Source organism: Falco biarmicus, chromosome 2 (assembly GCF_023638135.1).
Source record: "Falco biarmicus isolate bFalBia1 chromosome 2, bFalBia1.pri, whole genome shotgun sequence".
Taxonomy (NCBI): Eukaryota; Metazoa; Chordata; class Aves; order Falconiformes; family Falconidae; genus Falco; species Falco biarmicus.
Window position 1 is genome coordinate 119418468 of NC_079289.1, and position 72089 is coordinate 119490556.

Sequence of the window (72089 nt, forward strand, 5' to 3'; positions counted from 1 at the left end):
GAATTGCAATCTGTCTTTCTCCCACGTGTGGCAGGCACGCAGACGAAAGGGAGTGCAATGTTCTTCTGCAAAGTCGTGCTAATCTAACTTAAATTGCAAGGGCCACAGTAGAATAAAAGGACAGCTTCTTTCTTGGGCTTGCTCAACACTGAGAAGATCAAAAGCTCATTTTGTACCACTTGCAGTTGTGGTTACTTCAGCCAAACCGCATAAGACACCCACACTGGAAAAAAAGAGCAAAGTTTTTCTTCAACTTTTTAAGACTGACATGTATGTAGCCCTTTTTTTCTTGTGTAAGCAAGAGAATCTGGTACTGTACCTAGACAATGATGTTCAGGGACTCAAGTGACTTACCAGCCTCGGTAGAAAAAAACCTTTTAATATATTTTACGTTAATGGCATGACATGGGCTATCTAGCAGCTTCCAAATCCTGGCCTGAACAATGTTTGCTAAATTTACAGAGCATGTTTAACAAAAATAATCAATTAAAGAATAAAGCAAGAATTCTGTTTTATGTTTTGAGGATAAACTTTACTAACCTGTCATTTAATTAATAGCAAACAGTTCATTGTGATGGCTTCCAAAGACTTGTAACTTGATCAGTCCTCTTAAATGCTTAGTATTTTAACATATAGACACGCAATAACTTAGTTTTCACTCGAAAAGAACAGTCCAAAAGATGAGATGTACAAGAGGATGGAAAAAACAAGACAGCAAATAAAAATAATAACCCAGATACACAGATCCTTCTACAGCAGCAGGAATGAGGGGGAAAAAAATATCTCCAATATCTCCGAGTAACATTCTCAGATGAAACTGCCTTTACAGAAGCTAAATCCCCACATTCCTTCCAAGAGACACACTACGGCTGCCCAGTGCTGCATGAGGATTCAAACTTGAAGGACAAGCCTAAATGACACTTATTTTCATCCACCAGTAAAAACCAGCTGACTGGGCAGTCATCACCGTGTTTGTAACATGCTGCCTCGGACTTCATGGCTTAACTGGGGGTGTAGGAGCCCGCTGCTGAGCAGGAGCTCAGAGCCCTGTTGTCAGCTGGAGTCTGGCCGCGCCGCTGTGGTACCACATAGCACGGCTGCACTTTCCAAACTGGCAAGTTACAAAAACCCCAACGCCGTGAGCGAGCAAATGCAATGCAGCAGGAAAGGAAAAACTCGATCTTAGTGACCGGTCTCCCCCTGCTCATATTACAAAGCCAATGAAAAGCCATTTTCCAAATGGAACTGCAGCCCCAAGTCTTTTGCGTTTGATCATGCCACCGCATGGGCTGGCTCCTGCGGTGGGGAGGTTCGGAGCAGCGTGGGACAGACAGCCGGCTGAGCGGGTGGCACGTCTGGCCCCTGCTTCCACCGCCGCTCGCTCTCCACCTTGCGCAGGCAGCGGGTGCGTGGTCCCCCTGGCTGTGCCCACAAAGCGGGCTAGGTGTAAAAGGTGGGAGGACTGCCCTCTGATACATGATCACTTTTATCTACAGGGAAAAAAATACCTCTTACAGACATTCTCCCCTGCAAAGAGAAAGCCCTTAGAGAGCCAGAGAAGTTTTTCCCTTCCAGTGCGGAGAGAAGAAAACTCCAAGGTGCTCTCCGCCGCATGGGCTGAATGCTAGATGAGGCGAACGTGCAGCTGGGGAGTGAATGTGAGCGAGCCAGAGCTCTTGGAGCTCCTCTGGCAGGGCTGCAGGGGTGAGAGACACCAACCAGAGAGGTGCCATTTGGTTAAGGTTACTGGGAGGTCAGTGGCTGTACCAGAAACAGGACTTTGAGGCTGCCTTCGCCCTGCCCTAGGTTAACGCTCCTTAGTTTTCTGCCCGTTCTGCAGTCAGAGCCTGCCTTTCCCTCTGCCTTGTCTGGACTGCTCCTATTTAAAAAATCAAACCAGATAATCCAGAGGACCATGAAGAAGAGAAGATAAATTAATGGCCCTCAAAGAACACAAAGCGTGTGCACAGAGCATTTGTATGAGGGAGAGGAGCAAAGCAGTGCAGAATTGTAAAACAGAGATTCCTATCTTGAATATTTGCGGGTAACGTTTCTAAGAGCAGGACGGTAGGATCTACTATTGTTTCTTTCTCTTTTTCTTTCGTTCCCCCCTTTTCACCTCTCGTCTTCATCTGCCTTTGACTTTTGCTTAATAAAAATTCTTTTGTGTCTCTCCTTTGACTGAAGTATTAAGGGAAATGAGTAAAACTCTTCAGCACTTTTCTATGAGCAAGTTTAGTGTCCTTCCTATTAACTGATTTATTAGGAAAACTCCACAGCTTCACACCCATCCTTGTACTCTCTAGCCTACCTGGGAAATCCTTCCCTTGCCCTCCCTTCAGGGCATGCAGGGTTTCCGTCCAGTGTTCGTAGCCCGCGTTGGAAGTGCGTGGTGATGCCCTGCTTCATGGCAGTGTTTTTGCAGCAGAACTGCAATGCCCACAACAACAGCATCACTTTCACAGCACACAGCTCTTCTTTACCTAAAACTCCCAGTGGGGGCTGTCAGCTGCCAATGAGCTTCCCGAAAGAAAGAGGAGCCGACAGAAACCTGATTGACTTTTAATCGGATAGCATATGGTGCCGAGAAGAACAAAGAGGCCATATTGACATTTACCAAATTAAACGGTTAAGCAGGCTGGAACAGGCCTGACGCCGATGGTAGACCTACAGCCACAGCCCGTCGGGCACTGCTGTTTGCAAAACACGCGCTGAAGTTTGGACACTCCTGGCGGCAGCAGTGTGAGGGAAAACGAAAGGCGAGCAGATGGCAGATTGGCAGTTTGAAGGGAGATACAGCCTGGCTTGTCTTACTATTTCGCTGTACCTAGATCAATATTTTATTCCCTTGTTCTCAGGCTGGAAGTGCTCTGGCTTGTTCAGTGTGTCATAAAAAAAAAGTTGCCGTACAGGTCTCAGCTGTCGCCCTGCTAAGTGGCAGCAAGGCGGCCGCGGGCAGCAGCAGGCACCGCCGCACTTAGACTTCATGACTCGGGAAAGGAGTTGTCAACAGCTGCATCCAATTGCAAATCTTCTGTATCAGCACTTTTGAAAACCTTTGCAATTTCAACAGAAACACCAGCAGCAGGAAAGAAAAACAAGTGCCTTTTTTTTTCATCGGTTTGACATTTTGGTAGACGAGAGAGTGCCAGCCGCTGAGGTGACGGTCCTGCTCGTTAGGACAGCCCAGCAACAGCTCGTCGGCAGAAGTTTCCTTGAGCGTTTCTATCCCACTCTCCATTCTCTCACGCTGAGGCTTTCAACACCAATATTTGACTTGATTCTAAGGAAGCAACATCTTCGATCCTGCAATGCTCCAAGTCAACTCACAAGCTGCAAATTAGCTCAGCCTGCCCCTTTTCGGGGCCCCTAAGCGGTGACCTTGCCTCAGTGTCACACACATGGCTTATATTTTGTCTTTATCTTCCTCTGGCAGCTTCGCTATGCTCATCTTTCAAAGCTTGCAGACCACTGGGAGGGCCAGCGACCTATCTGGATACTGGGAGAGCGTTTCTCAAAACGGCCCATTGGGTTCATTAAGGCTTTGCAGTTTGAAGTGCAGCTGAAGGCCCCATGCTCTAAAACGTAATTTTAGATTACTCTGAAAAGCTAAAGCCAGTCAGCAGCAGAATCACAGAATGGTTTGGGCTGGAAGTGATGTTAAAGAACATCTAGTCCCACCCCCCTGCCACGGGCAGGGACCCCTCCCCCCAGCCCCGGCTGCTCCCAGCCCCGTCCAGCCTGGCCTTGGGCACTGCCAGGGATGGGGCACCCACAGCTGCTCCGGGCAGCCTGTGTCTCACCAACCTCACAGTAAAGAATTTCCTCCCAATATCTAATCTAAGTCTCCCCTCTGTCAGCTTAAAGGGCAGAAAGTAGGTTACATCATAAAGCAAACCTAAGCTAGCAATTTTCTCTGCGTAGGAAAATTTCAGAATTGGGACGTGGAAGATGTTTTCAGGCATAACAACAGTTATTAGAATAACAGCTTGCATACTGTACAGATAAAACTTATTACTGTAATAAAAGTCAAGAAAAACATATCCAAGTGAATAATGGTTTTGTTGGGTTTGCTGCTAACCTGAAAGATGTCACATTAACTTTTATTTGGGCTGACCTAAACCAGAAATGATCACTACTTTCCTCAACAACAACCACCACCACCAACCTGGAAATATACTCTTGGGTTGAATAAAACATTTTGTTTGACTTAGAGAATTGTTTTTTGGGGGGTTGCAATCTATTTTACTGTTGTTGTTTTTTCTTTTTTTCTTTTGAACAAATAGATTACCAAAAAAAGAGCACCTTTTTCTTCTTCTTCTTCTTTTTTTTTTTTTAAAAAAAGAAAACTTCCAACTGTTTTATTCTCCCCCTATGTTTCTGGCTGAAACCGTTCTCTAATAGATTTACATGAGTTTTGGCCTCTACAAAATTGAATTTCCTGATATATTTTGGATCAAACCCCAGTCAACTTTCTCCCAGATCTGATCAAAAGCTCCAGCTAAAGTTTGCTCTTGGTCAAACACCACTGAGACAGCAAAGACCTAAGGGTGGTAGCGAAGAAGCATTTTTGACTTTCGTATGACGTGTCTTTAAATCAAAGTAGTTACATGTCTGTGTTTTTTTCCATTCAGTCATTCGCTTTCTGTGTTGGGGATTAATACTACCTTTGTTCATTTTGAGGGGGTGGGGGAGAATTTCTGACTCAGGATTCCAGCCTTTGGAGCATTAGCTGTAAATTAAAACAGATGCTTTGCTGCAGATAACCCAATCAAATCAATATGGAGCCAAAGGCGCCCCTCACATGATGAAAGCTGGCTTTTAAAGTCCTATAAAGCTGTTTTACTGTTCAGTCCATCAATTTCCTTTTCCTGCTCAGCTCTGATACAGGACAAGTTCAGGCCACTGACCCTCTTGCAGAGCCCAACATGAAAAGTCCCCCCCGGGACCAGCACTGCGGCTGATGCTGCTGGAGAGGACAGATCAGTGCAGGGTTTATGTGCAGCGTAGGAGGAGGTTACAGTGGGTGTAGCTGTGTTTACTACTGCTCTGTGTTGCAAACCATAGCCAGACTCTTGTGTGCAAAGCTCAGCACCAACACCAACGCCATGAAGGTCACCACAGCTGTGGTCACACACAGGTACCACTGCTTCAGAGGTGTCTGCTCCATCCTTCTTTGAGCACTTGGAAAAGCCACATGCTGCCTCCCTGCAATGCCTTTCTTTTCCCACACCCTGCTCCGAAGAAATCAGGCTGTGTGCTGTGGTGCCTCTGCAGACCAGCAACCTCTTGGCAGTTTTGGGTCTCCCTTGGGCTGCAGAATCTCAGGGATGAAAGAGAAACCAAGGAGAACATTTCAGGCAGCAGTGCAATTAATTTAATTTCCAAGAGCACCAGCACTTGGAATTTTTTCTTAAATACCCAGCTCTTGGAGTCGTGGGATTACAGCATAACTTCTAATGCATCTTGTCTTCTTAAAGTAGATTTCTGACCTCAGGTTTGCAGACAAGCTCTGTGAGATACCACTCCTGAAAGCCTGGCAACAAGGTACCACCACCAAGAGAATTAATTCTATAGTTTTTAAAAACCCCAGCTCACAACTTTAAAAACAATTTCATAACTACAGGGATTGAGACAGCATTGAAATGATCAGAGTGCAAATAGTTTCCTCCATTTCAGCTTGTCTATTTTTATCTTTTCCTGGTTTGCCTTAACTATTTTTGCTGTCCGCCTTCCTCTAACTAGCTAAGAACTGAATTGTTTTCCCCTGAGTTTAGCTTGGGATTTACAGGCTGGCTAACTCGATGCTAGTCTTTGTAGCTTGCTTATTCTTGACTTTTTAAGAACATTTTTCAATAGCTTTGTGAGTAAGCAAATAGAAAAAACCCCACCAAAACTCTTCTTCTGCTGAATGAAACACCTTATGTGAGCATATTCTGTAAAAACCTGCCTTTTAGATTAGTTAAATTATTTAGAGCTCAAGAGTTTACATTGACAAGCAGAGATCCTTACTGCTCCTAGAATTCATTGCAATATTAATTCATTGCTATGATTGCAGAGGGATGTTAGAGGATCTCTTTAAAAAATGGTAACTTTTAAAAATGTACATTTATTATTTTTTTTTAATATTTATTTCTGCTCTGAAAGCATAGGCCAAATATCACATACATAGCATATTGACAGCTGTCTCCTCATGTTAGCTCTCCAGCTTGGCACCAAGTTGCATATCAATATATTTACAACCTAAGTCACTGGAGAAAAATATTTATGAAAGTCATATTCTACAATATAAACATAAGAGGGCATGCCCGGAGCTGTCATCTGCACAGAGCACGCAGGGCATTGTGCATTCCCCTTTGCTAACTAAAGTTTTAGAGGGCCTTGTGTATAAGAAAAGATGGGGATTAAAAAAAACAAATAAAATAAGGATTCATGTTAGGAAGAAGGGCTGCCAAATGCAAATGCAACTTCTGAGAGAGCTTTCTGGACACACGCATGTGGGACAATCCTCCTGTACTTTACGTAAAGCCTGGCTGTAACTCCATCATTGCTCTGCATAGCAGAAAATGAAGGCAACGCTACCTACAAAAACTTTACTTGGAATCTTGGCTTTTCTTCACTTGGCAAATCTTAGATTTTCACTTTTCAAGTAAGACTGATGGATGAGTTTTGATATTTCAAACATGAATGTCTCTTTGTTCCTAGGATACCGGAAACTACAACAGAGTTGAAAGACGACTTTATAAAGCTCTGAAAACCAAGGAGTAGATCCTATGTTTTGCCTGAAGCTAAAGAATCTACTTCCACAGCAAAAACAGAAAAGAAGAGAATCTTATCAAATAAAGATGGAGGCAACCTGAAGGATTCATGACAAGTGTGGAAGGAAATGCCACAAGAGACCGTGTTCAAGGTGGGAATGGGTGGATCTTCATAGACGTGTCAGATAACACAATATTTTTTTTTCTTTTTTTAGTATAATTAAAATTCTTTACAAGCTATACTAATTACCATTTCATACAAGTGACAATCATCTAGGGTTTATTCCTCAGTAAGCTATCATGCAGCTCCCAGAAAACTTCCTAGTAGAAGTGTGTCTTTGGGAAGAATCAGAGAGAGGGACCTCATCTTGTAGATTTGTTCTGGAAAGATGTTTCCATTTATGTACTGTGTTATGGAGACAGTGACAAAATGGTGGACAAAGACGAATACCACAGGTCATCCAGAAAGCATCCCAAACAGAACACAGGAGAAAGGAGAGGGTTAGACCTATACTTTGACAGTGAGCATAATACTTCAGTTTGAGGTCGCAGGGAAATAGGATGTTTTGGTGAGATGTCTTCTGATCCATACACATCTTCTTCCTCACTCTAACATGGGATGTGCACAGACTATCCTTCAGATGAGAAAAACAAGATGTGGCTTGACCCCCAGTACAAAGCTTTATGCAGCCCTCACATCAGCATGACTCATGAAAATAAACTCCCCTGGCTCCCCATCTGCCATACATTAGCCAGCAGCAACTTGTCCTTGAAATGAACCAAGTACAGGTTTCCATCTGGCCAGCAACCAATTAGTCAGCTTGCATGGTGACCTTTTGCCTTGTGATTGCTTTTAAATGAAGTCTCCAAAATCTGTATTGTTCTGGGTAGGAAACATCTGAAACCACTTTCCAAAGAGCGCTTGGCACCTCCCCACTATTTTACCATTGTGCAATTTAAAATACATCTCACTTCTTGTTCCATCTAACCATTTGATCTATAGCCCTGCTTACTCACTGCGGTCACTCCTCTGGAAACAAAGAGATCTTCTATTCCTTTTGAGACTGAATTAAAACTGCTGTCCCCAGGAGTACTACTGCTAGATCCAAATATCCAGCAATCTACAATGTACTGAGGCTGCCTGTCACCACTACTAAGAGACAGGCTGGAGGAATCTTAAAAGTAAACTTTCTTCTTTCAGTGTTGGACATATGATGGTAGACCAGAACGTATCGGGGAGGTAGAACCTGGAGCCCAGACCTGGAGGTCATAGGCTTAGCTTACAGATAGCTTGAAGATTCAAGCCCAAATAAGTTTTATCAGCTGATTTTATTGTAAATATATATTAAAGAACACATTTTTTGCAAATGATAACATTTCTTAAAGTATGTCTAGTTTTTTCCACCTTTACCCCTGATAAAACAAACAATGGGGTGAAAAGTGAATAGTTTCTATCAATGACTGCATTTGCAGACTATATATAAATAAAATCAAAAAGATTACAGACTGACATTAAAAAGAGCAAAGTCTTCTGAATACAGTTTGTAGTGTAGTATTTGCTCAGATGCAGAAAACTTAAATGCAGCTGTAATCTGTTAAGCAGCTAGCTTAGTTTTAGATAAGGGTTTTTTTTAATATTATGATGCTGCCTTATACTTTTCGCTTTTGTTTAAAATACATAACTTAGTTCCTTCTAAAATAATTTGATAATGCACCATCCTAAACTAGAACTTTCTATCAGGAAAATCAAACATATATCTTTGAAAATACCAACTACCAAACCAATATTATAATTTCTAACCTCTTACAGACTAGAAGCAAAGAAGAACACCACCAACCCATATGACTAGTTACTGACAGTTCATCTTCCTTTGTGGTCACAGGATGGATTAGGTGGCCTTTTGCTCCCTTCTGAACTTTCCTATGATGGTGCAGAAGGAAAACGAAGCAATCCACCTAGCACATTTCTAGGGGGCACCCCCTTGCCAGCTGGCCAATGTGTGTGGCACCAGGTCACTCTCATTTGCCTGTTGAACATGTTTTGCTATGAGGTAGTTAGATTTGAGTAAGGCTGAAGAACTCACACTGCTGAACGTTATCTTTTCTAAGGGTGGTTTACCAGCCGTAACATACTATATAAGAAGTATTAACAGGGAAAAATTCAGGAGTCACAACTTACATACCGTGCAATGGCAGAGAAGATCCTACTCTCTTCAAGCAAAGTCTGTGGGGGAACATCCCAAGAGCCCTTCCCCACCACATATGCTACACTGGCTGGTCAGACAGCATATGTCTTTATCTTTTGGCTTGGGTTCACCTCTTTTGCCATAGCGCAGCTCATACTGGCAGCCTAAGCTGTCAGTGAGTCACCTTCAGTGTTTGCAAACCCCTGTGCCTGAGGCACATGAAGGCTCACCTTCACGAAGCACAAAGTCTACCGATTGCCCTAAAGAGTCCTTTAGATTCCCATGGTCTCCTGGCAGCTCGAGTCATATGAAGATGTTCTCCCCTCTGTGCTTAAGAGGGAGGGGAATGGTATAGCACCTGTTCTGCTATTTTGTGTCATAGAATTGCTTTAGCATGACAGGTTCCATCACGTCCACATCTCTGGTGTGCTACACCTCTGATGGAGCTGTCTGTCCCCTGCTACCAATGAAGAATATTCACTGGAAGTGTGACCCAAGCTACAGCTACCTGAAGCTCTATGTTCAAAGCCTAACGAAGACCTGGCAGTCGTCATGCACTCCGTGTGGCACTCAGGCGGATGCTCACTCCTCCTGCTCTCCCTCTGGCACTTCTTAACGAGTCTATACGTACTCTCTATCTGACTGGGCTTCCAGCAAGTGGGCATATTTGGAAGTTCAAATCAGGCACCAGAGGGCTCTGAGGCACATGAAGGCTCACCTTCATGAAGCGCAAAGTCTACGGATTGCCCTAAACAGTCCTTTGGATTCCCATGGGTCTCCTGGCAGCTCGAGTCATATAAAGACGTTTCTTCCCTCTGTGAGACAGGTTGAGACAGGAACAGCGTTACAGTGTCACCACCACACATCAGCAGGGCAAAACCTGTGGTGAGGAACTGAGAGGAAAGAACAGGAGCCATGCAAAAAAGAAAGTGGGAGAAACAGCAGCAACGGGGAGAAGCAGAGGTGGAAAGGGGAAGTCTGGTGAGATCCTGTGCTGAGGCAAAACTGAAATGAAAATATTAATGGGAAGTAAATGAGAAGAGCTAGAGAAAAACAGACACAGTTGAGGGGCTAGGAAGGCAACAGAATGGGATGACGGGACCCGACAGAAAAGCCAAGAGTTACAGAAGCTAATGACAACCTGCATGAAGCTGGTGGGGGGGTTCCCCTCTGCTAAGCAACTGTATCCATCTCAGGCTCCCCTGGCTGATGCAGGTCTTCCCAAAGGTCCTTGCCCAGTCTCCTTATGAGGCTTGCTGCAATTTCTGCCTCCCCACATCTGCTGTTTCTGCCTCAGGGATTTCTGTCGAGCATTTCGAGTCTCCATCTGATGCCGTTCACTTCTGCCAAAACACTGTTTAGCAAAACCAATGTTTATGGCTGTGCACACAATATAGGTAAACATGCAAATCAGATCATTAAAAAAGCTGCAGAAAATGCCTGATAAGCAGCTGCACAAAGCTCAGCGGCCACATCATGGGGTAGGAGCAGCCTGCATCTTTCCCAAGGGCCGCGGAGAGCGCACTGTTTCCAAGCAGCTTTGGAAGGGATGGTTCTTGCCTTGCGTAAAGGCCCACACCACCCCTTGCACAGTGTTGTAAGGAAATCCAACCCTTTTTTGGTTTGCTGAAAGCTGACATGCAACAAAACCAGATATCCGTAGAAGATGTCTTCAGGGGCTGCAAGTGACCAAGGGTCATTGCATTAGCACATTCTAATTAGACTCTTTCTGGAGGAAGTGCTATGTTGTCAGGCATCCAGGTTTCAGAGTCTCAGCATCAAAGCAAAAGAACTTGCATTACCAGAATGACAAATAAATATCACTGAAGCATTCCCTAACAATAATGGAAGGGCTGATAGCTGAGAAAGATTGAGCCAAATTCACTTAGCTCGGAAGGCCTCAAGAAATTGGTGTAATTTGTTAGCTCATAGCTACACGAGTGGAAAACTAAATGACAGCAAGAGTTCCTGCCACACGGAAAACAATGGAAATCAAAAAAGAATTGCTGGAGCCAGGAGATATGAGCAAAGATTGGAGTTTTAGCTATATCAAAGAGCATAGTCTGAAAGGAAGAAAAAGTAAATAAGGATGTAGAAAATGTTCTGATATACCAAACAGTTTCTATTGAATTCCAAAAGAAATGGAAGTTGGCATAGTCCATTATCTAGAAATAAAACACATTTTTAGTTCCAACGCAGCCATTTTTCACAAGGTCAAAAAGACTCAAATCTACTAAGAACGAAATATGAACAAAAAATAGGCTAGCTAAAATTGCAGTCTGAATTTATTCATCGTTCATTTGATCACAGATGGCATATAGTTCAGCAAGGATCTGATTATATGACAAATGGTTGGTTACTGGTGTAGCAGCAGAAGATACACAGCACAAAGAAAGTGCACTTTTACCGTATTGTTACTGAAAGCTGAGATTTTATCGATTTGCAAAAGGCAGCTGGGGGAAGGACTAGCGTTAGAATCAGTAACTTCCGAGATAAACCTACAAAGTTGCAGGTCCTGGCAGAATTACATGATCAGCTGTTATTAGTGATACTGAACTAACAACCTCATTACACCCTGCGTAGATGCGGTGCTTAGGGACGTGGTTTAATGGTGGACTTGGCAGTCCTAGGTTAACAGTTGGACTTGATGATCTCGAAGGTCTTTTCCAACCTAAATGATTCTATGATTCTATATTTCCATACCCTGAGAAAGGATGGGAGTGATGGCACGCTTCAGGGGAGGTGTAAAACTGATCTCATGAATACCTCTTGTCCTTAACTATACAATCAACCTTGTGGCTTGAATGGAGGTTCAGCCCCAAAATCTTGACCCAAATGTCTCCTGGAACATGTCGGACAACGCAGGATTCATCTGATCTTCATTCATGCTGCAACGCGCTCCTCAGTGGGCAGGACTTTGCAGTCCTGGAGGAGCTGTGTTTCAGCACGGCATGAAGTCATTTGTCGAAAGGCAGGTCAAGTTTTACAAGGCATTCAGCAATGAGATATTTGGGGATGAAAGATGCCATATGATGTCAGTAGAGAGGCAGAGGCTCAGAGAGTTCAGTCCGAATGGTGATCATCCAACCTGACCATTCAGGGCTCTTCTGCTTCTTCTTTCAACATATGTTCTGTTCATTGACCCCTGTAACTGAGGGTTAGGGAGAACAAATATTAGGTAAGACCAAATCAATACGCTGAATTTCTCGCTGTAACAGGATTTATTTATCCGAGAGAAATGAAGAGAGGCAGAAATGGGGAGATCAGTTGCCTTTAACCCATCTGTAGAGTTGACCTCACCCCTATTTCTGACCTAGCTGGCGTTTTTAGGGGTCTGCCGTCAGGTGTGGACACAGCTTCAGAGTGCCCAGAGGGGGAATAAGGCTGGCAGGGCAGCAGGTCGCTGGCGTAACGCCCCGCGAGTCCCTCCGTAAATCTACGTCAGACATTTGCAGCTGTTACTACAGCTACTTCTGATAGTCAATTGTTCCGTGGCCTCTTCTGCATTAAATCTCTTTAATTTATTTAAAAAAATAATTTAAATGATTTAATAATATAAACTTAATTAAATTCTGCATTAAAGCTGTTGTTGCTGATACCCCGGGCAACTATGGCAGCACAGAGCTAAGGATCCACCTGAAGAACAGGACAGGTATGTGGGTGCCTGGGCTTTGCATCAGCCCACACGGCCACTGCTCAGTGGGCACGGAAGCTGCACGAGCCATGTTAAACCCAGCACCACACGGCAGATGCAGCCCACGAAAGCAAGAGTTTGCACCCCAGAATTCATGGTGGGAGGAACTCCAGGGCACTCAAAGTTATACATGCTGTAAGGTTGGCTTTGGCTCTTCATATTTGTGCTATTATGAGCTGGAAAATATAACTTCTTGGTGTAAATGACCCCCGCATCCCCAGATTATTTCTAGCTATCTTAACAGGTTATAATAGTTAAAATTCTCACCAGTAATGTCTTGCACCTTCTGAACGATGTTCACACAGACTTATGAGTCTAAAAAAAAGAAAAAAAAAAAAAAAGAGCAATGGTGGTTAAACATATAAGCTCTATGGAGGCGTAATTGGGGAATCACATCAGCTTGCTGCTCCCTTCCACTCTTTCTCTACGACACTGCAGCATCATGTAATTCCTGAGGCCCATAAGAGGAAATAGGACACATTATTATTGGGTTGCATTTCTAGCTGAAAGGAATAGTATAAAAGTCTTCCACAATAGAAAGATGCAGTCAGATCTTTCCGGTTCCTTCCAGCAGATCCATCTCCTTGAATAAAGATGATAGATGTGATCAGAGAGAATACAGGACAGATGGGTATAGCAGTGCATCGTGTTCTGGCTGCTGCCCACTGCTTTGCCTCTGCGAGTGGGCTGGAAAGGGGAAAGAAGAAGAGTGCTATCTTTGATTTTATGCTCTCTCATCAACGGAGAAACCCCAGCTGGGAAGCTGCAGGCAGCACAAAACAAAGCAGACCAGAGAACCTGGTCCTTATGCAAATATTTAAAACTATGCATGCTGTTACCATATGAAAAAATACCCTGAGGTTGAGAAGTGGAGGAAAGTACTTTAAGGCATACTGTGAACACTAAACAAAAGTCGGCTTTCAGCCTGAAAAATAAAATAAAATAAAAAAAAAAAAAAAAAAAAAAGATAGTCTGATGTTCTAGATTCTTGGGTAGCCCTTATAATAAAGAATTGTACTGCTTCTCATCCTGCATCGCAAACAATATTTAGGTCTGTGGTACTTTTTTACAATAGTGATACTTACTGTAAATTTGTACAGCGAAGTAACTTTAAAAGCGTAGTCGGAAGAGCAAAGCAAAAAACTTAAGGAAAGAAGAAGCCTAAGACCTACTTTTGCTGTAAAGGAGCATTTCTAGTAAATCACATCTCACTACTGATTAAAGTTCCGCCATCTGGAGTTCACCAAAGTGGCATCTGGCATTCCAACAATTTTAGGAAATATGCTGTAACTATAATAATAAAACCGAACATCCTGGTTTTAAACAGGCAGTTTCTCCCGCTGATCTTTTTAAGAGATATGCTCCAGTTCAGGCGGAAGGCTTGGTGCACAAGCGATGACGCTTGGTGAAATTCTGTGGCTTACTGTGCACCAGAGGTCCACCCGCTGGACAGAATTCATCCTTCTGGCTTTAAAATTGTGGCTTAAGAGACTCGCTGAACTGAAGTGCTTTAAATATATAATCACCAGAGGAACCCTCTGTTGTCCAGGGCCACAGGCACCTCCAGAGCATGACTGAGCCCCATTAAGACGTGAATTATCTTCGCAACTGACTACTTACCATTCCCTATTGAACAGAGGGACTGCACTCCTGAATTATTTACAGTTCAGCAGAATGCAGTTGGGTCTATGACTATGCATCCTGTACCAAAGGCCTGACCTTATTACACACTGCTCAACCTATTGCGTTAGGATCCTTTCTATATCTCTGCTATTTATGATCAATAGCATGGACTGCTGACTAATGAGGCTGGGATCAGAAACATTCCAGATGCTAAACCTTCAAAAGGATGTAGGTGCCTGATGTTCCCAGTGCATACAATCCTGACTGACAGCATTTTATGGCATCCAAAGGTCTGAAGGAGTTCCACACAGAGCTCTGACTTCCTCAGTCTTGGCAATGCTGACTTAACCCAGAAGATGCTTCGGGGCAATGTGATGCAACAGGATCCGCAAAGCAGGATGCTCTGAATATGACTAATTCATGGAAAACAAAACCACAACCATCACATTTTATAGCACAGCAATAAATAAGGGTGGGTGGGTGGGGTGGGGTGGGAATACGAGTTGTTCTGCCCCTTCCTTCTTTTAAACGATAGATTTGTGGCTAAAGCCACCATAGAGAAAACATGGCACTAGTCTGGGTGGCTGATTCCATTTTCTGGAACCAGACACAGCCAGGTAGGCTAGACCTAAAAATGATTTAAGTGCAAATAGTCTATTTATATCGGGAGGCTTTTGTTATTTGGATTTATTTCATCACAAGAGGAGTTGCCTGGTTCTGACAATCTGACAAAAACCGACAATCATGTATCAAAAACATACTTTAGCAAGTTATCCCCTTTCCAGTCTGTTCTTCAGCAGCCCGCCCCAAAAAGTGTCCTATACAATACACACTGTTTTTTAAACAAATTTCTTTCAGAATTAATTTTTTCTATGTACCCTAAGCTTCCTTGGCTAACAGAACTGGACATCGGCACGTCAGTGATCCATGAATTCAGTTGATGGCGATCAGAGCAGCACCAGTTCCACTGGCCAACATGGATCTTTCCTATTGATGATGCCAGTTGTAAATATACAATTAGATATTTATAAGCAGACCCCACGATTCATAAATATGTGCATTTCCTCCACAATAATATGAATAAATGTTTGAATACAACAAACACCCAGTATATTTACAAGTATTTTGAGAAAATCTCAGCGTCAGCAGCACTGAACTTCAGTGAGGTCTTGTGCCTTCAAATGTCACCTTGTATAAGGATGCGCGCTGGAACTTCACGACAGGCAGCAAGCATCACATGTATTTGAACAATAGCTAGCAAAGTTCTGCTTCTGTATTTTAAGTGCAATGTACAGTAGTATATTAATAGCCTTAAAATAAAATAGGAAAAATAAATTTTATGCAAGCCTTCCATCAATTTTTTTATATTTTCTTGTAATAATAATATCACAGGCTACTTGTAGAAGCTTGGATGTGACACAATGCATGCAATGAGTTTTTCTTTGCCATTTTTCTTTCAGCCTCTCTCTTTCTCTTCTATAGCTTTACCCTTTCCTGCTTTGCTTTTTTTTACTTTCCCTCGTATATGCACCCTACTCTTTTCATTGTGAAGCAGCATACATGTATGTGGCCCTGTTTACGCTGAAGGGGGTAAAAGCACTCTGCAGACTTCAATTAATTAGCACACGGTAAGCCGACAGCAACACGGTCACCCTGATTTTGCCACCCTTGGGTTAAAAATCGCGAGACCATTTAACAACACACAAACTTCAAGCTCTCTTTTCAAAGTTGAGGCCAGCAGCTTGTGTGCAGGATCCTTCCTGTGCTCTGGATGGCATCTCTAGCTAAGCTTATGCAGATGTAATTACCCAATGCAGATGCAATTATCCAAACTGGAATTTTGCCAGGACACAAGGATCAACACGTTTGTGAAATGTGCCATGAAGTCATTCGCGAAAAGTAGTTGGAAGCTCATTTTTAAAAAGTGTCACCCTAAAGGCAAAAGAAACAGAACTGGTGGAAATCATGGCACCTCGCTGGAGATTCTCCAGCCCCAGCCATGCCCTGGTCTCTCTTGTGACAGGGTTTCTCTTTCTCCCATGGCTGGGAGCGTCGAGAAATACTCTGTGCTACAGCTCTGGCTTCCTTCTGCCAGCAGTTTCCTCACAGGAGGAGGAAACAGTCTCGACTCTTCATATTTTTTTAATAAAATATCTTCCTCCCTCCTCTTCCATTGCAAACTTCTGGAAATAAAAAGCACGTTTAAACTTCTCCAGTTTCATTTTTCTATGTTTTGTGTTTCTTTTCTTCTGATCTTTTTGCTTTCGTCTGCTGACTTTATTATACCAATTTAGCTGCCGCAGATGTTCCCCCCCCCCCCCCCCCCCCTTTTTCTTTTAATGGATACGGCAGTGAAATGATTGCTTCTGGCCTGCTGCCCACAGCCGCTGCTTTTCAGTGGCTCCTTTTCCCCTTACCGTCTCTCGAAGTGACATTATGCACCGAATCCTACAAACACTACGACATGCTGACAGCTCTTTTTTCAGCAGACTGAGCTCCCTCTCGGCATCAAAAGCGGTATCCCAGGCCATCTCATCAGCCAAGGCAAATTGTCACATCTTCATCAATTCTCCTGAAATCAGCGGAGCTTCAGCAGTTTAATTCAGCTGGATAAATGGACGGCTGAATTCCCGAAGTACACCCAGGGACTAAGACTGGGTTTTTTTTTATAACTTCAGCCACAGCAGTGAACCCATCAGCTCATCCTAAGTTTTTTCCTTACCACCCTTTAGAAATTTCCCACAGAGTTTTCTCCATATGGGACTCTGGCACCAGCCAGAATCACTTTCTTTTCTTTCTGGCTTAGGGAATGAATGGCAGAAAACTGTCCTCACTGCAGCACATTGGTGGGACTCAGCAGCACGACTCAGCACAAGAGACCGCTCTGCGATGCTGCTCCTGCTCAGCACGGCAAGGCTGGGACAGAGAAACACCAGTATCGACATTTCAGAGTGCCTTCCCTGGTCCTCTGAAAACTGCAAGTTATTGAAGATGGTCAAAACGAAAGGGGAAAAATAACGACAAGTTTGGCAAATATTTCCATTATACAGCATTGTAGACTATCTTCTACTCATTCTGACAGCTCTTTCCCAGGACAGCAGACAGGACTCCGCGCACCCCGCATAACTAAGCAGGCCAAAACCACAGCACGTGACATCTCTATTGACTTGGTAATTCAAAGGATTTATTTTTTCTTTAGGTTCCCTCCAGCTCTACATGCAGTTGCACGCTCAAATACAAAGCTTCCTGACCCTTACAATTCCGAGGGACTAAAATCTGAGCTGCTGGGTTTAGTTTAATCTTTAATTTCAGAAGGACCTGGGCCAATGAGTGAAGAATCACATACGGCCCATAGGCAGAGCCCTTCTGAACAGCATATTCTCGATGTTATATATAGCACCTCTCCCTTGTGAATTTCCAGGTGTTTCTCAGATTTTACAGGTAGGAACACCAAAACTCCAGATGGCAAGCGTTTTGCTTGAGATCATGTCAGCGATTACAGAGGTATTTCCTGACTCCCATTCTAATTGCTGCATTAAAGAACATAGCTAAAAATCATAGCCGAAGCCCTACTGCTTTTCTTTCCACTATCACATTTTTCCTGTAATGCAATGTTTTGGTCTCATTCCTTTTCTACATACAACCCTCCAGTCCGTCCAAAGTAGCATGCTTCTTGGCCAATTCCAAGTACTTTTTGTTGATTTTAACAGGCTTATTACTGCATATTTGGCTGGCCACAAGCCACAGTAGATTTAGTTTTATACTGCTTTCATTAACTGCTTTCAGATATGCTAAGTTTTCTCGCTGCATGGAAAGATAAAATAGAGATGAGGGCTATTGCTGTGTTCTATTCTTGGTTTGTAAGACCAGTGTTAGAGTTTGTTTACGGTCCTTTCTAGCGCTGTTCACTCTACTACCCAAGCTTGTTATTGACTTCAGTGTTTTCAACATCTACAGATGTATCCAAGAAATGCTTGGAATCAATAATGTGAAAAGGGAAATTGCAAGCTATGTCTGTGAAAATGTTGTGAAGAATACGCTGGCTTCTAGGAAACTGCAACTGAGACAAGAGCATGTTGAAGATAAAGACCAACCCCACAAATCTCCATCACACCCCTTCTCTTCAAAAAATGATGGTTCCATTTCTGCTTAGTTCACCTGAGGTAGAAAGTCACAAGAAAGAAGGGAGACGAATCATTCCTTGTGCTTGAAAATGACAGGAAGAAGAAAGGGAAAGATGGAGGGAGGGAATAAAAAGTAAAAAGAAATTGCTAAGCTCTTAAGCTTTGGAAAAATAAACTCACTGTCATGGTTGGACAGAATGACACAACAAGTCTGGGTGTGAAGACATCACTGAGGACATTTACCCAGGAACAATCCCATGCCGCAATCTGATGGCAAGCAACTCCTTGGAAATCATGGCTTAGTTGGGTTATCCTAATTTTCTTACCAGTAACATGTTGCTTGGATTGTCAGCAGCTACTGGGATGGACCGGCTCTAACTCAGCGTACTCCACACGAGGCAGCCGTAGTTCCTTCCTTGCTGCGGCACTTCGGAGGCAGTGTCCTTATTGACATTCTGTGTCTTGCCAGGAGTGGTAACACAGGAGCAGCAGGGTGCTTATTGCTCGTCTGCTGAAAAGCCTAATCTGGAATCAGAAAAGCGTATTATGAACAAAACAGACTGTATTGAAATTGGGATATATTGCTTGAGCTGTTCTTTCATAAAGAAATACACTGAAGATGATTTTCTCTTTCACCTAAGTAACTTAAGAAAGTTATTAGTGGACTGTTATTTCTATTTCATCGTCTGACTCTGTTTTTCACTAATGAGATTTCCAACAGCACCTTAATTCACCTTTTTGCTAAGTAACCTTCTCTTGCTTCAGCTTCTTCATTAAAGCCAACTGTTTTTTGTTTGTTCTGAAGCTCTCTTGGTACAGAATATGGCATTAATTATTTTTCTCCCAGTCAGATAATGACTGTAACCTAACATTTATACTTGCCCCTTCTTCATCAAAGACGATGCATGTTCCTTGGTACTTGGTGAAAGCTGAAAAGACTTCCATTAGATCTTCAATCTATGGCAATAATTTATGTGATAAAACAGAAATCTCACTGTAAACCAAGGGTTTGCTAGGCAGGGGCCTTAAATATTCTAGGATGAACACAATGGTAACTGTACAGTTCCCAGGAGCTCAGGAGGAAAACCAGTGTGATACAAGGATAATTAAATTATTTTCAAGCTTCTCAAGTGCTTTTGGAATCCCTATATGTCACCAGATGTCTCCCACACACTAGTTTCTACTTTCTTTAAATGAGTTAAAGTAGCAAAACTCAAGGAGCTATCTCATCATCCAATTTAGAAGAGTCTACACTGACATCCTTATTAAAAAGCAACACAGGTGAGTTTGAAAGGGCCCTGTTCATCCCTTTATAGCTTGGCCCAATTTTGTAAAACGTTATAAAGACCTGGCTGGAGAATTTGTGTGTGATTAATGTCTCAGCTGTGTGCCACTGGCCTTCTGTTGACAGTAGTTAGTCAACATTTTAGATTTATTTCAGGTGGCAACAAATTCTGCTTTTAGGGAACAGTGCATTTGCTATTCAGTTCGAAGCAGCTGTATCATGGAACACAGTGAATCCAGGGATACAATGCGAACTCATTAATTCCTTTGATGCAAATGGTTCCTTATTCTATCCTTACAGATAACATAAACATATTTTCCCTTTTGTCTGAGAACGTTTCTGTTTCTAATCTATACACTATATTCAAAGACATATTGCTACATTTCCACACTTAATACAAACTCCGTTTCCATTAGTGTTTTGGTGCTTCACTCCATTTCATTCTTAAGCAAATTAATAGTTTCTAAACCAGTTTCTCTCCAACCATTTGTAATAGATTGCATGGGCTTCATGAGGTCCTGCTTATCGGAGTTTTCTAGTGGAATTTACAGCAAGGCAAAACAAAACGGTGAAGGACATACTGTAAGGAACAGTTTTATGTAAGCACAAACAGGAACAGGTAAACTCATCAGTCTTTTTCCTTTGCTATTTGCATATGCCATCGCCTTCTTGTTGTGATCACAGGTTTTGTTTTCCTTGTGCACTGCAGCAGACCACCTCTTGCTTTATTTCACATGTATCTGTGCACCTTAAGCATCACCTGGTATTTCTGGGTTTGAATAAATCTCTGGTTTCAAAGGAATTCTTAAACAAAGCCAATGTATTCTGTGTAGTAATAGGCAGTGTCCTGGAAGCTCTTGTAGCTTAATTACAACTATCCCCCCCCCCCCCCCGAAACACTATGTTTTTTGAAAATTCAGCTCGTTTTCTCTCAAAGCTCATCCTGCTTGTTAAAGTCTTGAACCGGATTTTCCAAACAATTTGTAAGCCTGGTTTTCAGTGAAACCTCCTGTCCAGTAAGTTTTCAGTTTTATTTGGTTCTGCACAGCTCTAATGACTGTACGCGCTTCCAGAAAGCATTTGTTAAATGCTTAGTATCACCAAACCATCATTTTTAAATGTTTCTTTCAAAATTACAACAGCTTAATTCCACCGAGTGTGACTCCCGATCTGCCCTTGCACCAGCCGCTGCAGTGCTGGGGTCGCCCTGGGGAGGGGCGCAGAGGAAGGCAGAACTTCAGCCTGCGTCCTTTGACTGTTCAGGATGATTATAGGCTGATGATGATGCAGCCCACCTTGTTTAATGCCCTTGGTTCTCGAACTTTTTTAAAAAATCTAGTGTCCAAGAAAGGCAGAACAGGAAAAAGAAGAAATCTGGTGGAACCAGTCACTGAAACGAAGCCTCTTTTGCTTTCCTTGCCGAGGAGCTCTGCTGGTGCCAGGTCATCAGCACCTAGGCTCTGGAGGGGCTCCTGCTTTCCTTACGCCCTCACCAATGAGAAACGTGAGTGATGATGCTGAAACCACCGCTCATGGTGCTTTTAGGAAAAGATTGGAAAGCCAATGCTTTTTCAGAGGCTTTTTGCCTTCTTGCTTTTTACTATCTGCAGAAATGGGCAACACCTCCCAAATGGGGGTTTTACTATCCCTGAGTTCTGCTATCAGGGCAGTCAAATAACTAGAAAGACAAAACTGAAGGGTTTTTTTCCTTTTCCGAAGGAATCTCTACCACTTCTGTGAGGGATTCAACTCTGCCTTTGCTTCACATTATCTGTATTTTCCAGTGTATAACCCAAGGATTTATTCCTAGTGTCTCTGTGTTTGTTTATTTTTTAACCAATAAGCTGTGCTTTCCTTACAGCAACAGGAAAAAATAAATCCATTGAAGTACAAGAATAATGCAGTCTGAGAACCACTGAAAGAAGTGCATCTAGATGAGCAGCGATAAAAATCAGACATGTACATATTAATATTTTGACAACAGAAAAAGAACAGAGGATGAGATAAGACTTCTCAAAAAAGAAGTCCTTAAAAACAGAAGTTATCTAATTGGTTATTTTACCTAGAGGTAGAACAATCTATTTCTAGCTATCACATAGTAATGAGAAGTCATTATCTTGAACTCTTCTTTAATTAACATCAATCCTGATTAGTCAGAATATATTAGGCTTTTTGTCTGTTACCATAGTAGTAGAATCTCCAGTAAAGGAGGTATTCAATCACACATTATCATTTGCACACCAATTCCATGTAATTATTATTGTACCACGTTTCATGAATATTATTTTTTCTTCTCATTTTCAAAAAGTGAAATCTATTATTGGCCAACCCTTTCTTTCCCAGAGCAGATCCTGGCATACCATGATTTTGCATGTTGTAGGTGAGTATAACCTAGAAAACGTTAATGGAATTTATTCAAAATGGATGTCAAAAGCCCAGTCTCCAGCACACCTGTAGTTATATTCCACTATGTTGAACCTTGAGGTTTTCTAAACTTTTAATACTGGAATTTCAGATTACAGAAAGTAAGTAAAACTAAAATAAAAAAAAAAAAGCCATTTTAACAGTATAAGCTATTGGCTGTTTAAAGAAATGAATGGTTTGCTTCCAGGCCAGCTGCTAACACCACAGTAAGTTGGGATGCCCCCGGACCAGAGGCAGAGTGCAGGGGGCGGGTCTAGGTGAGGCAGCTGCAGGAGTAATGTGGGAGAGAAAAAGAGTTATGAACCTTTGCTCATTCTGCTTGGGGTTTTTTTCCTGCTGGTGTATCTACCCATATTCTATTCTATTTGTTGATTGTTACCTTTGTGGTTATTAATAAGCGCTCCAAGTTTTTGTAGAAAATAGCAACTTCAAAATAACTTCCTGAAACTGGTGAAATGGGGAATAACTTTTTTGCCAGAGAATTCTACAGGTGGCTCAAAACCTGTTATGCATAAAAATTATTTTTTTTTATTCTATTAAGTTCCACAGGCTTTTGGAGTAAACAACTTTTGAACCGTATTACATTTCTCAGTAATGCCATTGATTTCATCCAGACTGAACAAAAGAGAAACCCAGACCTTGCGTTACCAGGATGCTCGGTCACCGACCCCCGTGGTGCTGTGTGGGAGCGTTGCCCCAGAGCAGGGCAAGCTGAACGGCTCTGAGGGGGGCTGAGGGGGGCTCAGGTGCCCCATTTGAGAGCCACGCTGTCACCAAGCCAGCCCACACCCAGTAGCCACCTGGGCCATCAGTGCTGCGGGTCCTGGGTGCCTGCCAGCCCTGCAGGATGAGCTTGCACAAAGCGCAGCCCCTCCAGTGACACTTTGGTTCAGGCTGAAAGTGTTGTTGGTTTTCTACCTGCTCATGCTTGGGACAGAATAAAGGGACAAAGTTGATCCTAACATCACACGGGACCTTGCACCCCCCCAGTAACAGCCAGGTGGAAGGGGACCTTGGGTCTCCTATAAAAAAAGTTTTGAGTTGCTTTACTTAGTATGGGCTGGCAATAATTCAGCAAATGCTGTTATGCTTATTCCAGCTACATTTGTTTCTTCTTCAGGGTATTATCGCCCAGGAGATCGTGTAAGTAAAATACTGATGCTGGCTTTCTGCCACTCAGGGATTCCTCTTCATCTGCTCGTCATACAAGCGCCCAATTCCTGCAGCCCTTTGCCAGCCGGAGCCTACGGGTCAGTTTTATCCCTGACCGAGCAGATGTGGGAGAGACTTACACTGCGGAAAAAAATAACTCCCCCCTGCAAAAAAAATCAGTGCTTCATTTCAATTTACAGATGTAGATTAAGGGCACCACAAAAACCCGCCCATTAGCTACATACACGCTAGTTTTGCAGGAAAAAACCCCACAAGAATATTCCCAGCTATCACAGGACTGACTTTTCAGCTTTACTACATTTCAAAGCAGGGAATAAGGGATTCAGCCAAAGAGGAATTACAAAACTAAAACCTCTCGCAGTACTTTGAAAATTGAGACAGACACAAGTCTCTAGTGAGCCTAATGCAGTATCAGAGTAAAAAGTGATTTAGCGTCTTAAAAACGGTGCTTTTGTTTTCTATTTAAAGTAGGAAATCAAAGTCATGTCTTTAAATATTTTATTCTGTGAGGCAGCCAAAAAAGGGTTTGCTTTCAAGCCTGAATAGTGAATACAGAGATAAAGTAGCACTTTTGAGAGCCTTTCATATGACTTTCTCCTTGGTTGAAACGCTTGAAACATGGAAGTATGGTGTTGCCACACTCCTTCAGGGGGAAAAGGAAAGGCTGTAAAATGACTTCAGTGTTTTGCGATGTGATTTGGGAACAAAGCACCAGACAAACTTTCAGTGTAACTGGAGGATTAAAGAATGGGACATGGTCAGAATGAATATTTTGCTTCCTTCGTTTTCTATATGTAAATATGTGGGCGGCCCTGCTTCAGCAATTAAATACTCCCCATCTGGTTTTTTTGAAGTTGGAGTGATAGCTCTTAGTAAATCAATTACAAATGTTCCAACCAATGTAACTGTAACAGCCTGAAGTAGGAAAAACTAGAACTGAACTTGTCCTTATTCTGTATTAGACATCCCAGCATTTAGATGGTTCTGGCTTCCATAAATCCAACAAACTACCTCTCTGAGCTTCCCCTTTACCTTCACCCTACTCTCAATTAACACCTCATTAAAATGCACACGTGCTGAGCCCTTACTTGTTGACCATCGCTTTTAGCACATTAGTATACTTGCATTATTCCCTGCAGTTTTTTTTGATCTGCAAACACAGCCATGGAAAGTCCTGTTCAAGAAATCATCGGAACATGGAAATATTGACACAAATGCGTTTGCCATTCGCCTCCTCATTATTTGTGTCTGGGTTTCCGTGAGGTGTGGATATTAAACCAGAAGCGGAGCAGAACAACAAAAGGGCTCCTAGTCTGTCAGCCTACATGGCTGCTTTGAGGCTAACTCTGTCCACATACTAACACCTGTGTGAGCTGAGACAGATTTCTTTCCTCTGAGAAACAACAACCACAGACACACACACATACACAATACCCCCATACAACCAAAAAACTAAAAAAAACCCCAAACTCTAACAGACAATGAAAAAAGCACCTTTGGACTCGGTGCATGCTGAAACTAAATGCTTTGAATTCTCCACCGACTGCGGGCTCTCTCCAGCTTAGCTGGATATACATGCCACTGTGTCAATGGATGTTTGGGACAACTTGCAGAGAACAGTGTCGGAGGTGGCTGGCTGAGCAAACCCAGGGGCTTCATTTGCAGCACAGCCCTCCTCCTCTGCTGGCTGCTCCCTGCGGAGCATCACGCAGCAAACTGGAGCATCACACAGCAAATCGGAGCATTATGCAGCAAATTGGAGCATCACACAGAAAATCGGAGCATCACGCAACAAATCGGAGCATCACACAGCAAAGCGGAGCATCACGCAACAAATCAGAGCATTACGCAGCAAATCGGAGCATTACACAACAAATTGGAGCATTACGCAGCCAATCGGAGCTTCACGCAACAAAATGGAGTATCACGCAGCAAATGGCCCTTCCCCGCAGCCCTGCAGCCAGGGCGGGCTGGCTTCCCTGACAGCACCAACACCGACACTTCTCATCTGCTCCATGCTACAGCCCACCCCATCCTCTCCAGGCAGACTTGCCCAGACTTTGTGCTTAACCTTTTAAAAAGGAAACAAAAGAAGAAGGAGTCAAACGCGGTAAATACCTATTCCCACAAAACTCTTGCTGCCCATTCACTGTGACTTGTGTGGTTTCTTTCTCAAAGACTGCTCTGCACTGCCCTTAAACTTTCCCAGTTTAAACCAGCCCATGGTCTGCAGCCTGCTCTCTGCCCCACCACACAGCAGCTCCTCTTTTGATGAGTTATAGTCACTTGAAAAACCAGGAGACATTTCTCTAAGTCAGACGAATTACTCTGGTATAAAACCAGTGTGGTGTGACTACCTTTATGTCATATATGGCAATTTAATCGTTCGGTTCTTAGCTAACCCCCCCTTATTTAAAGCTGAGTCTTCAGGTAGCTGGCACAGGGCTAGTGTCCTGCGAGCCAGCAAGGTTCTGGTGACTTAGCCCTCAGCACCTGTAAAAGCGTGTATCGATGCTGTAGATACCCTGCGATAGATGATGGGCTTCAAACGTCAGGAAATGGTACGCTGCATTTGGGTGGTTTGCACCCTGGATTTGGGCGCAATGAAACACTGTTGACCTTGTCACCCACTAGCTCTGGCAGGTCTACTGATGGAGATAGTACCGTGATGGATCCACACCCCAGGAGTATGTGTCATTAGGATTCTACTGTTCTCGGGTTTAATTCCTTTTTAATAGCTACTTTCTTTACTTAACTCCTGTACTATTTTACTAAATCATGTTTTGTGGCATCCTGACCTTCTGTTCTATCCTTCAAAATCAGCTGTTTTGGAACTCAATGGGAAAGGGTTTTTTTTGTGTTTTTCCGATTTGTTCACTGCTTCTCTCCTCATAAGCCTCCTGGGGTTTGGGATACCTGCCGTCATCATTTCATATATTCCTCACTTAGCTGGTTTTACTTTTTTTTCCCCCGCTGTGTGTTACTTAGCCATTTAAATGCTACAGAAAATCACAATGCTTCTGTTTGATTTTGCAGAGGTGAAACCAATTTGTTCAACCAAAAGTCATTCTCATGCCTAGATATTTCCTTTGTTCTTCTTGTATTTATTCTATTTAAGCTGCAGAAAAAAATGGTAAGAGTTTCTTGCAGTGCATTTCTGAAGGAAGCAAACAAGCCTGTCACAAAGAAAACAGGATCCTTACCTGTCAGGGACTGATCTTTAGAAAGCTCAGGCTATCCCCTGCAAGCACAATCTGAGCTGAACCTGGGTGACGGGGGAAGCTCCGTACATCACTTGTCACAATTGCTTGTCACAGCCTTGCTCAGGTATTAAAACAGTATCTTACTTCACGAGCAGACGCATTAAAAATCAATCAATGTCACTCCTGAGTGAGCAAGTCCCTTCTTAGCATGAACTGTGCCTCCAGTTTTCCTAAGAATTTTGACTTTGATGACTGATTTGTTTTTCTCAATTAGGAGAGAATATCTGACAGCCTCTGTGCTTACTGACAGAGAATGCAGTTCAAAGCATTTTAAAAAGAATCATCCTTGGCAATTACACCTACTAAAAATAAGTAGTGCTTTACAATGCCATTAATTACTATAATTACTGTGCCTTGAATGAGGCTTGCAACAGGCGGGGATCGTTTCAGCACTACGCATTGTGGTGAAGCACAGCTACGAGACATCCCGTTTTCACGGTGCATATTTTCTCCCAGATCCCTGAGCATAAATTTCATCAACATTAACATGAATTCCAAAACCCATATCCAAGTGCAAAGGATCTCATGATGCTTTTATACTCTCAGGATCTAAACTATAATTTCAACCATTAACAAGCACCATTTAGCATTAGATTTGCTTATGTTATATTATAGTTCTGGCGATTCTATACAAGATGCATTGCAAGCTCAGTGAAGACTAAATTGTGGTACTGAATAAACACTTTAAATAATGAAGCAGAAATAAACAGTGAACATTAATTTAAGCGTTTTACTTTGAATTTTCTTTTGAATAACAGAAACAAGCATGGTTTGCAAAACTCATATCATACAGCACCAGTAAAAATTAAACCTATCACCCAGAGATTCCTGTAGGAACAAACCCTCGCTGCACAAGGTACTTCCCATCATCTCATTTTGCCTAGGGTCAAGTATCGACCAATATGGGTCAAACTGTCAGCCTCCAGCTGGGGCATCACATGGACCATTTTGCTAAGAAAAGCACAAGTCAGAAACCAGCTGAGCCAACACTGATGACATATTTCAAAAACCGTTGTTCTCATGGTGAAACAGCAAGGAAATACACCTGGCAAGTCTCTGCACACATGAACTAGGGGGCTTGCATCAACAGTTCTCTTTCAGTGAGCCCGCCACTCTGAGAGAAAACAGCCCTGTTGTGTTACTGTGGGATGTTTCTGCTGTCACATGCATCACACAGGCTGCTTTACTCTTGGGGTCCCCACAAACAACCAGCCCCAGCCACTCTGTGTCTTGTGCAGCTTGGTATCAGCAAAAAAATTACGTGACAGCATTTTCTCCTCCAGCAATATCTGTTCTACCAAAACCATTGAATCAACAGTTACTAAATTATATATATTAGCTTTGCGAGCCCAATCTACACTTTGCCATGAAAACAGGTGCATCTGCAAATATTTTTCATTAGAAATGTAATTAAAATGCATAAACTTGTTTGCCAAGCAATTTGCACATAAATCAAGAATTAAATTAAATATAGAAGCCTCTTCCCCCCAACCCAGATTAAAAAGAATTTAGAGAAGTTTTCTGGGTCCATTTCTGAAATGATCTCTTTGACTCAAGCTTGTCAGTCTCAAACTTTTCTTCATTACTGCAGTAATCCTGAGACAGAAAGTTTTATTTCTAAAACTGGTTTTTGGTTGCAGCTAGAGTCTCCTGATAAAGTGGTGGATATATTGCCATGAAGAATGAAATCTACTGCCTCAGATATCATATAGAGACAAACAAAACCTGATCTTCACATAGCAAAACGCCATTCCAAAGAGGCCACCCCTATGGGGAGAGCTCAAAGCGACTCGGTCACTTACTGCAGAGACGAGTCACAAATCAGGTTCCCATTACTGCTAATGAATTGCTGATGAGAACCTCGCCTTGGAAGATATTCTTTATTCACAAATATTTGCTAAATAACTTTGATTCATCTATGAATAAGCAGCGTGCCTTAGACTGCTCACTGTTGTGCGTTTGGTCACTCCAGTCATGCAGTGCAGCTCCTGGTCCTTGGCTGGAGGGCTGAATCCTTCTAAAAGCATAGTAACAGAATGGAAGGAATATATAAAATATATTTATCATATAAAAAAATATTTGTATTTATATATAAGGCTCAAGCTTTTGTGATCCCATTAGCAAGACGGGGTTTGGCAACCCTGCGGGTGAAGGCCAGAATTTGCTGCTCTGTTCAAAGAGCACAAAAAGGAGAAGGGATGGAGCTGGGAGAGGAAGAGGGAAGGAAGGTCCCAGAAAAGACATGCTCACTGGCACGGCTAGGGGAGGAGAATGGCTGGACTAGGACCAGCAACTGCTACTCCTTGGAGAAACCCCTTCCCTAGCAGTAGTTGCTACCCCACAAACCCCGATCTTGGCTGTCCAGTGCTCTGCATTAGGCAAAGCAGGTGGCATGGCTCTGACCCACTTGCTGCCCCAAGCAGCAGCTCACGTTGCCCATGCCTACTGCCACTCTCCAAAAGGCATTCTTCCAGTAATAGCATTTGAATAAACAGTAATAATTAGTACTAACGTCCCCCATGTTTTTGCAATTCACTCTGCCAGCAGTTGCCAGCAGCCGTGAGTAATGGGAACCCACACATTAATTCAAACCAAATGGGGGATTGGGTTTGGTTTTTTTTTTTTAAAGACTCAGTAAGTCTTGCACTATTTTTATAATATCAGAATGATTCATCTCTTTTCCATGGTCTGTTCAAACTCTGTCTGCTCTGGACAACACACATTTGAAAAGGTTGCAAAACTATTCCAAACAGAATCACCTCTGGATGGAGAACAAGACTTCGCCGCTCAGCAGCCTCACGTGGTTTCAGCCGGGTTAACCAGCACAGACATGCCGTAACTCTGGAGACAAAAAAGTTGCACATTTCAGTGCTGGCATCTCAAGCCCTTCAGTTTTTTCTGAATACCTATAAATAAATTCACCACAAGAAACGCCGCTTGATAATCTTCTTTTGTTCTTCCTCTTACTGCATCATGAATCAGAGAATAAATATTTGCAAAAAGAAGTTGAGAGACCACTTTTTTGCTGCCATATCACAGCGCCAACAGATTCCACACACACACACACACACACACCCCAGTTATTTTACTTTGATCGTGTGACTCTAACTCTGGTTAAAAATTGGCAGTTTCTCTTGCTCCTCAGCAGAAGATGATGGCAGGTGGTCATTGAAAGCAAAGATGGAAAACCCCAAGCTGAACCATTATTATCAACCAAAAAGTGAGATGCGTGCACAAAGTGTTACAGTTCTGTATCCAAATGGATTTTTTGTAGAGCATGAAATTGCACAAAAGTAGCTTTCAAAACAGTATGACATTATTTCTTCATCTGAAATGTCAAATCCATAGATTTTGATGATTTGGAAATAATTGTGTGGATCTTAATTTCTTCATTTCTGTGAAAATCAGTATATTGTGCTCCTGGATTCTCACTCAATGGAACTAATTATAAATGAAGCCTTGAAGTATGAATTCAATTGAAAAAAGGTACCTCATGTAGGAGAAACATAAACTGATTTTTTTTTTCTCTCTGCCATCATCAGTGACAGTCAAATTGGCCAGCACTATTAATTAAAGTCCACCTCTGAACTGCTCAGGTAGTGAACAAATCATATTATCTGTCTATATCAGTTCAGCAATAGATTAAAAAATTTTTTATTTGATGCTCTGCCTTCTTCATTAATTAGTTAATGTTTGTAAAATGCTTTGAAAATGAAAGGAGCTGTATAAGCAGCACTATTATCATTACACACTTCAGGGCAGATAAAGAGTAAGCTAATGAAAGTCTGCAGTAGGAACAAAACGGATGGCATATTGAAATGAGGTGTATTCTGCAGGGACTGGGGGGGTTGGGGTTGACCAAGTGGCACAGGGAAGTTCAGATAGGACTAAATCGTTACACTGTGATTCTGAGATTCGTTGAATGCCCAGCATAGAAATAAATTGGTGATCTTAATCCATATCCTAAAGGACAAGGCTCTCCTCCATATCAAATCATCATCTTTTAATAGGGTTTCTCTACAAGGGAGAAAATAGGACCTCTGCAGAGTGTGCAAGGGACAGCACGGAAACACTCGAGTGCCTTCTCCCTCTTCCCAACTCAGTGCCGCAGCAGAGGGCTTCTCTTCCCAGGCACACATCAGCAGCTCTTTCTAACACCACCAATTAAAAAAAAAAAAAAAATATCAAAATGCTTCTTTCTCTCGCTTCCCAAAGGGAAAGTGAGTATGTTTCTATAATTTATGTAAAGGATGAACATTATGAGACCCTGGGGTACTCTACAGTGACAGAAGAATCAGTGGGGCTACAGGATCAGCATTAAAGGGGCAGAGGCGTGGGGCGTTCTCCATAGGTTGTGCATCTTCCATCACTGTCCTCATCGGCCTCTGCTTATTGAATCTTTTAAAACAGCTACATGTTATATCCAGCACATTTCCTGATAAGGTCAGGTATGAAAGATTAAAACAAAGTGGTTGGGAGGCATGGAGGGCCTGACCAAGGGGGGCTGGGGTCAGAAGTTAAGCAGGAATTGAAACGGGGCATCAAATGGGAGTGAAGGAGACAGCTTGTGTGGGGCTTGGGTTTTGGCACAACAGAGCTGAGGAGGTGTGAGCACTGTTCACATTTCTTGTCTATCCCTACCATACTTACTATCCTGGTACATGATTTTTTTTTTTTTTTTTCTCCCCTGCTCAACACCTGCTAGTGTCTGTAAGTAAAAAAGACATTCAATTTTAAGCATCAGTGCGTAGCATTTTTTTTTTTTTTTTAATGTAATGCTCTGTAATTTTGGGTCTAAGGGAACTGCAGTGGGTAGCGCAGCCATTCTTGACTGTAATTAAAGCCTTAGGAAAAAAAATTCAAGGTGGAATATTCATCAAAATGGTTTAAGACATGAGGCTGCACCTTAAATACTTAATTCCGCTCCTTTATGCAGGTGAAGGGAAATGTCTGCAGAGCCCGTTTCGTGGTCAGGGTGCTCCTGACTCACAGACCTGGACCTGCCTCACCTGGGTACTTATCATGAGTATTGCCTTCCCGGTCCCCCTCGGCCCAGGGTCCTCCAGGCCATGGAGAGGGAGGTGTACCTCCTGAGACAGACTTCATTGTCCACCCAAATCTCCCCAGGTAATGAGGATTTCAGTATAGGAGCTTCAGTTATGAGACGGAGGGAAGGTGGGATGAATCCAGGACCTGAGACGAGCATGGAGCATCATTGCCTCATCGTCGAACCGCGGCTTCACCTCTTCCTTCTGGCTCTGGGAGGAAAAGCCTCTGCTGCATCACTGTCAGGAACCCGCACAACCCCCTGTGCCCCCACCGGCTCCCCTGACTTCACAGCCTGAAAAAATGAGTGGGAGAAACGCTAACCCCCCCAAACTTCACGCCAGAAGAGCAAGCCTGCAGTCGCACTGGGACCCCCAGGACCCCCCTCTGAGCCGAGCCGCTCTGGCAGGGCTGTGCCCTCCTCGGCCGTCGCTCGCTGACATCAGCCACACGTTAGGCTGCGTTGTTTTTAGATCATGACCCAAAATTTGTCAAGACTGCTCAGGTGAAGTTTAACCTAAAGGACATAAGGCAGCAATGGAATTTAAGGGAATAATCCATTTTTTAGACTGCTCGCTGTTTTCCCTTTAAAATAAGGCACTCTACAGATCTGCTGTTTCAGAAACTGAGAGGTTTCAGTATTTTGTTGTAGGTCTTTGTGAGTTTGTTCCATGACGGAAGAGTTAAAGACAGGGTGTTAATAAGGTATTTTAGGAAGCAGATATGCTGCCAGTCATTTGTTTACAGTTAGTGGTTTGCGGCTGAATCCAGCTTTACTATTTTCCTTCCAGCCCTCATGAGGCTGAGTTCATCGCTTGGAAATTTACTTTTTAAAAGCGTTTAATTGTCATTCAATAGCTAAACCTCTATTTACACACAACTGCTGAGTTCCTGCTAACCACCACCTCTTTTTGATTAACACGGTTCAGCCTGTAAGGTTGGTAATTGAGCATTTAGCAAGAAAGAAAATAACAAAGAAATGCTCAAAAAACCTACCCCCCCCCCCCCCTTCATTTTATTACCTCTATTTTGGTTCTGCTTTTATGTCATTTTGCCTTTAGACTTTTGTTTTCTTCTCTAGTTACTTTAGCGCCTTATTGCTATAGCTTCTGTAGACAGAATATCCGGAACTCTCCATGTTTTCACATTTTCCTTCCATAAAAACCACTACTGCTCCCTTCCTGAGAACAAAACCTCAAGATGGGAATAAATGTTACTGCTGAAGTCCCAAGGGCGATGCTCTCATTGATTCTAGTAGATCTAGTGTTGTCTTTACAGTCTCATCATACAAACTCTGGGGAGAGGTTTGATGATCTCTTTCTTCTTGAGATTTTTTGAAAAAACTCTTTAGAGAAACTCTGCTGGTTCTTCTGCTCTCAACACACACACAGGCTCTGCTGTAAGACCAGTGCTCGTGACTCATGAGTTTTGGAGACCTGAGTTTAAAATGCACTTGAAAACTTCTTTCTTGAATTTAATCTTCTCAAGGTCCTTCTGACACTTCACTCTGTATTCTGTGTTCCTCAATACATTAGTTAGCAAAAAAGCAAGGGATTATAAGCGTATTAGGCAAAACTGTTTTGTCAAATTTTTTCATGGAAAGTGTGAAATCTGGCTTTTTCAAAAAATATACCTCGCCTTTTATACAGGTAAAGTACATCAGATCAGATGAAGGTATCAAAGTTAATGGTGGACAGCTTGGAAGATCTGAGGGGTGTGCATCCACATCTTTACACTCCTAAGTGTTCAGCCTCAGTTCTGCCTTATTTTAACCTGATGATGGCATAACAAATACTTTCTAAGTTTTCAAAACAAGCTGAGGAAGAGCCTGATCTGCCAAACTTGAACAGATTTAATTAATATGACTCTGAAATGATTATATTTAGATATATAGTTTGTCAATACCATATGCACAGTATTTAAAAAAATTTACTGCAGTACCAATAGTCAGGAAATGCAGCAATTAATCGCTGACCTATCTGCACCGCTATAAGAAAAACACTTTCTATCCTGTAGTTACAGGGAACATGATTTGGTCTGAAGTCAGAGCAGAGACAGATTCTCAGACTAACCAAAACTTCCATGGCCAGTGAAGGTTTAGTAGTTTAATCCGATCTTTCATCTGATTTCCAGGAGGCGGCTCTGGAAAGGCTTGCCAGTATTGCTGGCACAAAACACAGAAAAGTTCAGGTTTCGATTCCATACCATTTGCATTGTCAAGGGGAGATGACAGAGGAAATACTCCATTCTTATGAAGAAACAAAATGATTAGCAAGCCCATGGAAGAGGCAGGCATGAGTGATAAGAGGAGAGAAACACACTTCTCAGAGATAGTCCAATATTTGAAAAAACAGCTGCAGTCAATTTATTTTGCTCTTTCCCCAAAGACCTAATATACTGATGTAAGCCAAAAGCAGGACAAGAAACAGCAGGAACACTTGCATAAGCACTACATTGTAGTAGAAAGAAACAGATTTTAATGCAAAGATAAATGTATTTAAGAGATAGATTCATGTTCATTAGAAGGAAAGCAGGAGAACTGCAGAAATAAAACCAAGGTTCCGTTTAAAAGCACCGGACGGTTTTATTTCTCTGCTATTTGTGTTCTGTATGTTCGGATCAAATCTATGCTTTTGCAGGAACTCACTGTGAAATTACATAGTATCACCAACATGAAGTACTAGACAACAACGTCAAGGTTGAAAGTCAGATGCTCAGCAGCTGGAAAAAGCCAAAATAAGGGTTACAAGGGCAGCCTCAGTTGGATTCCTTTATATGTATATGCTCATTTTGAAAAGGAGCTGCCATAAAACTTTTAAACGGCACTGAACAGATTTCCTCCCCTAATCTGGTTCTTGGAAGTGGCTAAACTGTTGTTGCTGAAAATTTCAACTCAGTAACTCCAGCTGAGGTATATGCTTTACATGACAAGTGTCAATCCACAGGATTACATTTGAGCAAAGTTATAGGCAATTAGGGAAATAAAAGCTATTATTATAATAAAAGGAAGTACTGAGCAATCTCAGCTACAATCTTAGCTACTAGTCCTGCATATGATACAGTCCATTTCTTTAATGCATAATTCTCACTGCTGTTGCAAGGATTAAGAGCACTTTATGTGAACCAAACTGTAACCAGCTGTCAACAGATCATGTTTTCTTCATTCCCTGCCTTCAGCAATAACTGAGTTCAATAGACACACATTTTAAAGGAAAAAAAAAAATCAAAGAGTGGTTGAAATAAGATTGGGATGGAATTATTTTCATGGGCCCCTCTTGTTTCTGGTTTTAAGAAATAGAAGACTATTTGACTATTGTCAACTGATCGACTGTAGTACAATACACTCAACTGGTCCAGAGCATGCTGATACAGGAACGGGCATAAGAGAAATATAAGAGAAGGGGGCAGAAGAGGCAGCCCTGGTTCACCTCCTGCCTCCCTGCTGCTCCTTCCACCGCACTACTTCGCTCTGAGGGTCATCTGGTGGTAGGAGTGCTGCTCGGGCTCCAGCTCCGCTTAAGTCTTAGCTTCCTTGAGGCAAAATACCTTTGCTTAACAAAAGCACCTAACTATTAACAAAAAATCTGATACTAACTTCAGTTTTCCCTACTGGACCCTTAAATAAATGTTTCTTAGATAAGCAGGAGACCAGGAAAATTCATGAGTTTTATGTTCAGCTGACAGTTCTATTCTTGTTATAGAGTTACATCTTACTCATTCCTGTCTTTCCCTTCTCACATGGCTTCCTAGATGAAGGCCAACCTTAGTTGCTGTTGATGTTTTCCCTATATTTATTTTTAATGCTTTCTCCATGTCATACTTCTACACGGTCTTTTCTAAGCCAGTTTAAAAACATTTTCAAAACTGTGAGGGGGAACAAATTAAAAGGAGCCTGATGTTCGTTTTTACATGTTCAGCATTTGTATTCTACCTCACCACCTTTTTTCCTTTTCTTTCTATTCCCTTTTCAATTTCTTCCTCCTTCCTCAGTGGAAATCAGCTGTTCTGCTGGGAACACTAAGAACAGCCTTCATGCATTCCACTGATGCTGTATGGTGGGCTTATGGGTTAGAGAGGGAGATGGAACACCCTCCCCAGGGCACGTCCCTTGCCCACTGCTGTGCAGCCATGTATCGAACCACAACCACAGCCCCCTTTCTGCAGCACGTAACAAAGTCGTGCATGAAAACACAACGTTCTTCATACATCGGCATTCAGTCTGCCTTAAAAAGTTGATCAAAATCAACTGCAAACCCCTACAAAAGGACCGAGGATTCACCCAAAAAGTCTCTTCTGAAAATAAAGGCACCAGAGACCAAATGAGCCCATCATTCCCACCTGTGAAACTCCAGGCTCTTCAGAATTAGGAATTTTCAACATTTGTAGCACCTTACCAGTCAATGGGGACACCACACAGGTGTCACTACAAAGAACTCAGTAAGCCTGCTTGCTGATGATGCACAAGAAAAATCAAGAGCTCAGCTCACTCTTTCTCACCTCTTCCCTCTTTTTTTGGTAGCACTCCTCCAACAGTAAAAATTTATTTTAATTATACACATGGAAAGAACTGCCAGTTTTACCTAACGCCTCATTTCAGAATTCTCTGACTTTTGTGCAATTTAGCTATAATTTTAATATAAATGCAGTGTGCGCTAGTGAAGGGGAAAATGTTGCATTAAAATTACAGGTCAGATAGCTAAGGAGCAGTGTGCAATTCAGACTGTGGCCTTAGCATCCATTATCTGATTATTTCCTTGCCAGCACACATACATACAAGAACAATCGGCAGTTTAATGAAATAATCATATCCATGCAATCTGTTTAAAATACAATTGCTTAGTAATACCACCCACAGAAAGTTTGAGACTGTAAGTGCATTACTTCTGGAAGATTCTGCATAAGAAATTAAATTGTAATCAAGTAATTATCTAATGAGGTGTTACACAACACATTTTTGCCAGCAATAAAGCGAGAAACAGAACAAAAACTGGTAAAAAGAACTTTCTCCAAAGCGATAAAAAGTTTCAGCTCTACAGTATTAGAATTATGGCAATGCCTAATCACTGTTCCAGACTCAAACATTTTATGTGAGAGCCATAACGTACTTGTCCTTGTCCTTGTCCATGTACATTTGTACGTGAAATTTCACCTGAACTTCTGTGAATGTGAAATGAACATTAAGACAGCCTCAAAAAAAAGTCTGAAAATACCATGAATACATGAGGGTACATAAGGGTAAACAGAGGCACAAAGATGTTGCATGAATTCCTTAATTTCTGAAGAGTGTCTATTGCTTTCAGTAATATGTGGAGGAAAGCTACATTTTGACCTTACATCCAGATTTCATAAAAATCTCAGCATTCTCACCCTGAGCCAGATTTTCAGAAGAGCGAAGATCTTACTTAGTACTTGGAAAAGTAAAAAATTGGCTAACGTATCTTGCATAAGGGCATTCGTTTGGTCCAGGCCAGATTTTAAAGGATTTTTGTGTGCCTAATGAGACTTCTACTCTCCAGCTTTTCCATGCTTTTGCAAATCCTGCCAGCTATGTATTTTCACCTTCACTTTCCTACACAATTCTGCGTATTTGCCCCTTAGACTCGATTTTTTGTTACATACCAATACGCATACCTAGCTTAAGGCATGAACTTAATTCTACAGAGCGCCGGACTGCGATGGCAGGACTGGAATCTCTTGAGAGCCTCCAAACTGTACCGCACACCGACACCACTGCCACAGGGTCTGGACAACACATCCGTGTGTATCCAGCCGCCAGGCAATGACCTGCCTTACACACAGATGTATTTTACCGGTACTTTGGGTAAGTCCTGGCTGAGACTTCTGACTGCTTCACTTGGCTTTGTTACTAGCATAATTACCGTTCTTAAATGGTCTATTCAAAAGTCCTTCCTGAAATTCTTTAAATCCGCCATACAGTGCAGACTGGTCAGCTCGGTGGAATCTGGCTCGACAGGCTGGCACATCCTTGCTGGCCCAAACCATGAACGTGAGTCTTCCTCGGGTCGCCTAGAGATCTGCTGCAATTTGTGTTCACCCCTAAACACTACCCTCGGTAATAGCTGCGCTTAGAAACAGTTATGTACAGTATCCTCAGCTAACTCCCATACCTAATGTCTTGGTACGTCATGTCCAACGTGAGCATGAAGAAAATTGGAATAAAGCTGTAAAGCTGGGATAAAATAATGAGAGAGAAACTGGTCAGATTTTGTCAGTGGTCTGGTTAACTGCTCTAATTTCTGTAAAGAAATCTAATTCTTGAACAAAACTTCTCATCAGACCTTTAAGATGAGCATTTCAAGAGAGAGACCAGTGGAAAATAAATTCCAAGTCCATATAGAATATTTCACCCATGAAGGGTGAGTATTATGTTTCTCTCATGAGTGTAAAAGCTTCATAAGTCATGACTGCACAGGCATGAATGAATTATGAGGGTCTTTTGCTTTAGTAAAAGGAGCAGGATCAGCATTCGTAGGCAAGACATTCTATTTATTCTATCTCTTTCTTGATCTCCTTTAATTTAAAATTGTTTAAAACTGCCAGTCCTACTAGTAAAGAAATGATCACAAAGAAAAATAGATCAAATTCATTAGAAACACGTAATATGGGTTTCTACAGGTGATCATAAATAACACTGATTTCTGCAAATGATTCTCAGTTCCATTTTTCAACGGCTGGCAGGCATTCCCAGGGCTATGTTGTTTCATTCGTGGTGGCTCTTCTGTACCAAATGAGACAGGAGACCTCAGAAAAGAAATAAACGTGGGACCATGCTGCTGAAGACCATCAGATGGGGAGACTGCAGACAAATGGAGCTTTTGCCTTCAGAAAGACTGTTTCGTAATTAGTTCTTTTCCTGAATCAGACAGAAAGCACAAATAACACCACCTCTGAGAGAATAAAATGTTATGAAGTGTGTCAATTGGAAGAAAAATACTGTAAAGTTACATTTAGGGCTGGGTCCCCAGTGCTTTTCGTGACAGTGCAGGCTCGCACGGCGCCTTGTGGGAGCTGTAGTTCAAAGTTCCTCACATCCTTCCCCTCCTCACTTGCTTTCCAGAGCCCCCCTGGATGGAGGCAGACCCCAGCACACCCTGGTTTTCCTTGTACCTCCTTGCTCTGTCGTCTGGAGTGATGGGAATCTGTGGAACTGCTTCTTTCCATTCTTCTAATGGAACCCCCTGAAGTTCATCTTTTCCCACAGAAAACTTTCTAGCGGGCATATTTTTCATCTCCAAACTTTCTACCAGAGGGAGAATGACTTAAGAGGGAAGATACATCAATATTATGAGGCAAGAGGAGGAAAGAAAAGAAGGGGAAGTGAAGACCAGGCAGTTATAAGGCTAATAAAGAAGTCCCTGAAAAGTTTTAAAAATAGAGAAATGGTTTTGCTGCATCTGTGCTTCAATGTTTCATGAAACATTACCAAATAAATTGCAGTGAGACACTAGAGGGAACACTTTTGCCTCCAACATTGTTGAAATTTTCATACTAGCTCTGGCTGACATAGCCCTTTCAGAATAATTTTCAAGTTGTTGGTTTTATATCTTATGTTGCAATGCCATCATGGCAAGTCCTCTTCTTCCCTTCCTACGCTCCAGGTGACCTGAGCTGAGGCCAACTCACTGCTTTTGATGGGTCCACCCTTTTCTTATAGATATTTCCAGACATCCACCTAACCTTTCACTGCTAGTGAACAAATGAATGTATGTGTAACAGGAGGGTGCAGTGTCACCACAGTCCTTGTAGACAAAAGCAGTCACCGTCCACTTCCAACTAAGCATATGCTGTGTGAGAAGAAAGTATTGCTCTGCCTTTCCAGCTGTTCAGATGGTAGACACAACTCCCTGAAGTAAGATGACAAAAAAACCCAAACAACAAAAACCACACGAATCCATTGACCTTTTGCAGAGAACTTCTACAGCTGATGCTCTAGAGACGTTGTGCTGCCCACGTGACTCCAGAACAGACATTAATTACCTTACTATTATTTGATTTTCTTCATCCTCAGAGTCTTCCCATCCAACTTTAGACTCTACTCAACAGTTCACAGAGTCCCAAACTTGCATTAGGCTGGTTTATTAGCTTCAAATAAGTGTGAATCCCTCTTTATATGAGACAAGCCTTGAACTGGAACTCACTTGAGGAGCTGCCATAGACTTGTAGCCATCTGATGCTGTTTGTTCTTTTGTCAATCATGAAAACATTTTTATTTTTGTTGCCTGGTATCACTTTATTCACATTCAGTCAAAGAGCTCCAAAGTACTGTAAGCTTCAGTGTATAAAGAAAAAAAAAAGGAAAAAAACCAACACAAAAGCAAAAAAATAGCTCAAGGGAGAAGTCCAACATAATGAAAAATAATGGCAACACACACTTGCGTGAACATAAGCTTTTCAGCTGCCTGCCGATTTTAGGATCAATGAAGTGTTTTAAGGAGAAGAATGTACCTGAAAAGCCACAGCTGATGCCTGTATCTTTTGTGCAGAATTGACTCCACTCTTCCACCTCGTCATACAGGGACAGATCACTGGAAATCAATGATCGTATACCAAGCTGGATGGGTTTGTCTCCTCTTTCTCAGAAGCAGTTCCAGATCACCATGCTTTTGATCAAAAGGAGGTAGTTTTGTTTGGGTAATTGGTTTCTTTTCCTAAAACTTCAAGAAAGCATAAAAGAATTGGTGAAAATGTTTTCTAAAAGCTCAGAAGTGTTTTGGTTCTAGAAGTGTTAGTAACTGCAACAAAAAGCTCTTCCTGAACCCAATCGTCCAGGCTGTCAACCACTTTTAAAGCATGCAAACATGCTAATCCATGAAAAAAAAAACAACAAACCCAGGCTATCCAGATTTCATAATGAGAGTGTTGTGCATGCTGTTAGGAGCATAAGAATGGACAGAGTCCTTTAAACTATCTTTTAAACTCCATCAGATGCAACTAACCCCCAGGAAGATGGGTCCAGTCCACCTAGAACTCATTTTGCACAAATCCTGAAGCACAGGAAAATATCACTGTCAGATGACAGGCAAATAATATGATTAAATTGTGTCTCAGAATAAGCAAGGAGTCTCCAGGTAGCCAAAGGAAAGTTCAGAGACACGCAGGAGAGGCATCAATATAGCGACTGAAGACAGAGAATTAAAAGCTGACCCCAAAACAAAAGGGACATAGTTCAGATTAAAATAAAGATCCCCAAAGGCTCCCCTAGAAGAAGGGTTATTGACAGAGATGGGCAGGCACTATTTCAAAAGCTCCAGGTTAGAAGCACATTACTGTGAACCCCCCCTATGACAATCCTGCCGTGTGGCATGTCGTGGCACAAAGAACTGCTCTGAACGAAGGTACCGCCTGGCCCGAGTCTGCTGGTGTACGCGGAGGGCTTGCAGCTCAAAGGAGCTCTGATCCAGCTGGTGCTGTGCTCCTCGCAGCGCCTGCGGGCTCTGGGAAGCCGGGAGCCGCTGCCGTAGAGTTGCTGTGGCTGAAGCTGCTCATTTTCAAAGGCAGCCTCTATTCAAAGGAACGACAGGATGGTTAGGCTGGCAGCGTAGTGCCACTTGGCAGCGTCTCCTGGGGCTTCTTGATGGCCACTAGGCTTGAGCTATTAATGATAACATAGTAAATTGACTCCTTGTCACATGGCATTTTCAGGTAGCTCTGAAGTCTTTTTCAAGGATACAAGCCATATGAGGAAAAACGTTAAAGGAGGACTGAAGCCCTGAGATCCTTTTGGCCCACTGCGATGAAAGGACCTGCCGTCCCTGCATCGCCCTTTGCTTGCCCTATACACTCCAGCACATCCAGATGAAAAGACACCGAAGTACACTTCCTCTGCTCAGTTTATCTTTTGATTGTCTCCCCAGCTGCTCCCTAAATTCTCAAACAGGCTGTAGGGACGCAGGCTTGTGGCTGCACCATAACACCAGTGAGAGCTGCAAAGCTACTTCCTGGCAAAACGTTCAGAGGCTCTTGCTTGTGCTGCTCTCCCTGCTCTGATATGGCATGTATGCCTCTTCCTGGGAAGGAAGGGAGCTTAGCACCTCTCCGGCTCCTGGCGCGTACAGCTACAACAGGGATGTTAAATATTTGCAAAGAAAACCTTACTCTTAGGTTTGCTTATTAAACAAGAGGCACCATACCGAGCGTTACAAGTCTGCTGCAGAGACTTGGGAATCCCAGGGGATGTCAAAATAATTTCCAAGATTCTCCCGTGCCCCTCCTCCTCCTCCCTGCCAGCTCAGGCTGAAAAGCGAGCTGCCTGGCAGGAATGGCCACAAGGGCAGGCAGAGCTCCTGCTCTGAGTCAGTTTGCTGCCGTAGACTGAGGAGGGTCTTCGATTTGTCTGCCGCTTCGAGGGTTCCCGCTATGCTCCTTCCAAGATGCTACCAGACTGGAAACTTTTACGCTGAACACAGCTTGGGCATGTTTTATTTTTAGCAGAAAATTAATTAATTAATATGATTTATGCAAATTTAGGAGCTGTTTAGAAGGCTTCATTCTCAATGCAATATTCAATATTTGCTTAATATCTTGTCAGCTAATAGTTATATCCCCAGACAGGAAATTACACTCAACTGTAGCAAAATGGTTCTTACCATTAATTCTGTCAGAAATAGGGAAAGATTAACTGTACTATGGCTGGCATTGGTTATTTAGCAGTGCACAGGTTATTAGTATGAAAATGCATGAATCTTCTGAAAAATGTATGGAGTGAAAAGGATTGTAATTCCATTAAGCATACACGATGAAACTAGTCTAAATAGTGGAAAAAAAAAAAAAAAGGAAACAAGGTCTTTAACTAGAGACAAATAAAAATTAAAGCCGTGAACAGTTTATGGATTTTTAGAGACAGACTAATCCTTTTTAAAAAGTCATTTTGACCACTACTCAGATGCTGTAGTATATCTTTGATCAGGTCCATAACTACTCCAATGCCATCCTTCAACACCCGTAGCCAGCCTTAATTATAATCATTTGTGCCAAATCAGATGCATATACTATATCAGGAATAACCCACAGTTATATCCAGTTTACTACTACCTGTTCAAAATTCTCTGAACATTTTGCATCCAGGCTTGTGCCATTCAGAGTCTTCTGGAGTCGAAGTTTACTTCGGTTCTGCATTTGATTCATTGTTCCTATGGGATTCTCTATTGTGGAAACAGCAAAACCCTGCCTGCCATACACTTCTTACCCAGTTAATGTGAACTTTTTATATTTAGAAGTAGAAACGAGAAAAGCATGTACCAAAATCCCAAATTGTTTATTTGGTCTTCAGCAGATACAAACTAATCAAAGCAAATAATTTTAAGGCTGCTATTTAAGAGGACCTTTTGCCAATTCAAAACACTGGCTTCCTTTTTCCTTCCTTTTGTTTTACAAAAGCACGTCAAAACTGTTATGATTGACCAGTATGTTCTGTGCAGCTGCACAGCTCACATGCAGTGATATACTTAACCCAGCATCCCTTTCCACCTCACCAGCATGAGAGTTAATTCCATCATAAACTTCTCCCGGACATCATAAAAACAGTACAGCAAGTCCCTAAAACGGCATTTCGATTAACGTTTACAACTGCCAAAAAATGAACTGGAGATTTAGCTCACACAGTAAAATGGAATAAGCACAGACCGAGGAACTCTGATATCCCAGTATACTCCTGACATTCCTATTACAATGTTTTGCACCTGCCTACTTAATGCTTTTTACTCATTCATGCCTATAATAATTAAACAAACCTGTTGAGTTTATCTTATCCCGGTGCTCACAGGTCCCCCAGCTATTCCTCTGCAACACCAGGCAAATGCATCTTGTCCTTGCCTGTGCAATCCATCATTTTGGTTTGACTCATTAGTCTCTGCCTTTTCTTTGAAAGGCAACGTCCTATTAATCGCACTTTCATGCAACACACTTTCCAGTAAGAAATTCCAAAAAACATCAAAAAGGTAGTTAAACACTGCTCCCCCATAAGCATCCCTCGGCTTCAAAGGTCTTATTTTGTCTTCTATAAACTCCGCGGCAAAACTGGAAGTTTTCTGTGGAAGAAAGACCTTTTTGTGCTTTTAGGGAATATTTGCCTATGTGATGAATCAGATACTCATACCTGCAGCTATCTGCAGAAAAGCCAGAACATCTGGGCAGTACAATGTGCCACCGTGCTAAAATAAATGCCAGGAGCATTAGAGCTGTGGTAGCTTAACATCACTGCCTGGCAGAAGAGGCAGTTGGTTCAGGTGCAGCATCAAAGGGAGGCACAGACCCATCAGGTGAGATCTACTCCCAGTTTGGGAGCCAGCTTTTTGGGTACAAGCTCAGGGGTCTCTGCAGTATGTCCCACTCGCTGTGCTTATATATTTACCTTAACGTACCAGATGCCAGAAACCAAACTGGTTTGCAACCTTGGAAACTTTGACAGTTATTCTGATGTTTGTGAGAGATGAAGGAGACTTGGTGAATGACTTGCTTCAGCACCTCGTTTTTCAAAGTACATGTACTTTCTCCTGCGAAAATTAGTGTCAACATTAAAATACAAAATGGTTTAAAAAAATTACATAAAAATTATTGTTACACTGTAAAACTATCCTCCTTGAATATCACCTTGATCAGATAGTTGTGCAGGACTAGAAAGACTAAGAATGAATGAATCATACCTTGTTCTTAGCTCTGCATTAGTAATTTGATGCCTCCGTACAGCATCTCACCTGCATATTAAAGACATAAAGGGGCTTCCAGTTTCTGCAGCCTGCCTCAGGAGAGAGAAGTGGTGCAGAGGGAGCATGTGAAGAAAAGAGGAATTTACCAGATGAAAAGAAGGGGTTGGCTATCTTTAAGCAGGACTTGGAGAATGTAGGACCAAAAGTTTTGATTTGTATGATAAGCTAAAATCAAATGGAGAAAGGAGTGTTGGCAATCACTCCTTCAGTTCATAAAAATTCTTAATATATTAATTTTCTTTCAGCGTTTCTTCCAGCCTCACTCTCCTTTGTTTGTTTGGGAGGCTCTCCGTTGCAAAGTCACTCAGAGCCTCTCATTTCCACATGTCCAGCATAGAAAGTCACCTCGCACAAATCTTCTTGCTGATTTTTATTCAAACCTTGTTCCCACGTGCAGCAATGCCAGCTCCTTTGCATCACCAAGGCACATCCCTGACAATGGTTAGGCTGGTAAGGACACACAGGAAAAGTATCCCTGCAAAATCTATTCTGGCTCCATGCAATTTGTCTCGCAAAACAAACGTATGATGTTGCCCTGATGGCAAATCCAGAACGGTTTTGCTGAATTCAGCAAATGCGAGGCACGCCAGTAAGGGATGAAGGTGGCTCCAGGAGGGACAGCACACAGAGCGGACACGTGGATCTCAGGGTGTTTGAAGCCCATGCCATCTGTTTGCCAAGGTGGTCTTGTGGGTGAGGGGCTCTGGAACAGCTTTCAAGTGGGTGGGATGGGATAAAAGTGAAATTCCTATCTGAAAAGGCAGAACTGAGAGATCAGGGAGAAAAGTGATAAAAAGCATGAAAGGTGACAGTAGTACCTTGTGTAAATGCTCCTGGTTCTTTCCTTTTTCTTTGTCTGAGGTGCTCGTTTTTCTTCTGAACACAGTGAATTCCATCTGAATGAGCTACTGAAAATTTTTCCACCCCACTTAGGTTTTAGCACTTCTTTTCTACAAGCAGTTATTCCAACTGACGGGGAGCAAGGAAGGCTCTTGTTATCCATATACACCTGGTGGAACTGCCTCTCCCATGCTTTAGATCCCTGCAGAAATCTATTCACAAAAGCAAATTATCTAACTCTTTCTCTATCTCCCTCTGCAAACTAGAAATACGCACATAAAAAGTTGTAATACAGGCTGTTGTTTACAGCAGACTCGGGCTCCTTATTTGAGGACAAGAGAGTCGGTAAAATAATTCATATTTCTGAGCAGCAGGCCAGAAACGCCACTGCTGCCTCTCCTGGCACTGCCCATAACGAACAGCACGGGAGGACTGACACAAGTTCCTGAGAAAGATCTTCCCCTTTTCAGGATTTAATTTTGCTGTTAGGTTCCAGATAAAAAATGAGCTCGTGTTATTCTGGTGGGATTAAATTATGGGTTTATTTATTAAATTTATTTATTCATTAAATTTATAAAGACGGGATTGCCTCAGCCATGCATAGGTCTAAGCTGTACAATCCTTTAACAATACACTGCCGAACAGTTCTGTGAGCAGCTCCATTGAATCCCGTGGGATTACCCGTTAGAGTAAGGATTCAGCTAGCACAGCAGGAGGTTACAGATCTAGTTCATAATTTGTAAGGCTGTAGATTGGAGTATGACACTGATAATATACTGTAGCCTGAAGTTCTGGTGATTAAAAAGACATACATTTACGCAGAAATAATCAGAAAATGGCTTCTTAATTAGAAATTTACATGACTATCAGCAAATCGCTTTGAGATCCTTTGTAAATGAGAAGTGCTATATAAATGCAAATTTCTTTCATGGTATTAATATTATTTATCCGTTTAATTGAAAAACACCCAAGACTTTTATTGCATTTTGGTTAGCAAACTACTAAATATGAAGGGCCGAACGCATCCACGTTGTAAGCTTTTGGAACTAATGCAGTTACAGCACCAATGAATCTGACCCCAGTACCCAGAAGGTGCTAGGTTTGCTCGGTGCAGAGAGGAGGTGACTGAGGGGTGCCCTCCTTGCTGCCTCACGGCGGGGAGCGGAGAGCAAAGTGCTCATCGCCTTTCTCGGGTGCCTGGTGATAGGATGCCAGGGAATGGCCAAAAGCTGCATCAGGGGAATTTCAGATATTAGGAAAAAGTTACTCACTGAGAAGGGTGAAAAAGCACTGGAACAAGCTTCCCAGGGAAGTGATCAAGACCCAAACCTGCCGGTGTTGAAGAAGTGTTTGGGCAATGCTCTCAGATATAAGGTTTGACTTTTAGGGTGCCCTGTGCAAAGTCAGGACTTGGACTCGATGATCCCTGTCGTTCCCTTCCAAGTCAGGATATTCTGTGGCCCCAAATATCTATGATGTATTACTGAAAACAGAAAGCAATACAACTTTAATGTAAGAAAGATCATAATCTTACTTAATCCAGGCTCTGCGCCTTCATCACACTTTCCTAGCCCTTGCTCCTTTGTAGTCCTAATTTACTTACAAAGCAGTTCTGGTAATTTAAAAAGTTTTTTTTAAAAACTGTGGCCTCTCCACTCACATTAATTTCCCAGTTCCATAAAATACTGTCACCAACAGGTTTTCTATATGAAAATGCTTTCTTATAAGACCCTTCCAGGTTGGAAGACTCAGGAACCCCCTCCCTGGAAGGGTTCAAGGCCAGGCTGGACCGGGCTTGGAGCAACCTGAACTAGCAGAAGATGTCCCTGCTCCTGGCAGGGGGCCTTGGAACTAGATGGTCTTTAAGATCCCTTCCAACCCAACCCATTCTATGATTCTATGATTTTTTGTTTTGCTGGAATGGAGGGAAATAAGAAAGATAGAAATTTTAAGGGAAAAAAAAAACCAAACAGTTGGAAGGAGAGTTTGGATCTTTTTTTGCCTGTTTCAAAAAACAGGAGGTTGGAATAAAGATGTTAGATGCAGGGGGAGAAGTGAGTGTTCTCTGAAACCACAGCGAGACATGGAAGTGCATCCATACAATGCATTCTGCTTTGTAGTAACACTTCACAGAAGGACCAACAAAGTGATCATTACTAATGCTTTTCGGCATTTATCCTGTGAAGTTAGTAACTTGTGTTGTGAGTCTCCCACCTTAACTGTAAGGAGTTTCAGACATATGAAGCCAGACTGGCCAGGCAGTGCAGAAGGACGAGTGAATGTTCAAGGGAGGCCCGTGCAGGTTATCAGGGACCTAGGACACCCTTCCCACTCGTCTGCTTTGATTACCAGCTCCTGGAGAACCTACTGCCAGAGGGTCTCTGATGCATTTAACACTATTAAACGTGAAACGCCTAAGCAATATTTGCAGCGAGTGACACAACTGTGCCATACTTTCAGAAGGACCCTCCAGGGTGATAGCATGGAAGGTAGAAATCTGTCACTTAGCACACATGGGGAGGAAAAATATAAAAATGGATCATTGCATGGCCACTAAGGATCACTAAGGGAGGTTACAGAGCTGGCTGTACCCTGCAGCACTGGTTACCATAGCAAACTCCTCTTTCTCGTTGAACATGAGGATATGTAAAAGCCTGTTTTTTTTCTGGAAACAGTTATTGCATTGGTGTTTTCAGAGGAAAAGACATCCCACTTATCTTCAAAGGTAAAAGTAGAAATAACAGTCCAGACACAGGTCAAGGTATAAGCATTACTGCAAGATATCACGTGCCTATGACACCGAATAATTCTTTCAAAACTTGGAAGTCTCCACAAAATGTAGAATTTCCCATTCTCCACATGCTTTCTCTACTTAGGGATTATTGAGAGCTCTTCAAAATCAAAGCACCTTGAGATGGGATTTGAATGAGCAGAGGGCAGCGGTTTGGTGCAGAGGGTGGAGGGATCAATTTTATTCAAGAACACATTACAGAAAGCATGAAAAGGAGTTCATGAAGTACCTGAAGTTACGTGGAATGGAAGAGAGGAGCAATACTGGAACATATCCAGTGCATTTGCTAGCACAGTGTACTGAAAAACGCTTTCACATCAAATACCACCCTGATGTCTGCTTCCACATCCCATGGCATTATGCAGCTGCCCAAATCAGCACACTGGAGTTGATACCCATTTCCTAAACAAACAGACACGCAACCAGTTCCAGCAGTACTGGTTAGACTACCCAAAATCAGAAACAGAAACCTCCATGCAGGAGGCAGCAACACACACGCATATTTAACATCAATACCCACACACTGGTTTTGAAGTCCAAACCAAAAAAGATATAGTCTTTGAATATGTATCACAAATGGAGTAAATCACTATGAAAAAGAAAAAAAAAAAAGAATGTTAGGAAATGCACAAGTAAAGTATAAAGCTTTTATGGTTACATTCATGCATCGAGGAAGAAAGGCAGTAATGAATATTCCTGTGGAGGATGCATATTACTGTTTACATCAAAGCAAACGACAATTTAAATGCTAATAATTGCATTCTCTGCCAGTGAAGATTGTCTTGAAGGAACAGAATAATAATCCCAAGGGACATTTAGAGATGTATATTAGATCTGGACTGACAACAAATTACCACTGACTCTTTGAAAAGAATGACCAAAGCATTTAAGGATGAATCTGCTGAATTCAATAAACAATTTCCAGGTGATTTCATTAGATAATGAGAACCTATTCTTTACTGAGTTATCAGTAGGTCCTAGAAAAAGGACAAATAGTGACAAGTACTAACAATACAATACGTTGGCAGCATTTGTTTCCAATCCCAAAAGCAGATACAGGATCCTTGCTGCTTAGGAAATGCTGCATTGCATTACATTATGAAGACTGATCTTGATTTTATAGGCTAGATACCATAGAAAAATATTTTTCTAATTTCAAATCCCTTAGATTACTACACATTTCTAATTCACTAATCATTTGCAACTCCTCTAAAATCCCCAATAATGTTTTGAACTATCATCTTCTGCCTCCTTTGTTACATCACTGGGCTTAAAGCTGAGTCTGAGGTGGCTCCTTCCGAGGGTCCCATGAAAGACAGCACTTCTGCATCAGGGAAGCCACAAATCCAGGCAGCTGCTAACACTTCTAGCATCCACTTTATTTAAAAATATAAACACAAATGAAACAGGTCAGACTAAAGGTCCATCTGGCCCAGCACTATTCCTCCGGCAGTGAATAACAGTAGATACTGAAGCACATAGATACTTTAGGAACAGCATAAATGTATCTCACTTCAGTACTGTTCACTTTCCTGAAAATTTTTGGCTCAAGAACTTTCTGCTTTAAAGATCACTGGCTTTGTGTTTAATACCTCCAATAGATTTTTCTTACATGAATGAGTCCAATTTCTTTATGAACTAATGTAAGCCTTCAACGTCCCTGCCATCCCACGGGTATGAGCTCGACAGCTGAACTACACATTGTGAGAAGGACTTTCTCTGTTTGCCTTAGCCTGCCTCTGGCCAGTTCTGTTTGCTGTCATCAAGCAAGCACTCATTCTCTCCACTTTCCCTAGCCACCCACGATATTATAAACTTGTGCCATAATTCGCTTCAGTTTTCTGGGTTTTTTTAGGTAACACCTTCATTTATTTACCATGTAGAAGCCATTCCGTACTCTACTACCACCCATCCTTTTTTAGAAAATTAATTGGTAATCAGCAAAGTTTTCACCAAACTTACTGACTGCTGAATACATACAAGTAGGCACAGGACAGAAGCACAGAGAGTATTCTCTGTGGCAACATTATACTGCACTATGCTATATACTTCAGTAACTTTTTGGTTGATTGTATTTCCCCACCTACTTCTGCAACCAGCTCAACAGCACTGCTTGGGTAGATGCATAAGACTTTTTTTTTTTTTCCTCCCATGTGTTATGAAAGACAGACATCTCTACAACTTTTACCAACTGCTATAAAAATAGTAAAGAGGAATGTAATACTGTACAAAAATGGATACCTGGTCTTGCCCACAGAAGGTATTACACAGAAGGAGAGAGGAAAGTCCTAGGGAATTCTTTCCCTAGGGAGTATTTCTGTCCTACATGTGGTCTGAAATTATGTGCAAAATCTAGGTCCTCTGCAGAAAGAAAGAAAGTTGGCTGTTGAATAAATGACTGTGCAAGGCTCTGGTGCTTCTAGAGCTGAGCAGCGGGTAAAACACATAGAGAATGACATTAACAGTATGAACAAAAAAGTAACAGAAACATATAAAGCTGAAAGAAATTAGAAATAATTATCTGGATACAAAGTAAGTAAAGAAACTGGAAAAAAATAGGAAGCTTTAAGTTATCACCTGGTTGCCAATTTTTGGATTTTCTAAGCAGTTTTGTCTCTAAGACTAAGGCAATTAGAAGTTTTTAAAAGCTCTTTGGAAAATGGATAGTACTGAGCATCTAAGCCAGCAAGGTAAAAGAATTCCTGTGCATAAATCTAGAAATAAGGATATACGGGCAGCAACATCTGCCCATTATCTGGAGTAGGATGAGACTCAAAACAAAAAAACAGCAAAAGCAGCAGGAGATGTTAGCTATAAAAGCAATATAATCCTGATTTTTTCCTGACTAAGGGAAAGACATCATTTAACTTCATTGGGTCTTGGATCTGGCACTAAGTCCTATTATACAGGCCAGATGCAAGGAATTTATTCCCCTTAGGAGAAAGCAGGAGAAGCAGATGGCTGTTTCTAGCAAACACATTGCAAGCCATAAGAAGAGTCTGTATTTCCTGTGAAAACCAAAATTTCACTAGAAATAAGATCTCTAAAACCAATGCGTTCCTTTAATGGCTCAGAAAACAATAACTTACTTATTATCCCATCATGCCTAAAGGTATTAAACATCATGTGCTGGATTTGTTCCTTTGCTTCTCAATTCTTTCAATTCTTTCTGTACTTCAGATGGTGGATGGTCTCCACTTATGTACTGCTATACCCTAATCTATTTTTAATATCTCAGTGTTAAAGTGTTCAGCCTGCAGGGCATGTTTAGTTTTAAGCTGGTAAGTCCCATTTAATTCAATGGCCAATTGTGCGCTCAAATAACTTGCTGAATCAAAGTCTTTTGCATCCACCAATAAAAGTAACAAGAAGTTAGCCTTCTCATTTGGGACCCGAATGTTAATGTGTAACTCAGCTAAAGGACTGACATCAGTGCTTGTGCGACTGCATCACCCTTTGCTAAACAGAAGTAACAGAACGAGGCATTTTGAATTTTGGCTGCCTTTTTTCCCCCTCCTCATCTCACTAACGGTTTGTGAATATTGTTCACGTTAGGCAGCATCTTAAAGCGTTCCTTGGCATCAAAATTGTATTGGGGAAAACCTTTACACTCTTCTGTTCTGTTTTGCTCTATAAAGACTGGTTTAATACCAATCAGCAGAATGGATGTTGACAGCCGAGTGCAGCTGAGAACAGCCACTTGCGATCCGCATGCTTCCTGGCGGAACCCAGAGCCCAGCACTTTCAAGCCCGGGTTGTGACCAGACTGCAAGAAGGATCCGAGGCACTCTCACAGAGGAAATATTTTATTCAAAGATGTGCTGCTGCTAAAATAATAGCAGAGGGGATACTGGGAATTGCCAGCCATGGAGATTGCAATTTATTATAAAAAAAGTCCACAGAATATATTGCTTTTTGAAATTGTGCTACTATAAAATATCTTCTTGAAGCTTGCTAAAGTGCGATCTAATTTAAAGCATGTCACTGCATCCTTGCTTTACATTGTTCTCTGTAGGTGTTACGGCAAGAGTTACAAAAGATCACAAGTTGCCATCATATTTTTCTTATGACTAACAATATAACTTAAAAAAAAAGGAAACCTTAACTCTGATACTCTTTTCCCTGGGGTTTAAAAGAAAACAAACCCCCCGTAAATGTTATTTTCACTACCTTGAGTTTTATGTCTTCCATACCTAAACCAAAAGGAAAATGCTACATTATGCAAATAGGATTTCAGGGGCAGCATTAGGAAATTCTCCTGTCACCTGTGGATCCATGGCAGAAAAGACAGCTCAGGTTCCACCCACTGTGCCTGCCTTTCCTCGGGTGTAGCTGTTTGTGTCCCTCCTCTCCTGCCCTGCCTGATGCCAGGGACAAAGCGGGCTCGGTAGCTTTCAGGGCAGCAGTGCTTCTCAAGGTGTCAGACCAGAACTGGTCAGTCCTTACGTGGATAAAGACCATTTATTACCTTACCATGGTTAGGTCGCAGTGCAAAACCAGCCTGTAAAACCGACTACGTTATGGTGAAGCCCATTCTCATGGCACGATTTCAGAACCTAAATTTTCGCACAGTGCTACGGAATTTTGGTTGTCATCTTGGGTATGGCTTTGCTTCACCTGCGCGACCGAACGGTGTTACCTTACTGCTTGTTCAATAGCACATACTCATGGACTCAGCAAGAAAACCATTTGTGTCCGTAAGAAAGGTTTGCAGAGTCCGACTCTTGCTCAGCCCAACAAAACTCATGGATCACCCTAGCAAAGAGCAAGGATGAACGGCTGCTCCGAATGAAGCGAAGGGAAGGCTTGGTACTTGCGTTAAACAACGGACCTGGAGCTTCTGAGAAGTCAACCACACCACACAGAGAACAACGCAAGGCCAAAGGTAACGCGTTACGGTTTGCTTCAGCCTTCATAAACAGCGCCACAGCTCAAAGAGTACTCAGAAAGACATTAATCTGCTTTGTTCTGTAGATAAGGTTATTTCAAGGCTTCTCTCTGCTTTTCATTTTCTTTTACCTTTCTGAAAAGCACCACTATTTCCAGATGAATTCTCCGTATCTGGTCTCAGTCGTAGAATGACTTTTTTTCAGGGAAATAAATAAAATCTGCTCACCTATTTTGATATATAGGAAAGTAAAGTAGTTCCCAATTGCTTAAAAAGTGATTTTTTTTCCACTCCAAAATTACTCAATACAACCACAATTGCAAAATAATCCCTTCTATATAACTTCTGTGCACTGAGGAGAAACCTCCAAGCTAACGAAGGGCAGGGCAGGGCAAGGAAGGGATAAAGTTATGTGAGTCTGCAGTTATACCATTGAGTTTATGATCAATAGAAAATGTCCATTATTTTACACTTAAATTTTTAGGACTGCGAAGTATTGTAGGCATGTAAGAGTGGTGTGGCGTTGGCATTAGGTTTCGGTTATGGACCGGCTTAAACCTAATTGAAACTGGTGCATTTATTTAGGAGAAGAGAGAAGTGAGGTACAGTTTTCCACTCAAAGATGAATGCAAGGCTGCGGGGAAAAATGAAAGACTGCTCTTAAGGAAAGCATTTCAGAGTATTATTTTGTGTGAAGCGTGAGAAGTGATGAAAATTGAGCAACAGTGAAAAGGAGGAGTGAGCTGAAAGCCTACCCACTGCCTAGGCTCTTATACTCCAGCCTGCTCTTCAGAACAAGCAGAAAATGTAAGCCAGGTCACTGCCCGAGGGAGTTGGTGCTGTGGCCTGGATAAATGTCTTTGGGATTTGGATTCCTCCTATGCTGAAGACATGCATTTGTGGCCTTTAGAAAGGCACAGAAAAAGAGAATGTCCACCCCACATAACAGAAACTCGGCTATGGAGACAAGTCCTTCCCTGGCTTCTGATCCACCTGGAAGAATTCAGCAGAAGACCAGGAACTCAGTGTAGCAGTGGGCTGTAATTTTGACCACGCAGCTCTGGAAGGACTGTGAAGTCGTTGACTAGAAAGATGGCATCTAAACAGAATACCACTCTTACTGCTGTGTCCTGATTGCAATTTAAATGGGTACAAATTCTGGAAATTAAAATGTAGATGCTTCATAATAGTAATGAGTTCACCAATCTAAACAAAAGATTGTCACTCGTATTGTTAAATGCCCATTTTAATCACAAATGCTGGTTTCAGACAACCCTGCTGTGAAATAAGCAAGAACTGCATTGGAACTCGTCTTTAGTAGGTGGACATCCTAATATTCCTGGAGTAGTTAGTTTATAATTTCTACACTTTCAGTGCAAGAAAAGGAAATATCTTGGTGTACAATATTTATCTAGTGATGGATTCAATGGATTCCAATACATTTCACAGAAAGCAACTGTTTTTATTACCTTATAGCTCTAAAAAGAAAGACACATGAATACAACCTTGATTAGGACTATTGCAAATAACCAATTATTTTTTATTACTTTCACTCACTGTAGTCAGGCTAAATTAATGTTCCGAGATAAGAGACTCGACTAGACAAGGAGGGAGGGAGAGAGTGCTGTGAGCGACCTTCAAGGTAAGACAGAGTGTGCAGTGAGGAATAGGAAAAGGTAGAGCAGCAAGTAAAATGGGAAAGGGGAAAAAAAAAGATTCGCAAAGCAGAAAACCAGGTTGTATGCTCAGAGCATCAGGCCAACAGGCAAAAGAGAACTCAAGAACTCAGCAGCTGCATTTTAAATGGATAAGAGGTCAAAGTCCAGCTATTGTAGTAAGCAAAAGTAATCTAGTTGGAAGAAAGGATGACTGGAGCAAGGATTTTCTCCTGTAATTGCTTGGGGTAGCAGGGACAGAGAACCACAGGTTACCATTGAAGAAAGTCATCCACAGAATAGTTTCCCGAGATACTTGTGCAGCCAAAAGCTGCTCTTTATTTCCTGAAAGGTACTGGAGAGGGGATGCACAGAAAAATGGTGCAGGTGTTTCCCTGTTCCCAGCTGTGATAGGAATCACAGGATGAAGGACTTGCAATGCCTCATGGATATTGATGGAGGAATCTTGATTTGAGGAAGGAACAAATAGATTTGGTTTCTTTCCGAAGCACGATTATCCTTTGACTCTAGTAGAACCCAAGAACCTCTGCAAAAATGAGTCAAGAACTGAGCTGTAATGTGCAATAACACCTCTGGTCCTTCCAAAGGGCCGCCCACATACGTAAGAAGCCCTTCATCCTCCTTACCTAACACCCTTTTCATTACTGTAATCTTTTTTTTTAAATTATTTTAAATTATTTATTTATAATCCTGACTTTGAAAAATATTAAAATGGGACTTTGACCTCTCCTTGCTCAAGAGAAGGAGAAGCACTTGTTTATGACATCCATCCATTAAATTCTGTTACATCCAGGAAATATATACTCACTGCCTTTTCTCAGCAGGAAAATTCTTCTTCAATATAAGACACCTTACTGCTATGTCATGTATGTCTGTATGCCTCAGCATGTTCATGTACATATATATAGATAGTATGTACATATTTATATGTACACATGTAAACATATATATGTTTGTAAACATCTGCTGTCTAGCAAAATATCTTGCTTGATGACTCACTTTATTTTTATTATCTTCTATTTTTCTAGTAAAGCAGCTTTCCTGAATTACTATCTCTAATTATTAAAGTCCACCACATTAAGACCTCATGGGGCCTCAGCTTTGCTTAGAAGACCTGGGGTTCCCAACCTTCATGACTTTATCACAGCTCTTTGCATTTTTACTATATTGAGGTTGGGTCTTACAGATAAAAATCACATGAGAATATTGATTTATTTGAAATAAAATTTCTATCCTCCATAATTGAGAAAATCTTAACTCTATGAAATGAGTGGCTTCTAAAGGTTTTAAAACCAGAAGGCCAAGTAAATCTCTCCTATGTCCCCACTACTTACTGCTCCTGTAATGTGGCCAGTGTATGCACGAGTGCATGCATGCGTATGTATTTTAACACCATTTTAGAGCTTGATTTGTGATTGTGGATCCTCAAGATTGACAACACACACTGAACCCTGCACCAAAGTTCAATAGTTCAAATTTCATGTTGAAATGTAGAAAGGACACCTCAAAGAAGAAAGTGCTACTATGTTTTTTAGCTACTAAAGTTGTTCTCATCAGTTTTGCTATAGAAAATGAAAGGTGGGAACTTTTTGTCTTATAATCACTGCCAAACTTTTTGTGCAATCCTTCCTTTGTTGGCTTTATAAGGAGACTGAAAAAGCATCCACTGAATATAATTCTTCAGATGTAGATCTGCTGCTATCTTGTCATATCTTAAAGTGATTTTGAACAAGCTTTTCTTTCAGATGTCGATCAGAGAAACAAGCCAGTAGGTGGCTGTGGAGGAAAAAAAGCAAAGACATCCTTTTGTCATCTTTGTTAGTGGTGAGGATTCGCACTGATGAAGGATTTCTGCTGTTTAGACCATGCAACTTCCTGGTGTTTGAACTGGTCGAGCGCTGAGGATCCTGTGCTTGCTAGGCAGGGAGTTTTCCTCCCACTGACCCTCCCACGCTGAGATTCAAATGTTGATTACAGCTTTTTAAGACAAGAACTTATACTGCCTTTCTTAAAAGCTGACTTACTGCATGATGTGCAGAGAGAGAGAAATTGTTCTAAGAACATATTCATATTGCACTAAATGGAAGACAAATTTGAACCATAGCCCATGGTATTTTTTAAAATTAAGTTTAATTACATTTTATATTATTATGCTGTAATGTCACTATACTTCCAATTTCTTGAGAAGAAAAGAACACCCAAATTATCATAAAGAGCAGGTCTCAAAACATTTCCTTCTAGAGGGAAATCAGTTTCTCATGAAGGACCGACCTTTTCTCACTTTGTCTTTGCAAGACTGACACACTAATTTTGAAAGCTCCAGCAAGCCACAAAAAAAACTCTAAGTTGAGCTCAGTTTTAGCAGCCTTTAAAGTTTATCCATTGCTAGTACCAATCTATTCTTTTCTATACTATTTCAAAAGCAATAGAGAGAAATTCTTAGGGGAAAATTCAAATACAGAAAACTAGATTTACTCCTGATTACCACATCTGAAATACCATCGAGTGTAGGTATTCATGTGTTGTCAGGCACCATGTATTGAATCCCACCTCACACCCCAGTTTATGTACTTCACTGATGCTTAGGTCTTGCTCTTGATAAAGGTTCTGAAATTAATGACATCAAATTAGCTCTTGGTTTTGCCTGCTCGGTCAGCTGCAGTCTTCCCTCACCTATCGGACTGGGAATTCACTGTTCAGGCTTGTAAGAGACCTCAGGACACCGTGGGCTTGTTTCAGTGTGCTGCTGACACCCTAGGGTACCTCACTGACCTCCAGCTGCTGCCGCAGAAAGGTAGGGGTATCCTGTTGTTTGGGTTTGTTTGTTGTTGGTTTTTTTTTAATCAAACCTGCTAGTCCTATCCAGGCATCTTGGACACCTTATGGTGTCTCAGAGAGCACAAGAGGCATATGCTCAGGTAATCAAATTGAGGTCTAAGTACCAGACAACAATCATTTTTCTTCCACGCCTGACAGGCAAAGAGTACCGCAGCCTCACCTGCTCCAACAGCACACAAAGCTGTTCCCATGGAGTTGCCATCTTCCATTTATAGCAGGCTAGTCTGATTTAATGATCATTAAACTCTTAAGAAATATGAGAGATTAAAGCTTCACTTTTGCCTGGAAAGTAGTGACTATTCCTGGACATCTCTCTCAAAAGTACCATTCTCCCTTACAACTGCACCAGTGTGTTAAAACAAACAGAGAGAGAAGCTGCTTTCCCTCCATTAACTGTCCTTTACAGCCTTCTTGCTCAGCTTTAATAAGAGTGGATCCCATGCAGAGAATGAATCCTGGAGGAGTAGATGGAGGAGAACCACTTTTATGAGCCGTAACTCCATCAAACACTTAGCTATATTGAATTACTCTACACCTCTTAAAAAGAAAAGTCAATATCTAAACACTATAGCCTGTCCCTTGCATGTTCTCCTTTCTAAGTTATTTTTCACCTATTTGTGTAATAGTGTTGGCGTAGTGAAGCTCACCCCATTACGTACCAGTATGACTAAGAGTGAAAGTAGGGCTAGGTTGTTCCCTTAAACTTGCATTTTTTCAACATAAATTTTATATGATGCATAAAATACATCAGACGGTAAACAGTTCCTTATATTTCAACAGCTAAACATCCAGCCTCAGTAGCTGGGAGAAAGTGCCAAAGGTTTGAAAAGCACAGCAAGGACAGATAAAGTTTGTCATGACAGTAATGACAAAGTTACAGAAGCCAGGCACCGAGAGGCTGTGCCGCAGCAGTTCAGGACACACAGTATCCCGAATGTTTTAATAATGTCCATTAGGAAGAGTAAAGCAATTAGTCTCCACTGAGAACATCTGTCCACTGCAGTCATCTTACATAAAAAAGCGCCAAAACTACTACCGGCTTTCCATTTAAAGCCTGAAACAATGCTATTTTTATTTTAGAAGAAAGCCTTATTTTGCAACAGAAAGATTATTTCTCTGTGGGCTTTCAAAAGAGAAGAATGTGGGCTCAGAAGATTTCATTGGTTTGAGCTTTACTATTTGGCCATGGAAAACCCAGCTGCCTCTCATACTGGCAAATCAGCTAATCACTGTGAAATAGCAATTGTTTTGAATGGATAATTGACTACAGGTGCAATGAATTACATACCCATTTTTGGAGCCAAAGATATAAAAAGAAGTTGGATTTTGGTGGTGCGGGTTTGTTGTTTGTTTGTTTGTTTAGTTTTGGTTTGGGTTTCTTTGTTTTTTGGTTTTTTTTTGGTTTTGTTTTTTTTTAAAAAAAAACTTTAAACTGTTTCCTTTCTAAGGCAGCAGTCCTTTGGAAGCTGGAGTTGTTGGAACAAGCTTAAGCGTTGCCTTAGGAGACACATTCCCTCTGCAATGCTATAGGGATCGGCAAAATCAAAACATTTGTTTCTTTTATGTTATTCTTAAGAAAAAGGAGGGACAGAGTTCTGAGGGGGAAAGAGGAAGAGAGAAAGACACACTAAGATCCACAGTCAACCCGTGATGTTTTCGTTGACCACTTAACAACAAAGTAAAACAAGCATACCGAAACACATTCTCAAATCCTATGCTGCACTGGCTTTCTAAAGGTCATAACCTGTAGTCCTGTCTCCAGGATTCATGCACTGTACCGTTAAGCGGTGAAGAAGTTAACTAAACCAAATAAGTGAAGCGTGAACACCGCATACGGCATACAGAAAGATCCAAATACGAACTAGAGCACTATATGCTAGTTGCTATACAAACACAGATCAAGAGAGAGGAGCTCTGAAGAGCTGAATCATTTGTCACAAGAGGTTTCTAAATTGCTCTGCAAATTATACATTTAAGAATCAACATCCCCTGCACTGCAACATATGGCATATTTAGGATGCCACACAGCATCTGTTCAGCTTTACACAGCAACCTCACACCACAGTTCAGCAACAGGAGGTAGAACAGTAGCTCCATTCCCACAAAGAGCCAAGTCAGGAAAAATCTCACCTCTGTAGCAGGAACCAGTAGGGAAGTCTTCTCTTGCCTTTGCCAAAACAGTGGCATGGAAATCCTGGCATTGTCCAGTGGTCTGTAAGTGGTATGTTCCAGCTGCGCTTGCTGCTGAAGGAATTACCAGCAACGTGCTGGACAAGACATGGTATTTGAGATCTCAGGCAAGCTCCCCATCAGAGGAAGACGACTACTTTCCACCAGTCTCCTGGTCTTTGATTTTCCTTGGGCATTCCTCCCTCAGAAGCCGTTAGCAGGGCTGAGTCTCACGACACCTAGCAAAGGCACGTACGCTCATGAACAGCTTGATTCCACCGCTGCTTTCGTTGCTCCAGCTCCTATTCTGCTGCCCTTCCTCACCTACAAAACCCCTCAGGGAATCTGTTTCTCCTTTCCTAGGCTCAGCCTGGTGCTGTCTCTCTCTCCCCTTCAGACTTCAGAAGAACCAGGGAGAGTTATGGGTGTTGGGGGAGCCCCCCTCAGTACGACACACCTACCGCCAGGCAGAAGGGGCAGCCACAGGCGAGCAGTTCCTTCCCTTCCTCATCACTGTTGCAGCCCTGAAGATTTAATCTGCTAAACTCCTGAAGTGCAGGACCTGCACAGGGGGAGATAAAGACAAGGACTAATACTGGAATGTCCAGCATCACATAAAAGCAGGCAGACTGCTTCAGATCACCGTCTCCAACAGTGGCCATACCTAAATAGCCAAAGGAGAGGAAGAGGAGAGCAATCATTTGTAATACTTCTCCCGAGCATTCTTCCAGCCACCAGCTATGTTCAGTTCAGGCATTTCCTGATCCTCACATCATTTGTCTATCTAGTGACCCAGCCTTCAATGGGTTTTTTAACAAGTACTTGTCCAGTGTCCCCTTGAAACCCTGTATCAACCATCCTGCAACATCAGTATCCCTTGGGAAGGAATTGTGCCACGCTGTTACTTACTGCATTACGAACCAAGCCGGACAGAGGGTACGCTTGGGTTTCCTCTGGCTTGGAAAAGTGTAACACTGCTGAGGTGAAAGGAGCGATGTTTCTTGCATCAGCAGAGATTAAGCTGTCCATCTAGTCATGAAAAAGAAGAAGCAGGAGGGGAAGAATATAGAAGGGAAGAATAAGTGGTAAGAGAAAGAAGAAAAAAGAGATGGGAAGACAGTTTTCTGAGCTGAAGATGTTAGTGTGACAGATAAAGAATAGGACAAATCTCCAGACTGCCTGTTGGGTTTAATACGCTAGAGTAAGAGTGAACTAGAAAATTTCTTTAGAGCCTTCAAAGAAAGGTTATTCCCTGTCTGTGTGGCAGGCATTTACATGCATGCCTCCTATTAACTCTAATGGGACATGCAAATCTTCCCAGAAAACTCCCACTGAGTTTTGTGCATAAATCCTGCAAGAAAAGATAGGTTAATAGACCCATGGGTATAAACCAACTGCATGCTTATTAACCTCTGGAATTTTTCTTGAAAATAACTCTGATGACTATTGTGGGTTTTTTTGTAGAATCAAGGGGACATAACTATGTTAAATTGCCCCTGTGCTGTTATGTGGAAGGTGGTGCTTAGAATTCATAAACCGCACAGCAGAGGATTTAGTCAAAACTGGCTGTTGTCTATTTCATATCTGACATGGGCTGGTGAATTTCACTCAACTCGCTCAGTAATTTATTTGATGCATCTGGTCCTTTTTCCTTAAAATCAATTGCTTCACAAATACATACAGAGCTCTTCATATATATTTATGAAAAAGATCTATTATTACTTATCTCTGGCATGCCTAAGCCTTATTCAATACTTGTAAATAATTACTGAGACCGGACATATGTCACTGAAGTGTGCTTTTTCAAAAGATTCATCTTTGCCTTTGGAAAGTAATGGTCCACATCCTCCCATGGTGTGAAGCTGAAGATCGCCAGGAATCTGTGCCGCTCCCTGCCTCCTCGGCAGCTGCCCATTAGCACCAGCAGACTCCTAAGGGGCTCCACGGGAGACACCTCTCTCTCCATAGGCCACCGAGTGCCTTCCTTAAGCTGCATCTGATTATGTTTTAAATTACAAGTGCTTCACACTCCTATGCCACCTTCAGCTCGAGAAGATGAATCAAAGGACTACCTGGTAATTATGTAGTTTCAAACACTTCCGTGGAGTAGGAAACTGCTTTTATGCTCAATTTAGAGAAAATAAATTCTCAGGGGTTAATTAACTTGTGCAGTGCTGCTCAGGATGTTTGGTCATGGAGCTTCGGAGACACTAAGTGAGTCTTGATCTAACCATCTCTCTAAGCCATTTTTTATCTCCTGGTTGATATTTGACCATTGTGTTTGCTGCTGGCAGGGATTTTGGCTGCCCCAAGCGACCGGCTCGCCAGAGGCTCATGCATTTTCTCGCTCACCTTTCAGGCTTGGTGTGCCTGGGCTGCTCAGGAAGGCAGCACCGCAGAGAAATGTCGCTGTGGCACATGAAGTAGGAAGGACCAGGAATTAAGTGACTGCGACTGAATCTGGAAAGGCCAGCTTAAAGTTACAGAGAATCTGATAAGCTGGATTCTGCCTCGGTTTATATTCCTGTATGTTTTATGAATATGAGTATTATATTGTATATTACCAAGACAAACACTAAATAGTGACTCTCCCACTGTACTTTCCACAAAGCTGGAAACAGAGAGAACAGCAATTAAGAGAATTCAGGACATTTAGGCTAAATACCACTTCAATTTGTGAACAGTGAGCTCTGTTACATCTTTCGTGGAGAGGACTGCTCTCCTCTTTAGGACAATTTTGCAGAAAGAAAAACAGGAAAGTAAAAGAATAAAGGGCATGTGGGCTTTCTTTTGTTGGATGGGAGCCACACTGGTTGTTCACCGCAGCATCTAGTAGCTTCCTAATCTGTGCTGCTTCTGCAGTCACTAGGCTGCTGCTAAGTCGATAATGGAACATCACAACTGATAGTAAACATAAATCTGTTGACTTTTTTTCTCTAAGAGCGTAAGTCAGCCAAGATCTCCATACCGCAGCAAGTGGCTTGGAACAGAAGGCGACAAACTACACAATATCCCTAGGAAATCAGGCTGCAATCTGCCAGGTGTACGCTACCGCAGCGCGTGTGCCTTTGCTAGTGTTGGGACACGCTTGCTTGGGGAAAAGCCCTGTCGGCCCCAAGACTGCGTGCCTACCAAGAGCTCTGATCAAAGCTTAGCACGAGTCAAGTGCCAATCTGAAAACACCACTGCCTTTATTTGCGATCAGCTTTACTGCAAAAAAACATCATTTTGATTCATTATGCCCGAAGCTGTTGAGGCTTCTCTGCCATCTAGTACGCTTGCAGTTAACAGCACCACAATTTACAGCTTTTCCTTGAGTACCTCCATGCTCCCATACACTGTTGTAACGTGCTTAATGAAAGTAATTTCTGCAGCAGATAAGAACCACTTTTTCTTTACAGGGGCTTTAAATTGTAATGGTATATTAAACCCCAACTATAGATTGGAAAGGAAAAAAACCCACCACAACAACATGATTAGGCATGGAAACACTCAGTAAAACTGTTACTTATAATGAGTAAGAAGATGAAGATGTACAAATAAAAGCACAGCATGTTTTCTTTGAGCATCCTTATTAATGAGAGGGACTGTGGGGCTTCAGTATTAAACAGCCGATGAACAGCAGCCATTTACATCCGAACAAATTGATCCTAGCAAGATTAGCAGAGCTGGGGGACAGATTTCAAGCCTCTCATTACTTTATATGGAGACAAATCTTAGACGGGACTGCCTCCTCACCTTCAGCAGGGTTATCCCTGAAGAGCGCTTTAAAGGTGATTTCTGTGCAGGCTGGGCTTTGCAAGGAGGCCAAGGGACTTTGGTGCTCAAGGGGAAGAGGCACTTTGTCCCCACCGATCTGTGAGGGAGCTGCAGCATCCATCTGCCGTCAGTTTTTAACACGAGCCCAGGTTTTTCTTTCCTTGGAAGGAACTAGGATAAAACTAATATAAACGCATTTGTTGGTTGTTGTGCCACTGGGAGAAGTACTGAGTTTCTATAAATCACTGGAAATACTTGACCAGTACATTTAAATTGTATTTTGAGGTTTGCTTTTTATAAAATTATTATGCAGTAGAATCAGTGTGCTACAGCAGCACAAGCAGGAATAGCTTTTCATGGAAAGCTGCCAGTCTCCTGACTTGCCTATAGAAAAAGATGAGTAAAGCAAAAAAAAAAAAAGAGGTTTTGCTTGTGGTTTGTTTTTTGTTGTTGTTTTCTTTTTCAGGCATAAATAGAATGAAAATTTTGGAAATCACAGACCGAAATAAAAGACAATGGCAGGTAAGTTTCCAACTCTAAAACCCTGAGGATTTTATAGTCACCCCACACGCTCCCTTTTGAGCTAAGAACCATAATATTCATCTATACAGAGGATTCACATAGATGGCTTGTGGGAAGCTGAATGGGCTTTCACTGCAAGAAAATACTCTTCTTTTCTGGTCTGTGTAGGAGGACCCAGTTATTCTTTCCTATTTAATCAGCATATTCACTTAGAATGTGCTGACTGTTCTTGGTTTCATAACTAATAGGCAATATAACAGTTTCATCAAATCCAAAATGAAATGTGCAATTTAGAAGGCTAAACAGAGCAATGAAATATGTGATTATTTAATAGAAAATAGTGATTTGAGATCCTCAATCCTGTTCAGCTATCACTGAATTTTGTTTGTAACACAGAGTCTAAAGTCATCACTTTCTAAATACAGTGTACATGTAGCTAAACCCTTTAATATAGGTAGTTTTGCCCGTTTTCTGTAACTTAGTGCATAATAATATACATGGGGCCAAAGAGGAAGCTTGGGACCCCTTAAACCCTGGGAGGTCTGCTCGAGAGCTGCTGCATTAGGAGGCTGCTGGACTCCCAACCGGCCAGAAGAACAGAGAAGAGAACAGGCAAGAGAACCTCATAGGCAAGATTACTGTGATCTATACAGAGAGATTTTCTTACACTATGGTTTACAACTACAATTACAATACACAAAAGAAGTCAAAAGTGGGCACCCTGGTCTTCGTACTAAATATTCATGAGGATTTGCTTTTTATAGTGAGCTTCCATGCAGAAATTTCAAAATTCTGTTTTCTCTGTCTTTCCTCCTTCCCTCTTTTACATCATTGATGTGAGCTATTGGTACCAACTGTATCCTGTATCTCTGGTCAGGATAATAAATTTGACAAACTGAGCTTGTATTTCAGGAAGATCTTCCTAGGGCTATCATCTTTTCTGAAGCCCTCTCCTTACAGCCTCTGGCTGCAGGAGACACAGGACTACTTTTCCATCACTCAACCTTCCATATGAGCCAACACACAAATTCTGGGGATGTTGTGATCTAGGGTCTATTTCTACCAAAAGAATTGTAACAATGAGCCAAAGCTCTCCTACCACCACAATTCTTAATAGAGACAGCTCATAGGCCATACACCACACAAGGGGAGAAAGCAGAAACAAATAAAAGATGAAGAGATGAGACAAAGTCAATACTAGTAAGTTTAAAGCAAAGAAGTCAAAGCATTAGAGAATTAGAAAAACAAAACAAAACCAAAAAAAACCCTAGACACACGGCAAGATGAAGAAGCAAAGGAGGAAACGGCAGCTCTGCAAGATGAAAGGTCAGCCCATTGCAAGGAGCTCTGACATACCCCCGGGTGACAAGTGCCTGACTGTCCCAGACTGGGCGTGACTGCCCTTGAGGTGATAAATATATTAACGCTCAGCCTAAGAGCATGTTCATCTTAGCTCATTACCGGGACTATTAGCAAAAGTCAGATAATTACCAGGTAACGCTTATCACCATGTATTCATAACCATATCATCCTGCTTTCAAACCTCCAAGCCTTGCCAAAGGTGCCCAGATAAGTCACCCATAGACACAAGAGTTACAGTGTGACAGAAGGAAGCAATCCCCTCTCCTTAAACATCTACCACTGCCTCCCATACTCATACTTCTCATTCTCTCTCCACTGTCTTACATGGAAACAGAGGTGATGAGGTGACTGAGAAACATTTTAATGGTAAGTATCTCATTTGAGACATTTGTTACCCTATCTCTTCTGTGAAACAGAGATTTGGGAATCTTCTTATAAAGAGATGGAGAAATTGGCTCATTAAAAAGGGAAATTATCTGCATGGGTTCACTAAAAAGGAGTACTGTCAGAAGAGTATGACAGAGTACATCGATGAGGACATCAGGACAGAAGCCAGTCTGATGTAATATAACCTAGAATCCAGAAAGGCTTTTGACAGCATTTATTTTTTTTTTATGAGAAGTTAAGCAGAGCAGGCCTAGTTTCTGGAGTAAAAGTCAGAGCAATAACCTGCATATAAAGCTGACTGCTGAACTGTAAATGGTAAATCTCATTTTTAATGGGGAGATGTGATCTCTAGCAAAATGGAGTGGTAGGACTGGTTTTACTTAACAATTTTAATATATTCACTGTTTGAAAAGAGGAACAGCTTGACATGCTGGTTCTATGCAAAAGGGATATCATAAATCTTACTTAATTATATAAATATTAATCCTTTCCTGTAATTGTACCATAAACCACAAAAGTTATCTGATAAAGGTTAAAAGCGTTAGACAGATTGGCAAGATTGTCTTTTTTCCTTTAAGACTAGTGCAGTGATTTTTTACCCTTTCAAAGATATACACCTGTCTAGAGCAGCTGGTTTTCCATCACCTTCAGGATTTGTGCTTCTAAACTCCTGAAACTTGTGATGGGCTGAACACCACCTGAGGAACAGGGGGCTGGTTTAAATTTTATAAAATGAAAGTTAATCACCGAGGGTCCTTTTGGCCTCCAGGTTCTCATATATGGAAAAGGTGTTTGCTCTCTGAACATTTTTAAACAGGCTGCAGCTAGATCTTGCAGGTTATGAAGGAGATTATGGAGACCGAGCCAAGGCACTGTGTTGCAGTACTGGTGCTTCAAGAAATGCCATGACACGAGATGTCCCCGAGATTTTGTTCTTTGCTCCCAGAGGTTCTGAATAAACTCATAGGTCATTCGTTACTCACGTGAACCTCTCCTCCATCCATGCAGAGTCTGCATGGTCTCTGTCACTGGAGGTGGACCGCTCTTCCCGTAAGGTCGAGATGCTACATCTGAGCAAGCTTCACAGTTTCCATGGTGCTCTGTTTCCTCCTAGGGAGGGAAAAGTCATGGAAGTCGTACAACAGGGAATAGCCTTAAAAAGGGGAAGAAGTATAGAAACTGTCTATGCTTCCCTCTTCTCCCCTTTCTGCAGCCACTACAGTATTTGTTCAGCTCTGATGGGATGGGGACAAGCGCAGTGAGGTTAGAGAGGAACCGTCTAGGGAGGCAGTAGGGCCACAGCAAAAACAAAAGAAAACCAAAACCAAAAAATGCTACTCCGGCTGTTTCAGGGTAAATACAGGTTGCTGGCAATTCCAAATGGATGCAGAGAAATTAGGGCAGTATTGTTTAAATTCATTACTTGTTCTGAATCTACTAGTTCCAAAGGGTGCAAGACAGTCAGAATTTCTTTCAGAAGATTCAGCCAACTTCTGGTAGGGCTAGAGCAACAAACAGAATACCAACAAACAGAACAAAGGCCACTTTATAAACACATATAGTGGACATTTTATAGTACCACTTTTGAGTTTGAGATGCTATACAATTCACAGCTCAGATGATCTCTGATCTCCAAAGATGACTGAAATAGTGTGCAAGTGAAAAGCAGACAAAATTGAGATGGTACACTTTGACATGAATTCATAGTCTCAGTCAAGTTTCAAGTGAAGAGATGCCAATAGCCCAGAAAATCACAGTCCCCAGGGAAATACTGGACATCCCACCAGGGCACCCAAGGCCTGCCTGGAGATGAACACGCCAGTTCTCTCTGATGATGGATGTAAATCATTCAAGTTTTTAAAATAGGGATAATAGGATGCTCTGCAAGAATGAAAAATGTACTTGGGGAGGAATGATGGAATGATGCAGGGTAATTGTTGTCTGGCTAATCAGGAACATAGTTCTGCCAGCTGAGCCACTGAAGGTGAGGTGACAACACAATCTTTCACTAATTTAGAGTCTGATTCCGTTGTGGAGCAATTAATTCCTGAGTTCACACACAAAAGCTTGACGCACGGATCCCAGCAGGGAAGGGAGTATGCTTTAATCTTGCCTTGCAAAATTCTTCTCACCCATTCAACCAAGGGAGTTTGTTTCTTGGCAGACATGCAACTATCATTAGATTTTAATTATCAGTATAAATGGCAAACAAGCATAGATGACACTTGGGTATCCCACTTCCTTTTCAGACTTGCAGGTCTGCTTTAATCTGATCCATTACTGCGTATTGGTGCAGAACACTGAGTGCACAGAGTGGATTTCCAAAGCATGGGTCCTGAGGATGCACGATACAAGGATGCTTGGGCAGTATTGAGCACTGGCCTTACCGAACATGAAACAGCATCCTGCAAAAGGAAGACTTGACATAAAAAAACACCATGCCTGTGAGCAGGCTGCTGAGGGTGACAGGACAAGGCAAACTGGGGAGAGCAATAAGAAAGCCTGTCAAGTATCTGTTTCCAGACATTAGGATTGTGGTTAATAAAACAGGAAGAATTTGAAATCTTAGTGCATGGGTGAAACTGCCAGCACTACAGCAACATGATGGGGCAACCTGTAGCACTGGTATGTTAGTATCAAGCATGTCCAGGAATGACAGGCAAGGAAAGAAAGAGACAAAGGTCTGCAAAACTTAGGAGAAAATGGTATGTGCTTGCTCTAAGTTCAGATGGGAGAGAAGAGTCAGAGCTGCAAGAAGTTATGAAGGAGGAAAAAATAAAGGGGAGGATTTCCCAGCAGCAGCCCGTTGCAGATTCTTAGCTGGAAGCAGAGAATGAATGCAGCTGTGCTTAGGAATGGACTAAAACCATAAGTAACCACATGATGTTTTCAAGGATGGTGTTGTAAGGGAAGGACAATCCATAACTTCATTGAGATGCATGTTTATATAAGCATACATATATCTCCAATCAGTCATTTTTTCGTGCTAAGCAAAGAGGCATTCGGTGTCACCCACCTCTGCGAGTGTCAGCTGTAGCTCATTAAACAGCTTCTGCATTTGATGATGCCCTGGTTCCCAAACTACCCAACGTCAGAGTGCACAGCAGTGCGTCACGCAGGAGATGAGCGGCAACCCTGCTGGCACTGCTGCACACCAAGGGGGTGAAGCTTTTCTGAGCCAATTCCCCTATTGCAAAATTAAACATATATACAATTCCCCCAAAGAGCGCTCATGCCAGGTTATCTTAACCATAAGGCCAGGATATTTTTTGGGACACACTCAAGCTAAAAGCTAAGATGGAAACAACACGCTTTGGGGAAACTAACTACAAGGGGAAAGGAATTTTTTTCCTCATTCAGTCCAGGGAGGACTGGTTGGAAAATATGAACGTCATTTGTAAAATACCACAAAAGAAGACTTTGCTAAGGAAAGGACAGTATGAAAGCAGGAAAGCAAGGATCAGCAGACTTCAGCAAAAATAAACTCAAAAACCATCAGGAAGATTTTAGAAATATAATCCAAGGGATAAAGGTGTACTGTTTGAGAGTCAGCACTACTGAGAGAGACTTTATTAAAGACACGACAAAGTGTCCCAACACAGATGAAAGATAAGAAGCACTGCAAGAGAGTATTACAAATGTATCAGAAGCTCATTGCAGATCTGAAGATCAGAAAAAGTCACTGCGAAAAAAAGCAGTGGAAACAAGACACATTCTGCAGATGACAATAAAGGAATAGCCCAAGCATGAAAATACACAATTAAAAAGAAAAAAAAAAACAACAAACAATAAAATACCCAAATCCCACCCAATACTGGACAAGACAAAGCTAGCAACCGCCAGAATTAAATAAACAAAATACATGAGAAGCACAGGGAGGCAAAGGAGAATCCAAACCCATGCCTGATGGAAAAGGAGAGCATCCCACAGCCGCTGTGGAGAAGGCTGGATTGATACTGCCTTTTGTTCCGCCTTCAGGCAAAAGACGAAGAACATTTAGGTGAGTTAGATATACTTGCACGAGTGACGTGGGATGAAATCCACCAATATTTAAAGAACAGTTTTAAAGCAGTTGGTGTCAAAAAGTGATGAAGGGTGGAGACATCCCAAGAGATTGGAGGAGGAGAAGTAAAATACCTATTTTATAAAGTAAAAAAGTTGTGGGGGGAAGAAGGGTAGAAGAGATTCAGAACTACAGAATAGTCAGAACGCCTTTGGTTTTTTAGAAGAATTCTGAAACAAATGGCTAAACGCCTATTTCAAAAACTAAATTTTAAGGGCTGAGAAACATTCCAATGGAGTAGCCAAAAGCAAATCTTCTGAAATACTTACTTTCCCTGTTTTTCATTTTATTTCATTTTACTTTGCCAGGACATCTGGCCAAACAGATCAGGAAAAAACTGTGATATACGAATCTCAGCATCAGTGGGATTTCTGACACTGCCCTCTATGTCATCACTATGAACAAACCGGGAGAACATGGTCTTAGTGTGAATGGGCAATACTGAGAAAAAAAACAACCAACCTCACAAGAATTGTTCTCCAGAATTAATTGTACAAACGGAGGCAAACTAGGGGTGACCTTTCTAGGGTGATTCTTGCAAATAATCTCTTAAATGCTTTGTTATCTTTCCTGCTCACAGAGCAGAATTTGTGGAAGACACCAGACTAGAGAGATGACAGGACTGGAATGCAAAGTGACATGTGCAATGGCTACGTATTTTTTAGGAAAGACAGGCCAGCAAGGAGAGGTGTTGGAATTGCTCTTTATGTGAGGGAGGAACTGGAATGTATCAAGCTCTGCCTGGGGCTGGATGAAGAATGCGTCAAGAGCTTATGGGTGAGGATTAAGGGGCAGGCCAACATGGGGGACTCTGTTGTGGGTGTTTGCTACAGGCCACCTGATGGACAAGCAAGTCAATGAGACCTTCTACAGAGCTGGAAGTAGCCTCATGATCATGGGCCCTGGTTCTCGTGGGGGACTTCAACCCCCTCAATGTCTGCTGGAAAGCCAGCACAGCCAGGCACACACAGCCCAGGAGATTCCTGCAGAGCGCTGGTGGGAACTTCTTGACATGGGTGGTAGAGGAGCCAACAAGGCGAGATGGGCTGCTGGACCTTGTGCTAACAAAGAAGGGCTGGTTGGGGATGTGAAAGCTGGGGATCGCCTTGGCTGCAGTGGCCATCAGATGGTGGAGTTCAGGATCCTGCATGCAGGCCTGGGCAGGCTGGAGAGCTTGGGAGGAAGGACCTCATGGAGTCCCACCAAGGCCAGTGTCAGATCCTGCCCTGGGGAGGGACAGCCCCGGGCACCAGCAGGGGCTGGGGCTGAGCTGCTGGGGGGCAGCTCTGCAGGGAAGGGCCTGGGGGTGCTGGGGGGTGCCAGCTGCCCGCGGGCCAGCAGTGTGTCCTGGGGGCCAAGGGGCCCGTGGGACCCTGGGGGGCACGAGGAGGAGCGTGGCCGGCAGGGCGAGGGAGGGGATCCTCCCTGCAGTGCTGAGACCAGTGCTGGGCTCCCCAGTTTGAGAGAGATGGGGAACTACTGGGGAGGGTCCAGCAGAGGCTGTGAAGATGATGAGGGGCTGGAGCGTCTCCCTGATGGGGACAGGCTGAGGGAGCTGGGGCTGCTCAGCCTGGAGAGGAGAAGGCTGAGAGGGGACCTTTCCAGTGTCTACAGACACCTTAAGGGCGGGTGCCAAGAGGCCGGGGCCGGGCTCCTTTCTGCGGTGCCCAGGGACAGGACACGGGGCGATGGGCACACACTGCAGCACAGGGGGTTCCTTCTGAATATGAGGAAGAACTTCTTTACCTTGAGGGTGACGGAGCCCTGGGACAGGCTGCCCAGGGAGGCTGTGGGGTCTCTGCAACCTGCTCTGGGAGACCCTGCTCTAGCAGGGGTTGGACTGGGTGGTCTCCAGAGGTCCCTTGAACCTCAACCGGTCTGGGATTCTGGGGTCTTTGTACCGCGAACAAATGGCTGAAGTCAGCAAGAGAAACACCACAGAGACAAGAAGACAGCATTGTACTTGGGAACCAAATGCTTGAATAAAAGCAGGGAATAACTGACCAGGCTGCTAAAAAGGATCTTTAATTTTATGCACCACTAAGTAAATATGTGATGCTGTTGCAAGAAAAAAAAGATAATCAATAAATCAATAAAATTATACATTTCATATTGACACATTCAATGTATACGAAACACAGAAACCTATTTGTGATGCTGATGTTCATTTCAGTGCATAAATGGCTGTCTACATTAAAAGATGGGAAAAATGTGTTTATCTTGCAGCAAAGAAAAAGCTAGGCAAGATGCAAGGTGAACACTGGGAAGGTGAGTGACAGGCAGGAACTGGCTACTCAGAGGGTGTGAAACAGCCTTTACTGAGTATCTTCGAGCAACCGATGGGACACACATCTCTTGAGAGAAGGTCGCAGCATAACAGGATCTGTCTCTATGCAGAGGAACGGAGATTATTTCCCAGGGGCCTTTCCAGCCTTCCACATCTGTGCCTCTAGATTCATGCAAGAAAAGCAGCCTTTACCAGAGTTTCCTTAA

The 72089-nt window shown here is 42.2% G+C and overlaps 1 long non-coding RNA gene across 1 annotated transcript; it reads right to left on the bottom strand.

Annotated features, from left to right (window-relative positions):
• Positions 1-10850: 10850 nt before the first annotated feature.
• Positions 10851-59537, bottom strand: LOC130144718 (uncharacterized). Its single transcript, XR_008820226.1, has 8 exons — positions 59465-59537; positions 46413-46624; positions 45120-45353; positions 44239-44289; positions 40043-44088; positions 18712-18910; positions 12906-12953; positions 10851-12095 (listed from the first exon to the last, which is right to left on the bottom strand). It is a non-coding gene; the product is annotated as an uncharacterized LOC130144718 (long non-coding RNA).
• Between the last annotated feature and the right edge of the window lie 12552 nt (positions 59538-72089).